The sequence below is a fragment of the Lactuca saligna genome, chromosome 5, assembly GCF_052625555.1.
Source record: "Lactuca saligna cultivar CGN05327 chromosome 5, ASM5262555v1, whole genome shotgun sequence".
Lineage (NCBI taxonomy): Eukaryota > Viridiplantae > Streptophyta > Magnoliopsida > Asterales > Asteraceae > Lactuca > Lactuca saligna.
This window is the reverse complement of record NC_136421.1, coordinates 9,839,345-9,911,433: the sequence shown is the minus strand read 5'-3', so window position 1 is coordinate 9,911,433 and position 72,089 is coordinate 9,839,345. Positions and strand designations below refer to the sequence as shown.

The window sequence follows — 72,089 nt, the reverse complement described above, 5'->3', positions numbered from 1 at the left end:
CATTGGTTATATGCTAACTTTCATATTAATTTTTTTTATAATATGTATTAGAGTTGGAAGACGCCATACGCACCCAAAATGGAAATGGAAAAAGGCCGATAGATATTAACAAGTAGTTATACTATTTTTGTTTTTTTTTTTTGTCGATAAATGATTATTGGTTTGTAAGTGTTTGTTTTGGTTGATTAATGTTTTTGAACTTTAGTCAATGTTTGTTTATGTTATAACAATCTACACTTCAGTTTCAAAGTTATATCTATCCTTTAGTTTCACGATTTCAATCTTTCTGATTTGACAGAAAAAATTACCCATCTAGTATATTTCTCAATTTCTTCCCACTAAATAGATGTCTATTTATTTGTTTTATTTTGTTGCATGTATATTATTATGCTATTATCTAGCATGGAAATCATTTATTCTTTCCAAATAATACATAGCCTTCATGTACAACCAACATGGCCTATTGGTGATGATTTAGAATTTAAGCACCTTAAATTGAAGTTGCTTTAGGCTTGAATCTTAAATGCTTCTGGCCGATGATCCACCGGTCAAAAAAAAACACTCGCACGGATGCTTAAATTAAAATTGTGCAACAGCTTATTAATTACTTCTCAAAAAAAAATCCGGGTTTTCCGGTTCTAAACCCATTTGACCCGGTTCTATTTTACCCACTTTCCTATTTCCGGGTTTTTCGGTTCTAGACCCACTTTACCCGGAACCAAACCCGGAACCGAACCGGACCCGGTTCCTATATACCGGTCCGGTTTCCGGTTCTTAAAAATATCGTTAAACGGTTCCGGGTTTTCCGGGTCCGGGTCCATCGGGTCCGGGTTTGGACCCACTTTCATCCCTAGTTGCCCTTATACATTTTCACTTTTAGCCCTTCAACTCTACTCTTAATATTTCAGGATGTTACAAAACCAAGCTGACAAGTGTGTATATAGCAAATTTGATACTTCTTGTAAAGGAGTCATGATTTGTTTATATGTAGGTGATATGTTAATTTTTGGTACTGATTTGGAAGAAGTTGATAAAAGTAAGAAATTCTTATCATCTAGTTTTGATATGAAAGACATGGGGGAGGCTGAGGTAATTCTTGGTATAAGAATTAGAAAAGAAAAAAATGGGATTTCAATTTCTCAATCTCATTATATTGAGAAGATATTGAAAAAGTTTAACTTTGAGAATTGTTCTGTTGTTAGCACTCCTATGGATCCTAGTCTTAAGCTTCTACCTAATAAAGGATCTCCAGTGTCTCAACTTGAATAATCAAGGGCTATTGGTTGTCTAATGTATGCCATGATTAGTACTAGGCCTGATATAGCTTATGATGAGGGAAGACTTAGTAGATATACTAGTAATCCTAGTTCACAACATTGGCAAGCTGTGAGTAGAGTATTCAAGTATTTGAAAGGGACCATAAATTATGGTTTAACTTATAGTGGATATCCTTCTATTTTGGAAGTTTATTCAGATGCCAGCTGGATTAACAACTTAGAGGATCACTCTTCTACTAGTGGTTGGGTGTTTCTTCTTGGAGGAGGTGCCATGTCTTGGGCATCCAAGAAACATACTTGTATTACTAACTCAACCATGGAATCTGAGTTTGTTGCATTATCTACTGCTGGTAAAGAAGCTGAGTGGCTAAGGAATTTGATTTATGAAATTCCATTATGGCCGAAACCGATATCTACCATTTCTATCAGATGTGATAGTGCTGCAACTTTGGCTAAGGCTTATAGTCAAGTATACAATGGAAAGTCTAGACATTTAGGTGTTAGACATAGCATGATTCATGAGCTCATCATGACTGGTGTGATATTTGTGGAGTTTGTAAGAACTCGGTTGAATTTGGTCGATCATCTAACCAAAGGCTTAGCAAGAAATCTTGTGCACAAGGCGGCTGTAGGGATGGGTTTAAAGTCCACTTAAAATCTTTTATATTAAGATACCCAATTCCCATCTAATGTAATATTAGATGCTGAATTCAATGTGGAAAGCTTGATATTTGAAAATTGGAACACATTATTATCATCATCCCAAGGTATGTGTTTTAGTATTGCAAGTAAAGGAGGTTGAATTTATATTCTTAATAGTTCTTTTGAAAAATTGCATTTGCAGGTGCAAGAATAAAAAGACTACCTATATAAGCATGAAGTTTAGCTGCTTCAAGAAGTTAGGACTTGGCTTTGATATGCTTATTGAAGGATGGGACACAAGCTAGTAAAATATAGTGTCAAGTTAGAACTTATGAGAATATAAGTTGTTGTGCTTATTATTTTCATGTATTCACTATGAATAGAAAGGGTTCAATCCTTAGAGACACCCTGATATTCGAATATTTGGATTGAATAATATACTAATGTGAAATTCAATCGTCACGAAATTTCATTTATTCATCAGTTTGTTGTTGTTATGTTTTGTTTTAAGTTAATCAAGATTACACTTAAATGGGGGAGGTTTGTTGGTGATTTTGTATCATCAATGTGTATTTAAGTGTAATGGATTGACTTGTTGACCAAAAATCAATCTTGATGAATATTAAACAAGTAAGGAAGGTGCGGAGTGTACACTTGTTTGAGTTTATTCAAGATTCAAAGTAAACTGTCATTTAGGGGCGAAACCCCTAAATGAACGGGGGTCCGGGGGCAGCGCCCCTGGGAGCGGTTTCCAAGGGGCAGCAGCCCTTGATGGGGTCCAAGGGGGAGAGCCCGTGGCTGGGATCGAGCTGACCTGGTTTTTTGACTTCGTTTTAACCCTTTTTAATGATCTGGTTTTAGTGATAGTTTGTGACTGTTATAAACTGTTTTGACAGTTGGAGTAGGTTTTGGACAAAGAAAACTGCCTTGATAGTTTTTAGACAAATGATATACTTAATCATTCTTTGATCATCATTTTTTTCCTGGTACAAGAACAATCACGAAATCATAACTTCATATTTTCCATTCTAGAAACTCTTCTGAGTTTTATTCGATTAAAGGTTGGGAGTACCACCCAAATACTTTAATCTAAAAGTGTTTAACACGATTCTCAGGATTTCCAAGTCTTTCCATACCCCAAGTTTCTAACAAGATATGTAGAGACATAAGGGATCATGTTATGTGATGAGATATAGTAACACTTCCTCTCAAAGATGGAGGCTCGATAAGGTTAGACAATAATGTATTTGTGGATGTCGACTCTGATACTATGCAAATATATGTGGAACCCAATATTTTCTTTTTAAATGAGTCCTCATGGAGTGGGAGAGTTCAACATATATAAAAACATTATTGATCGTAGATAAACTAAAATCTTGAAAATAGAAACACCGATGTGAGATAAACTAAAATCTTGAAAATAGAAGTTAGTTACATGAAAACTAAACATTTTCAATGTAATTTGAACAATTTATTTGTATTTGTTACCGTAGTTTCTTTTCCATATTTAAAAAATAAATATACTAAAGATTGTAACTTATTTACATTTTTTTTACATTTTAAATTTAAATGGGTCGCCGAAGTTCACCATATTTATTTAACATGGATTAAAAGTTATAAATTATGGGAAAAAATAGCAAATAACAATATTTCAATTTTAGTATGTTAAGTCCAAAAATGAATTTTAAAATATCTATTTTTAAAACATATTTTGTTTTTAAAAGTGGTAAACCTTTCTTAACATAGTTACTTAAGCTTTCGATAAATTAACATCAATGAATATTTTAAGTAACATATTTTATTAATATTACTATTATTAGTATTTTTATAAATATTATTATTATTAAACACTAATAATTTTTACGAATTCAAACCCTTCAGAAAAAAAAAAGAACCAAAGAGTTGTACTAATTTTTTATTCAACATTCCATCATTATCATTGAAGATATAGAGCCTCTCAATTAGTCGATCCTTCCTTTCCTCACTTAATGTTGACTATACCATCTCCATAATGAACTCCTACATAGGATCACACCTCTAATAATTATATCACTAATTTTGGTCAAACCTTAAACCTAAAACGAAAAATCGAAAACCCGAAACCCTTAAGAAAATTATTTTCGATAATAACATACAATGTGTTCTTTATAATATGACATGTTTCCGAAAGAGAGACTAATTGTAGAAATGAAACTATTCATCGAATAAACTAATTGCCGAAACAATCTATATGCCACGACTGTCTTGCACGGATACACTGTTAGAAGGGCAGTGCTACAATATTTTTTAAAGTACATGGCATGTTTATATTTGATCTAGGGATATCAAAAAGTCTTGTGGGACCCCGATCCCGTAGGGGCCCCGTCATGTATGAGGGAATTTATTGAAAAAAATCAAGGACAGGATAAGGGTGGGGGCAAGGTTAACCCCCGTTTTAATTTCGAAGGCGGGAGCTAGGGTTGGTAGTCCCGTCCTGAAACCCATGTCGGGTCCCCGTTAATAAATTGTATAAATTGACATATATTAAGTATATAAATATAATAAACAATAAAATGATTTTTACGTACAAAAATTCAACAAAAAACATGTTTTTAAGTTATTTGTAACATGTAAAATTATGTTATAAATATCTATTTGTTACCCAAAAAATAGTTTCTTTTAGCCCAAAAAAAGAACTTCTTTTAACCCAAATAAGGTAGCCCAAAATCAATCGGGAGGGGGGGTGTCAAAAGTGGAATTCGGAGGCGGGGGCGGCGGTGGAAATGATAGACATTTCGGGGACGGGGATGGGGCAACGGATAAAATTTTGGGGGCGGGAGCGAGGGATGTAATCCCCGTCCCATTTGCCCCTGTTAATATCCCTAATTTGATCTCCTCGTTGTCATTTGAAGTCTCCAGCTCTTATTTTTATACCATTTCAAGCAATAACTCGACATGTTGAAAGTACATGGCATCTTTACCTATGTCATTTCTATTGAAATGTACACATGGGTATCATTTCATGTAATGGTTGGTATCAAACATGATTTCAAGACTTTGGAATTGGAATCAAGGATTGAAATTTTTTTAAGCACAAATATTATATCTAAAAAATTATCAAACAGCATTTTACTAAACAACTAAAAGCTTGTAATATTTATTGAATATAATAAATAAAAAAATATATGGTATAAAAAGTATCAAATATATTTCAAAAGAAAACTATTCATCATCTGGAAATTAATTGTCGCTCATATACTATTTGGAGGATATATGATTATATCAATGAAGAAAATGATTTTTTTTGTCAAATATGTTATAATTATTTTAAAAACGATCTATTTTCGACACAAATAATACATTGTTAGACCCAAAACAACAACAAACTATTAATTTTAACTAAATGATTGCACCGTATTCTGTACCACAGTACACCTTCATCGAAAAACAAACGCATTGAAAAGAGTCAGCAATAACCACTAGAATCACCAATGAGCATCATCACCGCCACCTTCGCACCCGACAGTTGATGCGGGTAAACGATTAGTGTCTGTGTATGTGTGTGTGTGTGTGTGTGTGTGTGTGTGTGTGTGTGTGTGTATATATATATATATATATATATATATATATATATAGGTTTAGGTTTTATGGAAAAAACAAAAAAACCCTAAAAATCATAAAAATGAATAAAAATACTTAGACATCACAAAACTTTTTTTTGAATTTTTTTTTATAAAAAATCACAGCTTTTTATTGAAATTTGTTGGAAAAAAAAATCAATTTTTTTATAATTTTATTTTCAAAAAAAAATTCAGCGAATTTGTATAAAAAGCTACGATTTTTTATAAAAAAAATTCAAAAAAAAGTTTTATGATATCTAAGTATTTTTTTTATGCATTTTTATGATTTTTAAGGTTTTTTTGTTTTCCAAATAACCTTTCCCTATATATATATATATATATATATATATATATATATATATATATATATATATATATATATATATATATATATATATATATATATATATATATATATATGCAACACCCATAAAAATCATACCAAATTTAGATTATTCCAAAACACTTAAAACCAATCAACATTACATAATTGTTTTCAAAATAATAGATATCAGAGTGTCCCAGTATCAAATCATGAAATCATAAAAGTAGGAGGAATGGTATGATCATGTCTTCACCTTCCCATGATCACCAGAAGTACTTGAAACAACAACCTGAAACTGTAAGCCCGAAAGCTTAGTGAGCTACCCCCAAAATACCCATACCCATGATAATATACATATAATCATAAACAACATACTATGGGTCCAGTCAACCATCGGGATGGAATACCTCAGACCTATAACCAACAGGTTGGAATGCCCATATACTATGAGTCCAATCATCCTCAGGATGGAATACTCACAACCCACAACCAACATGTTGGATTACCCAGGTCTATTGGCTTCCGCACAAAGCAAATAAGCCTCAACCGCCAAACAAACATGCGCACATATATAACAGATAATCACATAACAGTCTATAGACAATAATTTATCAAAACAGCCATACCACATAACCCATAATACCATCCTGTCTATCAGGATACCAGTCTAACAGATCATACTAGCATGTCGCATAATACCGCCCTATAACCATGACATTGACCTAACCAGGTCACTAAGCATAACATAAACTCATCTTAACTACCAGGATGCAAACCAATAAACATATCATGCCATAACCAGACACAACCCATAAAGAGTCGGCCTTGGTGCCTTAGACCCTTTTGATATAGTGAGGATAACTCACCTCACAAGTAGTGCTGAAATACTGTAAATCTCTGACTGCTGTCTTACCAGGAATCCCAAACTATTACACAATAAACACCAAAATTAATACCCAAAATAACCTTCTTGACTAAATGTACACACCATTCATTACGTCCATATAAAAGCCCATTATCAGCCTAATTTACCAAATTGGGCCCAACCTCCTAATTGGGCCTAACCCTATGATTCACTATCACTACCTCGCCCAAAATATTTTATTTACAAAGTCCAAGAAAGGCCCAAATTCCATTTAGTCCATAAACAGCCCAAAACCCGAAGCCTATTTGTCAAAAGCCCAATAGAGGATGTACGCGGGGCGTAATCATCCAATCGTTGACCACCATCGGGGTGGTTTACCCGGTACGCTGGATGTACTGGACAATTTGTCAAAACCTCATTAAGCGCTTAATGGCTTAAGCACTTAAGCCCAAACTCCAGATCAAGATACCTATCATGCCTAGGATCCATAAAGTCGTGAACTTTATCACTTTGGACGTCCATAAAGTTCTTAATGATTGCTCTTAATCCATTAAGACCTTATTTTCCATGCATGGGACACATTCAGCTAATGGGACGTCATTTTTATCATTCAAGGTCCCTTCATGAGTCTAGAAGGACAGTCATTTTCGTCCAAAGCACAACATGCACCACCTTGTGGTTTTTGGGACAAGTAATGAGTCTTTTAAAGCAAAATGGAGAGATCTAATCATATAAGCATAAAGTTTGGAACTTTATAACTTCTGGAGCTTCTTGAGCACGAGCTAACTTCAGATCTACAAGCTTGGTCTCTTCCTTCAACTATTTGATGCAATGATTTCCTCTTAAAGCACTCAAGAACATACAAATGAGCTTAAACACACAAAAGGGAAGGCTAGGGTTTGGGAAAGACGAGTTTGATCTGTAGAGGTTGAGATAAGAGGGGTATTGGTGATCATTATGTTGATTATATATACCCCAAACCCTAAATATTAGGGTTTAACGCAGACATTAGTACGCCCAGCTTACACAGGTGTACGCCCAACGTATTAAGGCGGGCCTTAATACGCTTAGCGTACTGCCTTTTTGGCCCAAGTTTGCAAACTTGGTCCTTAAACTTATCTTGGCTCTTCACTTCCAACCACAATGACTATAAATGACAAGGAACATATAGAAGAGGTTCGGAAATACCTGCCAAATCTCAGGAAGTTACAATATATATATATATATATATATATATATATATATATATATATATATATATATATATATATATATATATAGAGTCAATTAATTGGCTACTAAATATTCATTTTTCTAGTTAATTATTAGAACAAAGGCCTTCTAGCCTAGTGATATTAGGTGTTGCTCTCTCACATTGAGGTCAAAGGTTGAAGTTTCATTAGCGACATATGTGTATTTAAGAGTAGTTTATGAGTAAGGGACGTATATGTATTTAGGAGTAGAGTAGCGTTCAAAAAATATGTTTGGAATTGATCTTTTTGAATTAAATTTTTATTCGTTTGAATGTTGTAATTAATACGTAACATAACAACTTCGTATGTAATTACTTTGTTTGACAAATTGATTTTGCTTACAAAAATGAAGATATGATATCAAGTTTTATAAGTTTGAAATGGTTTCTTGGACACTACAATTTAAAGTATAACAATTTACACAAACCAAAGGTACACTCTTATTGCAAATTTCATGTTTATTGGGAATTATGATTTAGGAATTGGTCATTTAAATTTAGTATCACGTAATATAAAGTTTCAGAACACAAAAATAAATAAATTAAGGATATCATAGGCATTTTGCACACATCAATATAATTTCCAAAAAACGACATCGTCAAGGATTTTTGAAGTTGATTTGGAAAATATGCTACACGCACCGACGCTATAACATAAACCTAAGAGAAGACCCTTAAGTTTTTGCCATCTATAAATACCAGATAGCGGTGTTTGAGATTCATTCTTAAACTAACGTCTCGCCGAACACAAGTGCAAAATACCCACATTGCGAATGGCCCAAGGTATAATTTTTTTTCTCCCCTGCATTATCGTTCTGTAGTTATTTCGATCTTTATAAATAATGTTTAATTATATTAAAATATATGTGCCCGATTTCAAACGCATTTAAAATTGCTTAATTTGTTTTGATCTAGTCACTATTGTTCGTTTTAAGTGTTTGATCCATTATTAGATCTACTTGTTACTAATGATTATTGTTATTGTTGCTTCCTTACTAGGAATTTAACTTTAGTGTTTGATATCAACATAGATATAAATCAACGGTGCATTTCTAAGGAATTTTTTCGCGATCTAACGGGAAAATGAAACATACGGAATTAGCATTGTGTTAGTTAATTTTAAGGGAAAATGATTTAGGAGCCCAACAAAGTTTCCAAACCATTCAAAAAAACCTCAATTATGTTTTGTATGTTCAAGAAAACCCAACAAACTTAACATTTTGTCTAAAAAACCCAATAAAGTTACATTTTTGTTCAATTCTATGGAAGTCAAAGAAGAGAAAAAGATGACGTGGCTTATTACTATATCATGAAAATGATTTGCAAGACCAATAAAGTTTCCAAACCGTTCAAAAAACCTAAATCATGTTTTGTCTCTTCAAAAAAACTCAAAAAACTTAACTTTTTGAACATACAAAACATGATTGGGGTTTTTTAAACGTTTTGGAAACTCCGTTGGATTTTTTAGATAAAATGTTAAGTTCATTGGGTTTTTTTGAACAAACAAAACATGATTGATGTTTTTTGAACGGTTTGAAAACTCTGTTGGGTTTGTAAGTCATTTTCCCTAATTTTAATTAACATCAAGGTCATATCTTTCAAAATTTTGAAAAGGTTTATCTATAGAATCAAAATGAGCTTTGAATTATGCTATATGTCAAAAGAATCCTTTACACATTAGTAAGAAAATCTTATATAGATGGTGACCCTTGCTGCAGTTCATGATGTGGATTTTTCTATAACGACTAGAAATAGTTTTCTTAATTTGGGATCGGGCAAACATCAAAACCGTAAGCTCACTTTCGTCTTCGAGATTTCTATCTATGTTTTTTTATTAATCCATGGTTAAAAAAAAGATTTTATCATCATTAATTCTCTCTTCAATTAAAATGAAAGGTATAAAAGTCACAGAACACATATTTTTTAAGTGGATAAAGAAAAAACATGAATAGAAATATCAACCTTTTGGTTTTTCAAATATCTCTCTTAAAATTAACTTAATCAATAATTGATACCCTTGGAATGTTACTTAATATCGTTAGAAGAGTTTACATGCTACTACATATGTAATCTACATAAATTAATCTATCGTATTGCCTTGAATTGGTAATTATGTTAGATTGCAGTTGGAATCGTTTTTTCCCATTAGTTGTGATTGTTAGATATTTTATCACGTATCTTTTTCTGAATTCAGTTGAAGTTGTATGTCTTTTTTCTTTTATAAAAAATGAAAATGAAAATGAATGAAAGTGATTTATGTTTGATTGAAAAGCCAAGTAGTCGGCTACTTCTTGTTTTGGGTTCATGCCCACCTTTTCAACTACTGAAAAATGTTATAAAAACGATGGTAATTATTAAAATACAGTAACTGCTACTTACAAGTTACAAGTATCATCATATTTGATAAGCCTTTTCAATTTGTAACAGAACTAAATTTGGTAGTTGTTCCCGACACTATATTTTCACATGAAGAATTAAGGGAGTTTGTTGGTTCAATTAGAAGTCGAGCACCACATTACATTGAAATAACATGTGGTTGCACAAGCAAGCAATTTGGAGACACCACTGGCATACTAAGAATATGTGATGATGGCACCATTCATGCCAATTGTTTTTGTTGCAAACAAGGCACGTTCAATTAAACTTTCTTTACACACACACACACACACACACATATATATATATATATATATATATATATATATATATATATATATATATATATATATATATCCACTGTATGTTTTTATATAATGTGAAATGAATTTAATTATGATACTTTTTTTTTTACAGTGTTTAATTCACCTATGGAGTTTGCAAAACATGGCTCCAGACTTTCCAACGTGTCAAATTGGAAAACAAAAATTTGGATTGCTAATTGTGATGGCCAAAAAATAAAAATAGCCAAAACTTGTCTCCTGAAATACTACAAAGGAGATGTGTACAAAAGACCACACAATGAAAATGTCCACCGTGACCAATTTTTGACTTGTAGCATCTGCAACAAGGTGCGACGATTTGAACTTCGGTCACGTGAAACATGCAGGTTCTATCATGATGCTGTTGCAAGAGAAAATCCAACTTGTAGTGACATGATACCTGGGAGGTAAGTCATCACAACCTACGTATCTTAAATATATATCTAATTACTTTCCTAGGTTCCATAATCACACGACACATGCATTTTTTTTTTAATATATGTATTTCACTAGTTTGTCTATTGTTTACAGGTTGTTAGTATTTACTAAAATTCTTATACCATATACATTTATTTCATATCATATAAGGAAGACCATGTTAGAATCTAGAGTTAGATATACATAATCTTATGGAATTCTGTAAGAGTGAATAGATGGAAACATCATTTGTAATGTTTATAACTTGATATCTTTATATGTTCATAACATTGTTTGATCCAGATGGACGTGTGAGGACCTGGAAGAGAGGGTAAGCTCTAGGATCCGAACTGGATGCCGCAAAAACATAAGATGCAAAGGGTGCCTTCGTTGTGTTTGTTTTGGATGCAACATGTGTAGGTTTGAAGATTGTGGATGTCGAACATGCATTGATTTTTATGAAAATGCAACTAATTAACTAGGTGCATGTTGTTTTAGTAGCTTTGTGTCTGTCTTTCTAAGATAATATTGAAAAAGCCAAAAGGGATGTTTATGTGGTTCACATGCTTGGGATTTTATGGTTCTATGGTTCACAATGCACTTGTTTGGGATTTTGAGATGTTTAATGTTTCTATGAAGTTATACTGGCATGTTAAGAAAATCTATAGTCATTTACTTTTTCTATATATAATCTATCATTTGTATAATATATGCATTTCATAACTTTAGTCATGTTTGCATGTACGAGATTGCTATACCATTCACAACACCATTTTTGTTCTCATATGTAACACGCTGTTGCTTTACTTTTTAAGTTATATTATACATATATTAACAGCATTTATAAAACAGTGTGTTCAAGTGAAGTATTAAAATTTGCCTTAGCTTTGCTTGGTAAGTGAACTTTCTATTTGACATGTAACCTGGGTTGGGTTCAATCCCTTGAAGATGTAAAAAATTATTATATTTTTGCTATTATTTTATAATCTGTATATTAATAAAATAGATAATAAAACGTATACATGCTCATCAAAATGCTTGACTTGATTGGCATGGGCTATAGATTTAGTTTACTTTTTTTTATATGCGTTTAATTTGAGTTTAGTTCTTAAATAATAATATTTTTTTATAATAAACCTTTGACTCTTATTTACGAGGTCCATGTTCATTTTTAACAAGAGTCTTAAAATAAAAAATAAAAATAAATATCCGATCCCTAATTTGTTTTTATCTTAGTCGGATAAAAGCCTAAAATGTCAAACCAGTATTTCATAGTATCCATATCGTATTTATCCGAATTCAGTTGAAAAGTGTTGGATCCGGTCTAACTGGATTCGAATAAGATAATATCATGATTTTAAAACTAGATATTCGGATTATAATTTTTTTTTATATATTCAATTTCAAAATTAAATTTAACTTCAACCAAGTACATTATTTTTCTTAGACAAAACTTCAAAAATGGTCCCTGTAGTTTTCGAAAATATCAAGTTTAGTCCCTAAGTTCAAAAAACCTCACAGATGATCTTTGTGGTTTCAAAACTTTTAACAAATGGTCCTTTTCGCTAACACCGTTAGTTTTTGACCGTTAAGTGAAGGGCATTTTTGTTTTTTCACTACCACAGGGACCATTTATGAAGTTTTGACTTATTTTTTAAAATATATATATATATATATATATATATATATATATATATAATATAAAGGGGGCCCACCCATCTCTCTCTCTCTCTCTCTCTCTCTCTCTCTCTCTCTCTCTCTCTCTCTCTCTCTCTCTCTCTCTCTCTCTCTCTCTCTCTCTCTCTCTCTCTCTCTCTCTCTCTCTCTCAAGTACAATAACCTCGTTTCTCTTCATAATTTCTCATAATTCTTAAGACGCGAAGTGATTTATCAGTAAAAAAAAATTGCATAGGCATTATATTGTTGTAGGAAATTATTTCAATAAATCAAAGTGGTTTTACAGTTCAAGAAAGTATGAATTCCAGTCGGTTTTCCGTCTCCATCTCCACAGCCACAGCCACCTGACCAGCACCAAATCCGCCTTGCTCCTCCGCTAGCGGTTGCTTTCTCTTTCCTCATAGCCCTAACCCTCTGGTTTTGCAAGTTTACAACACGAAAACGCACCGCCCCTTCCGACTCTAAACCTCCACACAAGTTTTCCTATACGGCTCTCAACCACGCTACCTCTTCCCTCTCCCCCTCAAACCGCCTCGGTCAAGGCGGTTTCGGTTCCGTTTACCGTGGAACCCTAATTAATAGCCAGGTCCAGGATGTTGCCGTTAAGGTCATGGACGCCGGTTCTCTCCAAGGCGAGCGCGAATTTCAGAACGAGCTCTTCTTTGCCGGAAAAATCGATTATGATCGTATCCTCGTCGTTGTTGGTTTTTCTTCCGATAGGAGACGACGGCGAATGGTGCTTGTTTACGAGCTCATGACTAATGGAAGCTTACAAGATTGCTTGTTTCATCGCAAGTCTCCGGAGCTAAAGGAGTGGAAAAAGCGGTTGTCGGTTGCAATTGATATCGCTAAAGGTATCGAGTATCTCCATCATTATTGTGATCCACCGATTATTCATGGTGATATAAAGCCTAGTAATATACTCTTAGATCATAATTTCAATGCAAAGATTGGGGATTTTGGTTTAGCTAGGTTAAAACCAGAAGACGAATGTCGAGTTGACTTGAATATTAAGATCGAGGAAGGGAAAAAGGTAGGTAATTCAATAATCGAGGATAACGGATCAGTCTTCGAGGAGACTGAGAGTCTGGCAACCACCACAGTCTGTGAAGAGCTTAGTATAGTTCCGGATCAGTCACCTGAAAGTTTTGTTACAGCTCCGATTGCTGAGACATCACCAGAGACGTTCATCCAATCGCCAAAAACAGGTCCGGCAAGTGATGTGAGTTTCTCAGAGGGAAATCTCGATGTCATAAGCCTGGAGAGCGGTGGTGCTACTTCGAAGAAAAGCAGGACAAGAAAGACGAGTATGTCAGGGAAGGATTGGTGGTGGAAACAAGACAACAGCATGTCTGAATCAGGACGTGTAAAGGATTACGTGATGGAATGGATTGGGAGTGAAATCAAAAAAGAGAGACCAAAAACCGAATGGATCACAACGGGAGCTGTGATCCAGTGCAACTCAAGTGCAACTCAAACAGGAAAATCAGAGAAGAAGAAGCCAAAGAAGAACAAAAAGCGACTCGATTGGTGGATGTCATTGGATGAAGACAAGAACGTGAAGAAACATAAAAGAAGACCAGCCAGGGAATGGTGGAAGGAGGAATACAGTGAAGAACTCGCAAAAAAGAAAAAGCCAAGGAATAGCGGATGATGAAGAAACGAGTTTTCTTTTGAAAGAGAGAGAGGACCCTTTAATATTAAATAATTATATATATATATATATATATATATATATATATATATATATATATATATATATATATATATATATATATATATATTAAATAAGTCAAAACTTCATAAATGATCCCTGTAGTAGTGAAAAGACAGAAATGCCCTTCACTTAACGGCCAAAAACTAACGGTGTTAGCGAAAAGGACCATTTGTTAAAAGTTTTGAAACCACAGGGACCATCTGTGAGGTTTTTTGAGCTTAGGGACTAAACTTGATGTTTTCGAAAACCACAAGGACCATTTTTGAAGTTTTGTCTTTTTCTTATAACAAAAACAAAAAAATAAAGCACTTTAAGCATAAATTTTTTACTATAAAAATTAAAAAGATGCAAATAATATGTGAAACAAATAACAAAAGTTAGATTGAACACAAGTATTTATAATAGTTGAGTGCTACCAAGAACTTGCTCCACTTCAATGGAAGAACCCTTTTTTTTTTTTGCAGATTTTGCTAACTACTGCTTTCAAACACAACGGTAAAAGTTAATATATTTTAGAATGGAATCACACCACTGAAAAAGACATGAAGCAATAAGGGGAAATGATAATTTGAAGATTAGGCATTGGATTTTTTTCCTTTAAATTTCATAGAATTAAACTATCAAAGATGTATGAAATTAAAGAGAATCTAGAAAATTTTCATCAAATGTTTTAAGCTGGAATATGAAGCTGTAGCATATATAACCAAACTAAGGACGCCATGCCAAATCTGAATCATTCATCACAAGAAACCTTCGATTATGATATCTGAATAAAGATGCATTGTATATGCCACATATAAACATTCAAGTATTAATTAAAAATTGTCATTGCATATGCCACATATAAACATTCAAAGAAAAAAAAGTAAGAGTTTATAGATGCAACTTAAAACATCAACAAAAATGCAAAAGAATACAGAATCCAATCTACCGATACCTGTAAAGTGTAAACGCATATGTATTTTACAATCCCCTCTTTATAAGCGCGATCGAATGAAGATCTTCTTCACATCAGTTTTTGCAGGAGATGATTTTTCACTACCTTCTGCGGATTCATCTTTACGAGGATCCAAATCCTTGGCACATAAGATTGAATCTTCGTCATCCAGCCTTATAATATGCAAATCCTCTTCCATTTTCTCCATCCGAGCCTGCATCTCCTCCATCATTAATGTATGTGGTGCTTTATTGTTCAAATTCGCTGGTTCTACAGGAGCTTCATCCTTCAATCCTTCCTTCACTATCTTATACACTTGCATCCGACCTTCACATAACCAGAAACAGAATCATCAATTATGCAATCGAACAACTGAGTCGTTCGTAAGAACCCTATAAAGTACCCAAAATCGTTACAATGAAACTCATAAATCCCTAAAATCTAAAATTCGACCATTTAGATAGAATTGTTGAATAATCCCAAATGTAACTTCGTAAGAAAACATTAAAATTGGAAGTTGGAACACAGGCAGGGGTTTCTTACCCCTAATCCCCAAAAGCAATAATTTTAAACAAAAATTGAGTCAGGAGCTCAATCCTAGTTCAGTAGCATGATTCATGAAGGAGATCATATAACTAACCTTTGAGAGAATCGTTAACAGCAGAATCGACGGCGAACTTGCCGAAGCCGGTTAGAACTCGAGTTATGGTCTCCCTACGATCGGGGTCAGGCAGGGATTCCACAACCGGCTTGGTTAGGAAGCGATTACGGGAAGTTGTAGATGAATCGGATGAGGTGTTTGAAGTGCTCCGATTCATAAGTCTGACGGCGACCGATCTGATATCGTCCCAGATGCCCATGGAGTCGAGGTTGGTTGTTCCCGGTGGGGGTGGGGGATCTTCCTACTTCCTATCCGTAGTCAGTGGTTAAGATTATAAATAAGCGCAAATTGTTGCACTCAGCGGAAAACATACTTATATCACGGCCCTCGATTCCTTTGTGTAAGAGTAATGATTTATTTATGTAATATTTTAATACTTTAATTTTAATTTGCAATATATTATACTTATATAAATCATCAATATGCTCCAATTTTTAATTTCTTTTTAGTATTACTATTTTATTATTATTTTTATTTTTTAAACATAGTAATTTATAAAGCCAAACACCGTAGAATGGCCAAACAATTTATAGTGGGGAGAATTTTATATATGCCCTTCTTAAACATCAAAATATCATATTTACCCAACTTAATTTCTAAATATCATATTTACCCTTCATAAAATTTCTAAATATCATATTTACTATTCATAAAATTTCAAAATATCATATATGTCCTTTTTAAACATCATAATATCATATATGCCCTTCTTAAATATTAAAATATCGTATATGCACTTTTTAAACATCAAAATATCAATGGTAATATCTAAAATATCCTTCATCTACAACATAATCAACAAAAAAAACTAAACATTCAAAATATACATTCCATAGAGAGGGTTGAAGACGAATATTTTTGTTTGTCAAGAGGACGATATTCCAACAATTTAGAAGTTCACATTTCATTATCATAAAACTAATGATCGTTAAATTTTTTTAATTATTATAGTAATTTTAAGTTATAAAAAATTATTATAAAATATCAAAAACATTATAAAAAAAGATTTTGGCAAATATGATATTTTGAAGGTTTATGAAGGGTAAATATGGTATTAAGAAATTAAGCTGGGCAAATATGATATTTTGAGGTTTAAGAGGGGCATATATGAAATTCTCCCTATGATGGTGTTCGGATTGCTTATTTAATTTTTTTTTAATTTTTTTTAAAATTGCTTATTAGTTGTTAGCTAACTTAGCTTATGTGTTATAAAATGTTCAACTTATTTTATTGTGTAACAAGTTATACTAAGTTGATAAATACTTTTTTAGTGTTGGATAAATTTTGAATATATATATATATATATATATATATATATATATATTTATTGTTGTTTTAAAAAAATTTAAAATTACGTTTTAGGGTTAAAAAATGGTAATTGGTTTTCATATATAAGTAATACCTTTAAATAAAAGGATAATGACTGGAGAGGGTCACATATTTTTGCCTTTGGTCACTAAATTTTTTTTCATGCTCTATTAACTCTTTAACTTGTTAAATCTGTGTAAATTTTTTCCTTGCGATTGCTTTTTACCGGTTTCAAAGGATTTATCGACTCTACGTGTTAGTTTGATCCTACATGGCATGTAGAGCTAATGTTATTAAAAAAGGGACATATGTGGATCCTTTATTGTGCCCTAATACCTTGATGGCTTCCTCTTACAACTTCTCATCGTCCCTCAATCAATCAATTAAGAAATTAATAGTGAACGATCCAAAATTTTGTGATTGTGGGTTCCCTGCACGTATTCTAACGTCAACAACACCAAAGAATCCAGGGAGGCATTTCATGGTATGCAATGAGGTAAACAATTTCACTTGAAGCTTCCCTCTTTTCTGATTCATTTTTTCTGATTTGAAATCTCCTTTTGAATTATTTTTGTTAAAGGGTAAATGCAAATATTGGAAATTGTAACACTCAAAAATTTTCAACTGAATTTTTCATTTTCCAAAATCACATAATTCCAATTATCACTTTTCAAAAATCCACAACTGATTAAACTATTACAAAACACAATCAATAATTGTCTGATAAAACCCCAAGATTCTCTAAAACATAAACTCCATCTCGTGTGTACAATCAAGCGCCTTCCCGTGATCCTAAGAAGTACCTCAAACACATATCACATAACACGATAAGCCCAAAGCTTAGTGAGTTCCCCAAAATACCACACACGTCTCATTAGCCTCTCAAGGTTATATCTCGATAAAGACCCTCCGGTCAATGTGCCTCAGTGGAGGCCCTCTGGTCCCACAACTCGGGTTGGACCCTTCGGTCCTAACTCAGTAAAGCTCGGAATAATACAGAGCATAAATCACAAAGACATAATGCAGGATATCACAATTCTCAATATAAGCATACAAAACCCTTCGGTCACACAATGTTACCACTCATGGTAAGTATAATGAGAAGACTCATCTCGTAAGTACGCAAGTAAACCTTGTACCCCTCGAACAATCTAATCCTCACCTACACGTCATAATCATCTCTAACTAACACTTATCACTTCAACCCAAATAATTTAAGCTAACCTCTTTCTCTAACCTTTAGAAAGGGTAAAAGACCATTTTACCACTCCATGATCTCCATAATCCATGCTTTGACCAAACCCTAAAAGTCAACAGAAGTCAACACTCAAGTCAACAGTCCATGTTGACTCAACTCGTCGAGTTCCTTCATTTTCTCAGAAATATTGTGAAAGTCCAACTCAACTCGTTGAGTTGTCTCATTAACTCGCTGAGTTACAACGTGTCCAGACTCATAGGGGAAAACTCTAACCGACTCATTGAGTCAGCTCGCCGACTCGTCAGGTCCCTTCAGACCATTTCCTCATTTCAGACGCTTTTATGTAACATCCGTCCCTCGAGGTATTATTTAATTATGTAAATTAATATTTGTTTTGTCTAATACTTGGACAGTGGGTTCATTTGAGTGGGCCTTAGAAATGGGCCAACAGTTGGGTTTCCCATAAGTTGTACGCCGGGCGTAACCTAGCGTACACGGAGCGTAGTAGCCATTAGATTCTAGGGACTCGGGTGCGTACGCCCAACGTGCGTGGGCAGATGCCAAACCCTAATTTTAGGCTTTAAGACCTATAAATACCCCATTATAGCCTCCTTACATGTCCCTCACCTTCAGGGAAACCCTAGTTCGTTTCATACTCCCTTCTTGTGTGTGTTTGACATTTTTGGGCTTATTTTAGTGAGGAAAGGCTTGGAAGAAGAAAGGAGAGGTTGGAGAAGAAGCACTTGAGTGTATTAAGCTCAAGGATTTGGAACAAGCTCATCATTTGACACCCAAAGGAGGTATAAAGCTCCTATCTTTCCTTCTAGAATCATAGATCTGGGGTTTTGAAGATTTGAACCTTTTTAGGTCCAAAGTTTGGATCTTGACCATGCAATTTCGTTTTTGAGCTTAGGGTTGCCACCCTTGAAGCTCGATGTGTTCCTTTAGCTGTAAAGTTGCAAGCTTTGAGGCTTTTATGAAGCCATGCAAGAGATCTAGCCATTTCCATGAAGGTTCATTGTCATTTTAAGTGGTGGGCTCATTTGGTGGATTGCAAGCCACCAAGTGATCAACTTTATGGGTTAGGACGAAGCATGGGACTCAGATTTGTAGTTTAGATGTAGTGTCTTAAAGGATTAAGCAGTTTTGGAGAAAAGAGCTTAACAAGAGAGTACGTTGGGCGTACACGCCATTACGCGCAACATACAAGTCATTTCAGCAGTACGCGCAGCGTACAGACAGGTATGCTCAACATACGCTCAGTTAGTGGGTTTTTGGTTATTGGGTTTTTTTTTGGGCCAAGTCTTGGACATAGCAATAGTGGGCCATGATGGGCCTTCAGAAGTCAGTTAAGGGCCCAGGGACTAGTTGGGCTTGAAAGGAAAGCCCAATTGAAGAGTTAGGCACAATTTAGAAAATTGTTCCATTTGGGGACTTAATGGGTCTTAGTAAGGACTAGAAGGATTGGGCTTAGGTCATGGCCCAAATTAGGTCAAAGGGGTAGAATAGTCATTTTACCCACAGAATAACCTTTAGTTTTTAACTAAGTGTTTATTTGGCCATGATAGTCGGGGAGTAGTTGAAGTAGCAGATAGTGTCACCTTTGCACGAGTTTTCAGCAGCCAAATTATGGGGTGAGTTTTTCCTCCAGCAGGAACGGATCTAAGGCACCAATGTCGACCCGTTTATGTAGTTGTAGTATGCTGAGAAATATTTATGTATGCTTTATGTCTTTGTGATTCATGCATGTTTATGTTATGTGTTATATGTTCTAGACTTTAGTCCGATGCCAGGTGGGGCCTAATGCAAGGGTGTGGCCCAAGTTATGTCGGGCCTTGGTCCAATACCAGGCGGGGCCCAGTATGTGTTTTATATGTTATTGTATGGTATATAGTAATTTGGGGGAGCTCACTAAGCTTCGTGCTTACATTTTTCAGTTTTGGTTTCAGGTGCTTCCACTAGCAAAGGGAAGGGCTCTGAATGATCGCATGACACACACCACAACTTTCAGCTTGGGATTGATTGAGACTCTGATATTTTTAGCATACGTTTTGGTATAGTATTGGATATGAGATTTTGAGATACATGACACTTGGTTTTCTTATGTTTATTGGTGATTATGGTTTTTATATTAATTTTCAAAACGAAATTTTTGGCTTGTATTTAGGATGTTTCAAGTTGGTATCAGAGCCTTGGTTTGAGGGATTCGGGCACACTTTCGGGTGTGTCGGGACTCAAAAGAAGGAAGTGGTATAAAATTTTCAAAAGAAAATCATTTTTTTCAAAAGAATTTTGGAAATAGAAAGAGATTTTGAAAAAAGAGAAAATGGTGTGGTGCATGCAATCAACCGAGCTCAAGTAAGTACTCCCAAATTACCCATACAAGTTTATGTTACGATATGTTTCCAACTTTATGAGAATAGCATGCTAGGTTAGGACTAAGGATCTAGGAAGGATGTCTTATGTGCCTTTTATATGTGTATCAGCTTTATGAATTGCATGATAGTACAGATTAGACAATATGATAGCCAGAGTAGTATATGCTTGATTATGTGTACTCAATGTACGAATGTTGCTTGCTTTGTGCTTTTAGGAGTTCTAGTTGTCTTTCACTAACTAGTAAACAAATATGCTAAGTTACATATTGCAAGGACTAAATAATTTCAGAAGGTAGGTCTAGCTCTATTTTGCAGCTCTCGTTTGAGTCTAACCGTCGTAGGGTAGGATCTCTCATTCGAAGAATTATCTAGTATGAGTAATATGTAATACTATTCGCGAGCTAGTTAAGGGAAGAAAGTAGAGACTTCTTATGCAGCTGATGGAGGAGAGTGTGATGGTGATTACCCTAGGGCAAGCCTAGGATGAGAGTAGTAGAGAATAGTAGCAGTAGAATGGACTTGGTGGAGTCAAGGTAGTTCTTGAGGAAAGTACGGATAGATATGGAAGGTAGTATGGGCCCGTACTACTGAAAGCAGAGGATTCGTACTCGGATCAAGGAAGGCTGAGATAAGACCAGGGAACTTGTAGTGTATGTGATCCCTCGAGTTATATTAGTATTTTGACGTTTGTTATGATATGTTTTCAGAATGGTAGGTTTACCTCCTAGACCAGCAGATGGCAGTTCAGGTGTCAAGGAGGGATCGGGCTCAGGTTCCGGAGCCGGGCCGTTAGATGAGTAGACCAGGGAGTTCATCTCCTTAGAGATTAGATGTAGAATACTTGATCAGACTCCTGTGATCTTCAGTACGGTCAAGGAGGGTATTCTATAGCTTATGAAGGAGAGGTTTAGTGCTTTCCGTACTGAGATGGCGGCCATGATAGGGTCGTGCACACTCACCTTTCGGGAGTTCAGGGCATGTGGGGCTCCCAACTATCATGGGGCGCGGGACCCCATTACGAGTACCAGATGGTTGGCAGATGCCACCAAACTGTTTCGCACCAGCAGATGTCCCGAGGGGGACAAGGTTAGGCTTACATCCTGTCTTCTGAAGGACATGGCACATGAATAGTGGGAAGATGTTGGGATAGCCATTGGTGATGCTACCATGTTAGATGCGATGACTTGAAGTGACTTCAAGACTAGGTTCAGGGCCGAGTTTCCACCGGTTATTGAGGTGCAGCAGTTTGCTAGAGAGTTTCAGGACCTCCAGCAGACTACAGTAACAGTGGCAGAGATCACCGCCAAATTTAAGGAGAGAGCCCTTCTTGTTCCGCAATATGTAACGAACAAGGAGATGAAGAAGGCTCGGTATCATGAGATGTTGAGGAGTGATATTAGACAGTTTGTGAGTCACTCCAACTATAATGTAACATCCAGCTTTCCATGTATATTATTTTAATTATTTATTTTCGAGGATCATTGATCTACTCGAAGATTTGGCGTTATGACTCGCCGAGTAGAAGCGAGCATGACACATGATTTTAATGATCTACTCAGCGAGTCTGAGAGTAGACTCGCAGAGTAGGCGCTGGAATGAGAAACCCTAAATCCTCCGGTTTGGGACCTATTTAAAGGCACTTATAGCCTCCTTGGGTGGCCACATTTCACAAAGAGAAACCCTAACATGCCCCTTTCGTTGTATAGAGAGAGAGAGAGAGAGAGAGAGAGAATCCATTTTGAGCATTCTTGTGCATTTTGGAGGAAGGATTGGAAGAGCTTGGTGGATCTAATAAAGAGAAGGTTGTGGATCTTGCATTCTTCTGTCATTAGCTTCGATTTAGAGGTAAAAAGCTCTCACCTTGGCCACATATTCGTTAGATCTCCTTTTTGGGAGTTTTTAGGGTTTTCTCCCAAATCATCTTGTGTCCTTGAGTTATTTGAGCATGGTTTGAGGTTAGAACCTCAAATCTGGACTAAAGAAGGCCTTGAGAGTCCAAAGATTCGAGCTTTATTGAGCTAGAGGCAAGCTCATGTGCATTTAACCTTTCTTGGAGATTGTAAATTGTAATTGCATTATGGAGCAAATATACCATGCATGAACGTAAAGATTGAAGCTTTACGTTACATTCGATCCTAGGGAGCCTAGATCTGCCCTAAAATGTATGAATGGGAGTATGGACTGGATGAACTCGCCGAGTCCATGAGCAGACTCGACAAGTCGATTAAGGTTACTTGATAAAGTCTGAACACACTGTAACTCGACGAGTTGACGGGTCTACTCGGCGAGTAGAGCTGGTTTTCGTAAGGTCTCTGAGGGATCGAGGGGACTCAATGAGTCCTCATTATCCACTCGACAAGTTGGGTCAACACGGACTATTGGCCCAAGTTTGACTTTTATTGACTTTTAAAGTGGGACCAAATATAAGTAATGGAGACCATGGAATGGTAGAATGGTCTTTTACCCTTATCAAGAGTTATAGAGGGGTTAGTAGGAGTTTACTGGATTAATGGTCTAATTAGAGATAATCACCACATGTATTAGGTGGAGGCTAGTTCGGTGATTCTTGTACGAGGTGTATTAGCTTGCTTACTTCGAGGAGAGTCTTCTCACTATACATTACTTAGAGTGGTATTTATGTGTGTCCAGAGGGTCGTATGTGCTTACTTGAGTTATGCATTTTGTTATGTGATATTTATCGTATCTTTATATATATTAATACAGAAACTTGATGATGTCACCTTCAACAATCAGAACCATTCATTGGATTTCTTTGATTGATTTCAACCCTTAGAACGTTCTTAATATTTCTGGTGATGTCATCCTAACAAAACAATTCACTATTTATTTACGTGTAACATCCGGATTCCTAGGTATCTCATTTTAAGTATTTATATTAAATATTAGAGAGGGACTCGGCGAGTAGGCGCTCAGACTCGCCGAGTGGGATCGCGCATGTGTTGGTCTAATTTAATGGAGGACTCGGCGAGTCCACGCTGTTTAATGAAACCCTAATTTCTCGGGTTTAGGGCCTATTTAAGGACCCTTATAGCCACCATTTGCGGTTACCAGACCATTGAGAGAAACCCTTATAGTGCATGAGCGTTTGTGAGAGAGAAGAAGTCGTTATTGGACCTTTGTGGGTTCGTTTTGCAAGAAGAAGTTGATTCCAGCTTAGAGGAGGCCAAGGAGGTTGCTTATTTTTGGATTGTAAGCAAAGGACATCATTCTTGAGGTAGCATATCGATCCTTTTTCTGTTTTGTTAAATAATCCATGGATATAGGGTTTTCTATACCCTTTATTGAGTTAATTTGTTGGGAATATGGTCCCTTATCGTGTTTAGACATCAGATATGGATCCATAGTGGTCCAGAGAACCTATTCCATCTTGCTTTATGAGGAGCTATTGAAGAAATGGACTTAGGATGTTGTATTTGGGGTTAAATCATCAAGTAGTGTCATTTGGACGTTGCATGAGCATCAAGTTCGAACCTTTACGTGATTATTGAGCTTGGGAAGAATAGATCTATGGATTAGAGGAACAGATCTGACCTCAAAAGGTCATTTGAGTGTGAGCATGGAACGAACTCGTTGAGTCCATGAAAGGACTTAACGAGTCGAGTCGAGGTTGCCCCTCGATTCGTGATAGGTGTAACTTGTCGAAGTGGAAGAAAGACTCGACAAGCCAAGAGATTCTGAAAGGATTCAGAGGACCTACGTGGACTCGCCGAGTCACCTTTGTGCACTCGACGAGTCGAGTCAAAGTTGACCGTTGATTTTCGTTGACTTTAGGGTTCTGGTCAAGACTGATACAGGAGAGTTCAGGGAAGGGTATAATGGCCTTCTACCCAGTCTGTATAGACGAGATCATGGGGGAGTATTGACCGGGAATGTTATTTGAATAATAGGAGGAGGCTAGGTCAGGACGTTGAGCACGAGAGTTTATCCGACTTCATTGAGGTGAGTCTTCTCACTATACTGTACCTGGAAGGGTACCTGTGTGATCGGAAGGTCTTATATGTTATGAGATATACGTGCTACCTGCTGATATGTGATATGTATGTGTTATGTATGCTATGTATGATATGGACCGGAAGGTCGATGCGGGTAGGACCGGAAGGTCTACCGGGATTTGGGACGGAAGTCCCCTGAGACACTTGGACCGGAAGGTTCCACAGAGTTATGGCCTGGAAAGGTGTATGTGTTGTATGTGGCATTTTAGGGAACTCACTAAGCATTATTACTTACTGTTTGCGTGTTATGTGTTTCAGGTACCAGTGATAATCGCGGGAAGGCACCGGCATGATCAGTACACACTTATGGTAGAGATGTTTTGAGATTCTGGGGATTTTGATTTGCACTTATGTTATGTAAAAACATTTGATACATGTTTTTGAGAATTCTGATTGGAGTATTTTTATTAAATTAAAATGAAAATTTGTTTTGAAATTTCACGGTGTTACAAGTTGGTATCAGAGCCTTGGTTTGAGGGATTCGGATTCACCTTCGGGTGTATTTGAACTCAAACTGAGGTTTTGAGAAACATTTAAAAAAAAGAGAAACAATTTTTCCAAAAAGTAAAAGAATTTGAGGAAAGCAGAAAGAAGCAGTGTGTACGATCAAAGCAAACCTTATAATTTGGGACGAAGCCCCAATGATGCATCATCATTGTTTCGAAGCAATTGATAGGACACTTAGAGATATTATCCTTCCTGAGAACAATAATAAACCATTTGGAGACAAGACCATTGTAATTAGAGGTGACTTTCGACAAATTCTTCCAGTAAGACAAAGAGGAAATCGTTCAAATATTGTGTAGGCATCATTGTATTCATCAAGATTATGGCGTCAATGTACAGTTTTATGTTTGATTGTAAACATGAGGCTTCAGTTCGGTTGTCTAAAAAATGATTTCGAAGAGACAAAATCATTTGCTGATTGGATTCTTAAAACTGGTGAAGGTACTATCGGTGGTCCTAATGATGGTGAAGTTGAAGTTTAATTTCCAGAAGATGTGATCGTTCCCTCTACGGGTGACCATATTCATTCAATTGTATCGTGCATTTATTCATCTTTTCCGAACCATCTTGATGATCCATCGTATTTTAAAGATAAAGCTATTTTGGTCCCTACTAATGAAGAAGTTGATGCTATCAACAACTAAATGTTAGAATTGATGAAAGGTGAAGGGAAAACATATATGAGTTCATATTCCTTATGTGAGACCGAGACAGAAGATTCTTTTGAGGAATCAGTATACCCTCTGGATGTGTTGAACGCTTTTAAGACCTTTGGAATTCCCAACCATAAACTTATACTAAAAAAAGATGTTCCGGCCATGTCGCTTTGTAATATCGACCAAACCAGAGGACTATGCAATGGTACTAGATTACAAATCGTAAGGCTTGGAAGACACGTCATTGAAGCACAAATCATATCTGGTAGATTTTTCAACGAGACTACTTATATATCTCGCATGAAGTTGACCCCATCCGATTAAAAAATTCTATTCCGTTTTCAACGTAGGCAATTCCTAATAGCAGTTTGTTTCCCTATGACCATTAACAAAAGTCAAGGATAATCATTATCAAATGTTGGATTATACTTGCGTAGACTTGTCTTTACCCATGGTCACTAAGCTTTATGCTTACCGTGTTATGCGTTATGTGTTTCAGGTATATCCGAGGATCGCGGGATGGCACCGGCGTGATTGTACACACCTGTTCGAGATTATGTTGAGGATTTTGGGATTTGACTTTTGTTGTGGATTTATATTAACATTGAGACACTTACAATTTCCATGAAACATAATATATGAGTTTTATGTATTTTAAAAATGAAAATTTTGGTTGAAAATTTACGTTGTTACAAGTTGGTATCAAAGCCTTGGTTTGAGGGATTCGGATGCACCTTTGGGTATGTCTGGACTCAAACTGAGGATTTGAGAAAAAATTTCAAAAGAGACGATTTTTCTAAGAACGAGCAAGAATTTCTAAGAGAAAAACGAGAAGAGCAGTGTGTATGATCCACCAGAGCCCGAACGGTGATTTCACAAAATACCCTTGTTTATGTGTTATGAGATATTCCTGAGATACTATGAGATATATTATGCACGTTAGAGATTAGGCTAGGTGTTTCATATTTTAGGCCTACAGGGGCAAGAAATATATATATATATATATATATATATATATATATATATATATATATATATATATATATATATATATATATATATATATATATATCACACCTCTTGTTTGCTTGAGGAAACTGTGATTTTCTGCATACTGTTTAATCTATATTTGCTTATTAAAATGATCATGACGTGCAGTCTTGTATACTAACTCTTCATACACATAATCAAGTAAAGGTGGCAAAAATTGACACGACATGAAACCCGACACGAAATAAACGGGTTTGGGTAAGATATTTCAACCAGTTTAAATAAACGGGTTGACGCGACACGACACGAAAATTAAATTGGTAAGGTTAGGGTTGAAAATTTCAACTCGAATATGACCCGTTTATTTATATGCAAGTTTTTTGAATTATTTAAATAATCTAGAAAGATACAAAACCAAAACCATAAGTAAAAGAAAACCTTCGAATTGAATTGTTTTGTAATGTTGAAATGACCTGGCCAACTAGATCAAAATTTCATTTCAGTTTTTTCATTCTCTCCCAAACTACCCAGTCTCTTTCACTACTGTCACATCCTCATGACTTTGTCATCCGCCTCCCCAACTCCAACTCTTTTAATTTTGTCATCTATTCTACATCCAAACTATTAGTTTTTCCTTTCCGCCTACCAACTCCTACTCTTTCAACATGCTCAATCTTTTAACCTCATATGACACGACATATTTCAAAGTATAGCCCTAACCTGAAACCCGATACGAACTCGACACAAAAATAAACGGGTTGACACGACACATTAACTAAATGGGTCGAGTTAGGATCAAGCACTTTCAACCCGTTTAGCGTTTCAACATGACACGAACCCGATACGACACAACACGATTGCCACCTCTATCAGTGGCAGAGCTAGATGGGGCGTTAGGGATACTGCAGTACCCCCAAAAAATTGTTATATATATATAAAAGAAATTTGTCGAATCACGAAAGAAAAAATTCTAAGCGGACGACATCATGGTAAAACCCTATAGGTATTAAATATATCATTTGATTAAAAACTTGGGTAAATTACATCAATCGTCCCTCGTGCATATATCAGAAAGCGTGTTTAGTCCTTATTTTTAAAAATTAACTTGGACCGTCCCTTATATGGTAGAAAGGTGCACGCTTCATCCCTCATTAGTTTAAATTTGTATATTTCATCCCTTGTGATACATGAAATGACTAAATGCCCTTTGTAATTTCTTTTTCATTTATTTTTATATTTACGTTCTTTTTAATTATTAATAAATATTTTAATTAAGATTATGGGTCCACCTAGCTACCACCATCACTTGAAATCTACACCACCAATAGAAACTTGCACAACTACCATCGAAAATCTACCAACACCCCTTGTACCACCCAACTCCCCAGTTCAAAGCTCAAGACCACCACCCTGCTTCCATCAAGCCACCTTTCACCTCCTCCTTATACCACATGTTCAAAGCTTAAGACCACCACCGCCACCCTCCTGTACAAACACCAACAAACCAAAAAAAAAAAACCCATTTGAACACCATCTGATGTAACAATCTTAGAAAAACCACAAACCTAAATCTACTAAGAATCAGGGAAAATTAGTTTGATTAAATCCAAAACCCAAAATCATTTTGCTCAAACATAATCAGAAGAAACACATTACTGTGGTGGTCTTAAGAGAAATCAAACCCCCACCGGAAATCGACACACAATCCCTCACATAATTCGGAAAATCAACTAATATCGACACACAACCCCTCAGATCCCCTATCGGAAATCAACACTAAGGTGATGAAAATTTAGAGTTGTATGTTTCCGATCGATAGTGTAATCGTTGAAGGCAACTTCATCGTTATCAACGTCTCTCGTTAGAATCCAATTACAGATACAAAGACTGGAGAGACAACATAGTTATTTTCCACAACGATGTCGATGGATCTAGAGTTGTAGAGTCGTAATAAGGTTTTATCTTCGGAGAAGTAGTGAGAGACGGAAGCAGAGTAGAGAGAGGCAGTCTGCCATTTTTGTTTCAGGTGAGTTTGGGGGGACAAAAAGAAAATAAGGAAAAGGAAGGGGGAGGTCGGATCAAGTGGAGATATTTATTTATTTATTATTTTCTTTAAATTTAAAATTTATAAACAAATAAAAGAAAATTGAAAAAGAAATTATTAAGGGCAAAATAATCTTTTTATGTACGAAGGGACGAAGCACGCAAATTTTAAGCAAACGAAGGACGATCCGAGTTAATTTTTGAAAATAAGGACTAAACACACTTTGTGGCATATGCATGAGGGACGATTGATGTAATTTACCCTAAAAACTTTAGAGTTACAATAACATTTAATCAATAACTAAGAATTTTTTATAAGAGAAATATAGACTATAGTAACATTAGATAAAAACAAAAAGGTACTTGTTAAAAACATTATACAAGATCTTCACTTCACAAACCAACCTCCCACAATATCCTACATACTTTTTATTTTTGGTAACAAGATGACCACCATAAGTATGTACACACACAGCATGTTATGAAACAAGTACGAAAGTTTTTAGGTAACTAGCCAAAAGGTTTTAGATGGAAAGCCCTGCAAAAAGCAACTCTAGCTCCTCATCTTGTGATGTAGTCCTCTGGATTTATAAGAGAAAAAAAAAAAACAATATTTATTTCCTGATAGTGGTTATAATAAGTATCTGATAATGGTTATAATGATTAATGAGTATAGAGAAGATAATGACAATCTCAAACATAATATTTATTTCCTGTTAGTATCATTTATCAATAATCTTTGATGATTTTCCATCTTCAATTTTCTGTTCATCAATGAATTGGAGAATTGCAGCAGAGTTGCTTTCACTAAGTAGGGTTACAGATTGTAGAATGAGCAATGAGTAAGTAGAAAAGCAACTTTCTTTTATCCATACCTGAACAGATAAAAGCTGTAGAATTTTATTGAGAACCCGCATGCGATGAGTTGCATAAGTGCTATGCGCAGGAAGCTGGTTCACTTTCTTAATTTCTTCATGAACTGCAGCTTTCTTCTCCTTGGGTCCCATTAGTTTTCCTCCACTTTTGGGCTGAGTCGTATAAACACTCTGCATACTAGGATCTTCAAAGGAACCAAGCGTAAATTGCTCCATTCCTGATTTTGTTGCTAAGATACGCTGCACATATATGAAAACAGCGTTATTTAAACCTGCAAGAAATTGAACCCTAGATGCGGATTTATAGGGACAATTGCTAATGCTTCCTTCTCGGAACGCATCTACTTAGTAGGCTAACAGATGATCTTGAAAATAAAATTAGGGTTTAAAGTGTCGATCACAAAGAGTTGCAATTAGGGTTTAAACTGTAAATCAAAGACGTAGCAAAATTTATGTTTGAAAGACAGAATCAACATGTTGCGAGCGGGCGATGGGGTGAACTTACGGTTGCTTTTTTCCAGTCTGATAAACCCGATCAAAACTTTTCCTAGGTAACCTCTGGAATTCCCTTTGCAAAAACTTTTGATGTTCTCGAACTAAAAAGTAAAAACCCAAACTAGAATTATATTCCAAAGGGATAATGACTTAACTTTCTCAAACAAATTGGAATTTTATAGATTTTTTTTTAATAATAGTTTTTAAATTATCATAAAATTTTTTGAATCGCCTAATAGTGAACAATGTGATTTTCATAAGTTTTCATATTTGTAGTGTAGTGGTTCAGATTTTTGTTATACATAATTACATACATATAAATATTGAAAAACATATCTATGTACGAAAAAAATTATTTAATTAAATATCGTGTTGTGTATTTCAAATGTTATTTCTTTATATACGAGTTTTTTTTTTTCAATTCATATGGTTTAAAACGTAAATATAAAATTTTATATTTTAAAGAAGTATAGAAATATAAATAAATATTTTTGCATACTTAAAAAGATTCATATATATTTTTAAAGGTATAAATATGTATATTTATGTTTTTTGGAAATATTAGTTTATTTTTTTTAAAAATATTAATATGTTTTTAAGAAGTATAAATTTACATATTCTTACGTATTTAGAAAATTATTTCTAAAAAAATATATTAAACTTCTTATAAAAACGTAAACAATTTGTATTTATACTTCTTAAAATATATTAGTATTTATGAAGAATGCATTTATATTTATAAAAAAAATATATGTATTTACGCTTTAAAAATATATTTATACATCTAAATATTTATTTATACTTCTATGCTTATAAAATCATACAAAATATGTATTTACATTTTAAATTTGTATCAATAGGAACAAAAATTCTATAAAAAAATAGCATTTAAAAACATGGATACGATTTTTAGTTAAATATTTTTTTGTAAACTAATACATTTTGGAGATTAACTACATTCTTTTTTACCTTTTAGCTTTTATATAAATAATCATACATTTTGGTGGGGGATTTCGTGTTATATATTTTTATGGCTTAATTAGTCACAAGTGTAATACGCATTCCCCATATCGTCCCCCTTGTGCTTATTTTGGAAATCCATACTTGTAGGTCTACGCTACGCGTAGAGCTACACTGAGCGTAGGATTAGTTATGCCACGTGTAGCTGCTGTTTTCATGAAAACTTAATTTCGAGATTTGGTCCCTATATAATGACTTTACCTCTTATGGTGCGTTTGGTTGGCATAAAAGTAATGGAATTTGAGGGAAAGGGATTCCAATTCCCTCGAATTCATGTGTCTGTTAGGCTATTCCTAAAGGAAATAAATTTTCTATCAAACTTGGATGGAAAACATTCATTCTCATAAAAAAAAAGTGACAAATTATAAAAATACCCTCAAGGAAAGTTTACAATTACCATTATACAAACGTATACAACCCTATCTCACGTATACAACCCGTTCGTCAAAATCAGTTCACAAACCTCGTTTCGTCAAAATCAACCTCTTCTCTGATTCTTCTGTCAGGTAAGTGAATTGTTGTTGCCTCGATCTAAATCTCGCTATTTCTCACGCTCTTAACTTACTGTCAAAATCTAGGGATGTCAACGGGGGCAAACGGGGTGGGAAGTGCATCTCCCGCCCCCGTTCCCGAAATTTCCCTGTTCCCCCACCCCCGCCCCCACCCCCGGAATGTTCAATGTTCCTACCCCCGCCCCCGTTCCCCCGTCCCCGATTGATTTTGGGCTACTTTTTTTATGGGCTAAAAGAAGTTGTTATTTAGGCTAAAATAAGCTATTTTTTATGTGACATCCCCAAAATCACGGCCAGAAAAGACCGATTTTGTTTATACTTTATAAAAATTAGAGTACTTCATTTTATAAAAAGGTTGCGGAATTTGTTCCCAGAAAAACATGGTAAATACGTTATTAAAACATTTTCGAAGAAACGTATTTATTTCATTTTAAAACGTTTGGGATGTCATCGTTAATACAAGAACATAAGCATAAACAGAACTTACAATTATTCACACTAGTGGTCTACATCTCTTTAAATCTCTCAGTGTAATGTCACTTCATATCAACACCTGTGATATAAATAAACTGAGTGGGTCAGGTTGGGAAACCTGGTGAGCACATAGGGATTTCAATCCCACAATGTTATACCATATATATATAGTTTAAAATTCACAAAATATACAATTTCACCATACATATATATAAACAACTCTTATCCCACCCCGTCGATCCTCGCAACGAGGCTATCCATACTCTCGGACCTAAGATTAGTCGTTTTACCTACTCCATACTCTCGGATCAGAAATGAACGAATTTACCAAATCCATACTCTCGGACTAGGGACGAATGACTAATCCATACTCTCGGATTAAAGATGAATGATTATGCCTAATCCATACTCTCGGACTAGGGACAATAGTTAATCCATACTCTCGGATTAACGACGAATGATTATGCTTAATCCATATTCTCGGACTAGGGACAATGACTATGTCTAATCCATACTCCCGGATAAGTGACATATACTAACTTCTATTTTCTGAGTTTAACTCACTTGTACTCGTAAGAATATACTACCCAATATTCCTCATATTTAATTTAGGTCTACTCTTTATCCTAAATTATCAAATATAATCAGGTATGTTCTTTAACACGAATTTCAAGCAACATCAATTAACTCGCACATAAACATATAATTAATACTTCAATCAATACTTGTATTAAAATCATGTTCATGAAAGGTACTATGCACTCACCTGAAAGGTGGTGACTCGGTACTCGGACAACGCTTCGTTTACTTTAAAATAATTTCCTTTGACGAAACCTAGTATTATCACCAATAGATTTTAGTCTATTATTCGCCGAGACTAATTAATAGTCTAGCTATTATTACTATTATATAAGCGTTAAAAAAAATACTTATATAACCCATAATAATAGCCCAAGTATTTATTATATGTTCTTAATAACGTTAATATAATTAAATAAAAACTATATTAAAAATAGTGTATCCATAGCTCACTTACAGCGGGTTTTATAGAAAACCAGGCTTTGCTTGGAGCAGCGTTTCCGAGCCGAAAATCTCTTCTTCTCGAAGCCGTCGATCACTCCGGGGCTTCCGCCTCGTGCTAGGGAGGTTCCCTAGGCTTTTCGGGGGATTTCGGGGCTAGAGAGAGGTTCTAGAGAGAGAGTAAAGAGAAGAAAGAATGGGAAAGGTGTTAAGAAAATGAGGGTGGGAGAGGTGGTATTTATAGGGTGAAAATGGCTGAACTTGGTGCCACATGTCACCATCTAGTGGCAAGACTTGGGGAGAAAGCAATGGCCAAGATTGTGCCACATCACCCATTTTCGCACAACACACTTCCGCCTTCTAAAATCCGTAACTTTCACATACGACCTCCGTTTTTGACGTTCTTTATATCCACGCGTAGGTAAAAATAATATCTACAACTTGTATTTTGACTCCGTCGGCTAATTCTCGACCGATCTTAAATTTAACAGTACGAGGCGTTTAGACTGTTAAATGACCGCGAAGAATTCGTAACTCCTTCATACGGACTCCGTTTTCGTCTGTCTTTTTACCGTTGAGTTCCTATTAATGAGATCTTCAACTCTCATTTATTTCACGTAAGCCAAAAACCGCTCGAACTAAAATTCGAGTTTCGGGCTGTACACTGCTAAGCCGAATCTTAGAAAAATCATAACTTCCTCATACGAAGTCAGATTTGGGCGTTCCTTTTATTGATGCTCTTAGTTTAACATATTCTACGACTTTTGTTTAGATTGCTAAGGCTAAAAAGTCTTCTATCGTAAATTCACTATTTACGTCTTCCGGTGCCGTGCCGGTTTTGCCGTAAAACTTCGGCGGGCCATAACTTCTTCGTTATAACTCGGATTTCGGCGTTCTTTATATGTACGAAAACCTTGTGACATATTCAAAAACTTGGTTAAGACTATTCATTCTAAATAATCTTTTGTCTAAAAGTCATTTTTGACCCCTATTGCCTCTAAATTGACTAGCCCGGATCTGCGGACGTTACATTTTAGGTAACAAATAATTATTTATAGCAGAATTTTATATGTTAAAAATAAAAAAGTTATGGCATTTTAAAAAATTATACTAACAACTTAAAAACATGTTTTTTGATGAATTTTGAAAGCTCAAAATCATGTTATTGTTTATTATATTTATATAATTAATATATGTAAATATATGTGTAATTTATTAACGGGGTCCCCATGGGGATTTCGGGATGGGATTGCCTACCCCCGCCCTCGCCCCCGAAATTAAAACGGGGGTTAACCTTGCCCCCCGCTCCCGATTTTTTTTTAAAAAAAATCCCCCAAACGGGATGGGGCCCCTATGGGAACGTGGTCCCACGGGACTTTTTGACATCCCTATCAAAATGGATGGTTTCTTAAAATTGGTTTACCTTCCTGTTTATTGATTTTCTTTCCTGTTATCTCAACCTCATATTCTGAAAATCAATTTCTCTTCCTGTTTGTCAATTTCTATTAGTTGAATGCTTGTTAAATTCGTTGTTGTTATCAACATTCTGTCAAAATCAATGGTTTCTTAAAACTGTTGTTACTGTTTATTGAATGCTTGTTAAAATCGATTTCTTAAAATCTTTGTTGCTGGAATAGATTTCTATTTTTGTTAACTGAATGATTGTTAAAATCGTTTTCTCTTTCTGTAATCTCCTTTTTATTTCACAGCAACATTGTGAAATTTGATTGTGCTGTTTTTGTTATACAAATATGAGTTTTACTGCAAACGTAAAAGGCGTGTGAAATCTCAACTTCCTTTTTGTTATTACTGAATTTAGAAAGATTGGTAACAAAATTATGCTCTTGTTTATTGACATGAAAAAATGAAGAAAAAAAATAACATGTAGAAGAATCTTGAACATGAAATGGAAGTTGCTAAAGATTTTGTTTCATATTTGGGTTTCATTTGTTGAAGAAATATAAAAAAAATAAGTTTAATGGTATAGTAAATTAAAAAAAAAAAATACTATTTTATAATTTATATAATATATATTTATAACTTAGAAAACAAAACAAATTAAAGCAAAATAGACAAAAGGGTAATTCTGTAATTTTATATGAATTTCAATTTTATTTCCTACAAACCAAATATAATATAAAATTAATTCTAATTTCATTACCTGCTAACTAAAAAACACAAAAATATATGAAATTAAATTCAAATTGGTGACATATTATTTTTGAATTTCAATTCAAATTACTAAATTCTACTAACCAAACAATACTTTATATGAATCTGTTGAACACGTGGTATTTTTGTGAATATGTTTAACTTCATATATACTAGGTATGAGATCCGTGTATTACACGGGTTTATTAAAAATAAAAATTTAATATCAATATTTAAACTTTAAATTTAAAATCAATATCAATTTTAGAGCTCTTATTCATTATGATATTTATTACATTATAAATATATCAATTCTTTTTAAATGAAGTATTTATTTCTTTCAATATTGTAATCGAAATAAGTTGTGATATGCGAACAAATCAAAAAATTACATATGAAAATAAATAAATTTTAAAAATCTATTAAAATATCATGTATCCAAATCAATAAATTGCGTGCGATTTAGTCATTTAGGAGTAAATTACACGAATGGTCCCTATAGTTTGGGGTAATTTGCACGTTTGGTTCCTAACTTATTTTTTTAACTCGGAAGGTCCCTACTGTTTGTTTTTGTTACGCACTTGGTCCCTAATGTTTGTTTTTGTTACACGTTTGGTCCCTATCTTAGCTAAAAAGACTTGTATTTAAATAGGTAAAAATGGTGGGGTAGGTAAGATAGGGTGAAGAGTGTGAGATTGGGGGTGTGTTTATTTAAATAAATCAAAAAATTCAAGGGTAAAATAGTCTTTTTAGGTAAGCCAGGGACCAAGCGCGTAACAAAAACAAAAAGTAGGGACCTTCCGAGTTAAAAAAATAAGTTAGGGACTAAACATGTAAATTATCGTAAACCATAGGGACTATTCGTATAATTTACTCGTCATTTAGAGAGATAGAAAAGTTAGAACACGCGTGGACCCCATTTAAGACGCATAATGCACCCACGGAAATCCCACCCCACCCCTACCCCTCACCCGACCCGCAAATCCCTTCACACGTTCGTTGCCCGCAAGACCAAAACGGAACGGGAAAGAGAAATTAAGCCACAACAGAACCTCCAAATTCCTGAATTTCATATATTTAATCGCCGAAGATGATCGTTGTCTTCTGGTAGATAATTCAGATTTTCAGTTTATTTATCGGCAAATATGAACCAGAAGGCCAACGTATCCAAGGAGCTCAATGCCAAGCACAAAAAAGTATTTCTTCATTTCATGTCACCTTTACTTTTACCTCTGGATTTGATGCTTGATTTCTTGGATCATGATTTTTTTTTTCTTTTGGTGCTCTCATTATTCTTATATTTGATATGGGACTTATTTATTGACGACATTGATGTGTGATAGCATCGAAGATCTGCAAGTTTTTTTTTAAACATGAATTTAGATTATCTATCTTCATAACAACATTATGATAGCTACATTCTGCGGATGAATGCTACGGTTTGATACTTGATGCATATTTGGAAGGGTACCAATTACCAAATCATTGGTGTTTTATGATCTCATATTTTCCTGCATGGTCGATTATCTAAATCCTGCAGAACCTGAACCAAACATCTGTTTGTATTGATTTGGCTTTTCCACATCTCTGTCTTCGCCTAGAAATCTGTTAGATTTAAGACAATACATTGCTTTTCTTCTCTCTCTCTTTTTAATCCCTTTCCCTTGTTTTATACTTCCTATTTCATCTTCCTCGCATCTTGTTGCTCCAGTAATCTTTTAATGCGTCCTATGAATTGATATTTATGCAATGCTTGTCTACAGATTCTTGAAGGGCTTCTTAAGTTGCCAGAGAATAGGGAATGTGCTGACTGCAAAGCTAAGTATGTGTTCACTTCATGATACCTCTGGGCCTAACATTGGGTTATTGTCAAGTTATCTTCTCTATATGCCACTTCTAATCCTGGCCTTTGACTTGGCAGAGGTCCTCGATGGGCTAGTGTGAATCTAGGCATCTTTATATGCATGCAATGTTCTGGAATCCACAGAAGCCTTGGGGTCCACATATCAAAGGTACTAATCAGATATTTGTCATTTATATTACTTGATAGAAACAGAAGTCTGTTTTTTTTTTTTGCATTATTTACTGACAAATGGCATTGCAGGTGAGATCTGCTACACTGGACACATGGCTACCCGATCAGGTTGCATTTATCCAGTGTAAGACAGTTCATTTTCTAGAGTTTCTAAATATGTTTTCACAAAGATTTAAAATTGAATAATAAGTAGACATTCATTGTGTATCCAGCAATGGGAAATGTGAAAGCAAATAGTTACTGGGAAGCAGAACTACCTCGAAACTATGACAGGGTTGGCATTGAGAACTTCATTAGGGCAAAGTATGAAGAAAAGAGATGGGCTGCTAAAGATAGAATACCCAGTTCGCCCTCGAGGTTTCAAGAAAACAAAGCCCCTATACAATTTCAGAAACCTACTGAAAGATCAAGTCCATCAAACGAAAAGAAAATCTTTCAGACACGTGTCACAAAAACCAACATGCCTACTACAAAAATCAGTCTCCCTGTGCCTCCAAAAGCATCTGAACCCGTATGTCAAATTTCTTAGGACTTGTTGGAAGGAATTTTTTTTTTTTGTATGATAATATGGTAATCTGTTTTTATAAACAGATAGTTGAAAACTTTTAACAGGTGATACGGAAAGCTGAGTCAGCAGGCTCATGTGGTGAGGTGGCAAAGGAGAATGCTGAAGTTGTCTCTCCTCCTAAAGTTGAGGTTGCAACTGATCTTTTTGACATGCTTTCTATGCATGATTGCTCTGCTGATAATGGGTCAGTAGCAACTCCTACAGATGATATGTGGGCAGGATTCCAATGTATGTCCTTTGTTACCTTTACCTTTAATTAAATCGGTTATCCTTATAAATGGGTTAAAACTAGAATATTAACTTAATCTGGACAAATATATATATATATATATATATAGTGATGTTTCTTTTAAACTTAATATAAAAAGATGAGCTTAAGGCCTGTTTATTTTTCCCTCATTAAGTCCTGTATTGGTAAAGTGGTAAGTGGGTAAATGATGTCTGTATGGAGCAAGCGTTGTATTTATAAAGACCATTTCTTCTTTTAAACTGAATGAACCATCTGAATAATAGTAAATGACAGTTTTACCCTTCTGTATAAAAAGTCATGTTAAACATCTTAAAAACAAGCATTATCAATACGTTAAGTTGAACATAATATTAAATTACAAACATCATTAACAAATTTTTTTCATCATCATTTCTAGACAGAAGGGTAAATTGGTCATTTTTTCATATTCAGATTGTTCATTCAGTCCAACAACACTAACTCCAGACAACGCTAAATGAGGGGGAAAAAAGAAACAATATTTCAACTTTTTTATTTGTGAGGTAAATCAAATTTTGATTTTTTTTAAAAGGAAGTATAGTAACGTCTGACGATCTAAATAAATGGAAATGAAAACATCTGATATAGGAACGGAGGGGTAATTATGTAATTCCATGATTCTAACCATCTTGCAGCTGTTGGAGAAACATCGGCTACAGGGACAAGAAGCTCTTCAGAACCTGCAGATAATAACAAAGTCAAATCCACTTCTGAAATTGAGGATTTATTCAAAGATTCGTCTAAATCTCCAATGTCACAAAATAATAATAATAATAATAATATTAATAATGCATCACCATTAAAGCCTCAGAAGGATGTTAAAGATGATATTTTGAGCCTATTTGAAAAGGGCAATAATACAAGCACACCATATACTCTTCATCAACAGCAACTTGCCATGCTGGCACAACAGCGACAGCTGCTCATGGCGGCTGCAGCTAAATCTGGCGGCTTACCTAAATTTCCTGAAAACGGGCAACAGCAAGTGGCGGCTGCGGTTGGTGGTACAAATTTGCCACCCAATCAGAGCTGGCCAAATGTTGGCTACCAAATTCCTGGAACTGGAATGATGATGCCAACTGTTGGAAAAGATGAAGAAAAATATTTGCAGGAGGTAAAATTCATGAATCATTTTTGCAATTATTGATTTATGATCCATGAAGCTATCAATTTTTTTTTTTTGCAGCCTAGTTTCCTCTTTAGAATAAATTACATTTTTGGTCCATGAGTATAGCTAATTTTTTCAATTTTGGTCCCTTATTTGAGGTCTTTGTAATGTTTTTTGGTCCCTGTATCAAGTAAAAAGACTATATTTTTTTAGACCAAAAATCAGCTATATTCAATGACCAAAAACAGTCAATTTACTTGGAACAGGACCAAAAACCTTAGAAGAACTTCAAATAAGGACCAAAACTGTAATGGGACCAAAATTGCAAAACCAGTTATATACTCAGGGATCAAAACTGTAGTTGTTTCTTCCTACTATGCTCTTTCTGGATTTAAATGTATGACTAAATTACAGATTTGGTCCCTGTGTTTAGTTGTCATTTTTGGTTTTGGTCCTTAGTGGAGGGATTCATAAGGCTTTTGGTATCTGTTTCCCCTCATCTGATTTATTTAATAATTTTTAATAAATACTTAATGTTAGTATTATTAGTATATTAAAGTGGCTCCACCTATAATAATAATATTATAAAAAGTAGAAATTATAAATTTGTAACAGAATCAGATAAGGGGTGAAATAGTCATTTGTAAAAGAATCAGAGAAGGGGTGAAATAGTCATTTGTAAAAGAATCAGAGAAGGGGTGGGTACAGGGTTCAGAAGCCTTATGAAATCCTCCAAGGACCAAAATTGCAAAAAAAAAAAAAACAGGGACCAAATTAGTAATTTAGTTATGATGTTTGTTTGGTTGCATGCTGATGATTGAGTTTGGTTGATCTTGTGTTGAACTAGATGAAAAACATGGGAGCAGCAAATTCAGGTGGACAGCTTCCAACTTCCAGGTATGGTCTACTTATGTTATGTATTGGACAAGTTGCAGGAAATCGCAAATATACTTCACTCTTTTTCACCAAAACAGGCATTCTACTTCAATTTTTTACCCTTAAATAATAGCAACATATTACACAAAATAACAACCTGCTTACATTTTTTTAACCAATGCTGTCAATATTAAAATTGAAACTTGTGAGCCTTAAAACAAGTATATGTTCCTATCTATAGTCATGCTCCAAACAAATTGCTATTAGGGGTAAAAAGTTGTAAGTACATTTCCCAGATTAGTGGTGAGAGTAAAGTGCGTTGCTATTTCTCTACATACCATGTTTTTGTTGAGATATCGGCATTAATCAACTAATTTCTTTTTTTTTTTTTTTGCAGCTTTTACAACATGGGGCAAAATGCAAGTACAAATGGGATGGGGCAAAATCAAAATTCTTTTAACAACATGGGAGTGGGAGTGGGATCATCAAAGAAGCCACAATCATCAACTACTCCAACATCATCATCTCTATCTCCTACACAGTCTGCCAAAGACTATGATTTTTCGTCCTTGACTCAAGGCTTTTTCTCAAAACCATGACCATCACCTTTTTTTCTATGCAACTTCTATCATCATCATCATCATCATCATCATATATATATATATATATATATATATATATATATATATATATATATATATATATATAGTTTACCATGAAAAGTATTCGAAAATGTAAACTAATTGTAGAAAACTTTTTTTTTCTACTTATTTTCATTCTCATATATCAGGGGAAATAGAAATTAGTCGGGCATAGTAGTAAAGAAACTCTCTTTTTGTTTTTCTTTTCCTTACTCTTTTTTTTTTCCGAATAAATTCAATTCTGGACATAATAATTACACGTTACAAGCTTTTCAAGTTAAAAAGCTCTAACTAGATGATTGATTGCTTTGGTGAATATCAAAACGATCTATTTTGATGAGAGGAATAGTTGTTTGTGCATTGATGCTGTGGGTTGGTTAGGAATGTATGTGTCTGGTTTTTAGGAGCTTTGTAGGTAGGTAGGAGGTATGCTCTTGAGTCTTGAGTCTTGATGATGACACAAAAAATTGCAATGTTTGTTCCATTTACATCAGTAGTTTCAGCCAGTCCTAATCCAGTGCACTCGAACATAGTAGGCTGTGTTTTGTTTTGTTTTGTGCTTTCCAAATTAATACTATATTCCCAACTAGGGCTGTAAACGAACTGAACGTTTGACGAACCGTTCGTGAATTGTTCGGTGGAAAGTTCGTTTATGTTCGTTTATTTAATAAATGAACGAACATAAATAAAAATTATCGTTCGTTTAGTTAAACGAACGAACATGAACAATGGTCTCGTTCGTTCATTTATGTTCGTGAACGTTTGTTTATGATGTTTGTTTACGTTCGTTTATGTTCGTTCGTTTAAGTTTATTTATATTCATCTATATTCAATTAATTTTTATTATATTGCTATATTATATGTTCGTTTATGTTCATGTATGTTCAATTGTGTGTGTTTTTTTTTTTTTTTTTTTTTTAAATCTTTGTTCGTTTATGTTCGTTTAGCATGTTCACGAACATAAATGAACGAACATGAACAAAGTAATTTGTTAAACGAACGAACATGAACAAGAAAATTTCGTTCGTTTATCCGTTCGTGTTCGTTTGTTGTTCGGCTAACTTAAATGAATGAACATGAACAAAGATCTTGTTCGTGTTCGTTTGGTTCGTTTACAGCCCTATTCCCAACCAATCCAATCATTCATAAATAGAAAAAAGCTGATCTCATCGAAACATAATGTTAAAAAAATTTGTATTACCTGCGTTATCCATCCAACCCAACCCAACGTACTATCAAATTAAACAAATTCTTATAGTTAACTTTTATTCTGAGTATTACAACTCAAAATATATATTAACTATGCATTTCAACATCCGACTATAATGACTTAAAGCGATGTGATGGACTGGACAACAATGAAACTATATACAATGTTCTATAATTCATGTTGCATCCTTAAGCATACATAATTCACTATAATCAATCTAGTAATAACTACATCATCATGGTCATGGAAGTAGGTGGGAAAGTCTTGTCCAAAAGCGTATAAACACCACCACCCAACAGTAGCGCACCACTGCAAACAAAAAAGCTCAGCAATCAGCATGGAAGTACGTATATATATTTTAATTTTATTAATGGAAAAACAGAGCCCAATACGTCGATAATACTATGTTACCTCATAGGGTTAATCCATGCAGAGAACTTGCGGAAAGAGAGTAGACTCTGTACACATTAACACAATCAATAATGCCCACATGAATACTACTACTAGTACTCAAATATATTTTTAGAAAAAAAAAAAAAAAAGATCCAAGTCAAGTCTACTAAAATTAAAATATATACACTGTCACAATAGTATACCTGCAAGGCTCCAGCAAAGGAAGCAGCAAGAAGCAGAGGAGCAACATAGCCAGTTGTGTATGTCAACAGTAAGCTGCCACCTATTATGGGATCCTGTTTTCAACAACAACACTCAAGTCATCCTGTGAGACTGATTGTCTAAAATGGGTGATTGATATTTGATATTTGATAATGATACCTTCTTCTTACCTTGGATGCTGCAACATATCCAAGTAGGGTGGCAAGCACGGGAGTACTGCAAGGTGACGCAGCTAATGCGAATGTAAGACCAGCCAAATACGCTTGGACACCTGTCAAGTCAAAACGCTCACTTTATATCTTTAAGCCCAAAAAGAAATAAGATTTTTTTTTTTTTTTGAATTTAATTAGTTACTCGAAGGAAAATTAGCAGCTGCTGCACGTGGATCAAAGTTGTCCAAAAATGAAGGCATTTGTAGCTCTATTACCTATAATTAATAATACATTCATTATTAGCTGTATAATCAAAACAGTTAAGAGAGGGAAAACGACTTACTTCTAGAAGATTTAGACCCATAATAACCGCCAAACCGGAAGCCGCCAATGGTAAACCCTGGCCCACCTGTCCGTATGCCTTGCCAGCAAATGAGGCGGCTACACCAAGTAATGCTAGTGTTGTCGCCAAACCAAATGCAAATGCAAGAGAGTCGCCTACAATCTAATTCAAAAAAATATATATATATATATATATATATATTTAATTTATATCAGACTCGATTATAAATAAAAAAAACCAATTACCAAACCAAACAACTCAATCATTTGTTATATTGGGTAACATGCAAAATAACAAAATGTACTTTCACCATTTTATCAATGTAGTCACTTTTTAACTACTGTCTGCAGTGAATTAAACATTTACACGTTTTTTATAGCTCAAAAGACGATCGAAAAAGTGTAATGGTTTAATCACTATAGAAAATAGTTAAATGGCAAAATCGACATATGGAAATTCTTGAATTTTATGTAAATGCAAAGCACAAGGTTAAAGGAGACAGGACAAAAAAAAAAAAAAAAAAAAAGATAAATAACCTGTGCTCTACTTTTTCCAGATCCAAATGCACCTAAATAGTTGCAACATGCCCACAGATCAGCCATCATCAATCAGAGGCAATTTTTATTTAAAAAAAATGTTTAAATTTAATGCTAGAAAAGTGATGTAGTTACCAATATAACCAAGGGTCAAAGGTAGAACACTTAGCGTGCAAGGGGAAAGGCTAGTCACTAGACCCGCACCAAATATAACTACCAAACTGTGAAAAAGAATAACTAGTAAGTATTAACTATCATATCAATAAATTTTATAAAATATATAAATCTGATAAAATGGTATTAGACATTGGATGAACCTAGTCAAACTTAGGGCTCCTAGCTGAACCTGAACAGCTTCATTTGCCTGCTGTCCAGCTGAATACATGAGGCCTCCAAACCAATCTCCAAGCCCTCCATCAGCTAAAGTGTATACAGAAGAAGCACTTCTTTCCTGATTTCAAAGACTTGATCTTAGAACAAGAACAACACGTTTGAACACGAGAAGAAAAGTTAATGAGAAAGAGTTCCTAGTACCATGATTGCGTCCATATCCAATGCGTGTGCAGTATGACTGGAAACCAAATTTGCTGCTGAAGCATCAAAAAACCAACATATATAATTAGTTTTGGTTTGATTACTGAAATCCCATTATTTTGACCCTATAATACGAATCATGATCAGATTCAATGCAACTTTAAATCACAGCAATCAGTTTGAAGGACATTGAAAACCCCCTTAAAATCAACATATCAAACAACGTAATCCAGATAGGTTAAAAATATTGGTGGATTTACAGATGTTCAGAAAATTAAACAGAGGAACAAGGTGATTCTAAAGCTTAATTTCTGTCGAGATAAGTACCTGAGATGGCGGTCGTTAGCGAGGTGATTCTCAAGCTTAATTTCTGGTCAATTTTCGAAGACGTCTGCATTTCTTTTGAGGAATCGTCTTTACTGAGCGATTTCTTCATCATTTTGACTGGCAGTACATATGTTCCTTTGATTTCAGAAAAGATCACAGATGATGTCATGAACAACAAGAGAAAAGTTGATATGATCGTATTAATTAGCAAATAGATGAGAAATAATAATAATAAGGGCAAGCAAAAGCAAGCCTAACTAACCAGATATGCTTCTCTGTGGGCGATGATAGCTTGAGATGAGGCCATATGGAGCTCCATGGGTGCCATAGTTTCCATTAATAATCAAATTCATAGCTGCTGCTTCTTCCTAGTTAGAGAGTGATATTCGTTGTAGAGAAAGGGGGAAGAGTCGAGTGCAGTCGTTACGTGAACCACATCTTATTTTAGCAACGGTCATTTTATAGGTGTTTGGATGCAAATTTCTATATATACTCTCTGTAACATAAAAATAGAGTGCAAATTTCTTCTAACCTGCTGCTACGTTGGTTGGTATTTCATATTTTAAGATATAAGATATGAAACCATAAAAGAGATTAACACCCGTAACAATTTAATATAAAAACACCAGTAACAATAAAATACAAAAATGTAAATACCAATTAATAATATAGTGAGAAATATTGACATTTTTAAAAGATAGTATTCATTGTAGCTATTAAAAATATTATAGTTATTGTGTTATGATAAAACATAATAATGATAAAAGAAAATATTATATATTTTAAATTTAAATTTTTAGTGTGGTTAGAATAAGAACACCATTTTAGTACTAAAAAGTCATCATTTTAGTGTTTTGTGGTTGAAATTGGCCTAAATTATGTTTGGAGTGTACACACAAACAATGATTTTCAAATCAAATATTTCCTGCCCTTCTATATATTTAGATTCCAGTTTTTTCATGTTTACCATAGACTTTTCCAATGCATTTTTAGATTCCAGTTTTTTCATGTTTACCATAGACTTTTCCAATGCATTTAACCTTGTTGACAGATCCACATTACTTCATGAGGTCAGATTTAGGTGCCCTTCTATATCCTTGTGGGTAGAATTCCTATATGATCAAGCAGCAAGGTTGTATTAGGAGACACGCATATTTGGTCTACTACTGGAGTTCAGCAAGGAAGCCTTTTGGGACCACTTCTCTTTGTCCTTGTGTTGCACCTGCTCTTGCATAATATTAGAGACAATTGCAAGCTTCTTCTCCATGCACAGTACCTTGATGATGACACACTTATTGAGTTATTGGAGATTCTAAAGAGGTGGCCAAAGTGTTAGACATTATTAAGGTTATTGGCTCAAAATTGGGCCTTCAGTTGAGTATCAAGAAAACCGAGCTCTTTTGGCCCTCATGTGATGGTAGAAAGCTGCGTGAGGGGCTATTCCCGCTAGGCATCGGAAGACCGCCATTATGGGTCAAACTTCTTAGGGAAGCTATTAGTAGAAATGTTATTTTCATTAGCAGCTTAGCCATAAAGAGAGCTAAAAACATTGTGAATTTGATGTACCTTCTTCCACAATTGTCTGGCTCGCAGAGTGAGCTCGTTCTACTTCAGTCTTGTATGGGTACTGCTAAAATATTCTTTAGGCTAAAGACATGTCAACCCAGACATAGGATAGAAATATTAGTTGGGAAAATGTTCACACAATCCAAAAGGTATCCAGATCTCAACATAAACCCTAATTCAACCTATGACTAAGCAACTTAATACATCTATAGTGGCCACAGGTTTGTACATCACCTTTGTTCTCATATATGGGACCACAATATGATTACATATATTTTAAATATAACAATCTCAAATTTTCTTTTATATTAAACAACAATTCACAAGGTTGTAATGTAAGCATCCCACACTTCAGACAATCTTGGAGCTCTTCAACCCGTTTAACTTGTTACCGTTTTAGCCGATATATTTCTACAATACCCATTTGACTCATTATCAACAAATACAACTTATATTGCCCCTTTTCATATAAATGGACTTGTAAACTTATACGGAACCAAATCTTCCATTTTCAAAGATCAAAAGTATCTCGATTAAGAAATTCTTATAAACCCAACAAGGGAAACTATTAGTATTATCTCACCAAAATAAGAGAGCGTCAATTTGTCTATGTTACACTCTACTTTCAAAGGGTAACCATTTAAAGTTTAAGATCAAAAATGCTTTCACAAGAACTGAAGATTATGATTTTAAGAAGACAGCAAGTACTCGAGTGAAGATCTTCTTCGCTAGCATAGACACATAAAATGCAGACTTGCAGGGATTTGCTGCAGGATGAATGTGCTTTTTCACTGCAAAAAATTTCAATATTCCCCACGTAAATTAACAGATTGACCAAAAATAATAAGCCATCCAAGTAAGAAATAGACAAATTTAACAAGACCTTACATTTCATCAATAGAACAAATTTTCATGAGTTTTTATTTTATAATATGTTAAAAATATGTAATTTTTTTAGCTATGAAATACGTTATTTAGTTTTAACTGGTAATTTTTTATTTACAAAAATAAAATAAACTCACCAAAACCCAAATAAGATTATAATAAAAAAAATATTTTTTCTAGATCAATTTTGAAAGTCAAATTGTAATTCAATTAAACTTTTAAATATTTTTATAAAAGATTCATGTCATCAAAACTATATAAATAAAAATGGTTTATACACTGGTGACCCTTTTTCATTTTTAATGGAACGAATCAATGAGCAACAATTCCATTCCTTCTCTGATTCCATCATGCCAAACACTACCAAAGAATTACGATTGTTTAGCTAAGTGATAACAGAGTTTTATTGCTATTTTAAGGACATTCCATACGTGTTTGGATTGTTGTATACACTGGTGAAGTATCCTATTAATGTTTCTCATAATTCTATAATTTGGTTTAATCATTACAAAAAATATATTATGTTTTGTGTTCATATCATTTAATATGACATACCTGATGAGCTGGTTTCGCAACTGAAGTCTTTCTAAATCCAATGGCCATCTTTCCCCCCGGTTCCACACGATAAAACGACACTAAAAAGAAAATAAATTATTGTATGTTAAGGCCAATTATAGCACTGCAGTTCAAAATTTCTTCTTATAATAATGATTATACTTTGGAAAAAAAACTATCGAGTTATAGCAGTAAAAATTTCTTTGTACTTGGATGACATTGCTATAATTGGGTAGATCTTTTCAGAGTAAGATGTTGTAATAGAAGCAAATGAAAGTAGCATATGCTATAATAAACAAATCAATGAAAGTTGATTGCTATTAATTTGCATGAAAGCATAATAGGAGAAATTACCTGTATCGCCTGCTTGTAATCTGCGTGAAAACATAAAATCTCTGAGGCCTTCTAAAACATAGGTTTTGCTACCACAATTAGGCCAATAGCGAAACGCAAACTCCCATTCTTTGCTTTCCATATCCAAAATATTCATCATTATCCCTTTTGGTGCAGAAACTTCCGGAAAAAATGCCTGCTCAATTATAATATAAAGTATAAACCTTTGTGGAAAAAAAAATGCTAAGAGAGTTTATACTTTATATTATATCACACCTCAGCGTATCTTTTTGGAATCACTATACGGCCCAACTTCATGTCAGCATCACTAGCAGTCAACACTTTTTCAAACAAAGGATTCAGAAAAGGTTTCACGCTGATGATCGGTTAAGGATTTTATAATGAAATGGCAGCGAATGGAATATTGAAAATTAAATAAAGATGAGAGAGGATACGTTTTTGAGATGCATTTTATGTCTGAAACAATGCCATCTGGCCAATAGTGAGGTTCAATCTGTATTCTCTTGGCAAGATCCGGTACGTCTGTTGGATCCGTTTGAAATTCACGCGCATATCGCTGATTTCGTGCCTATAATATTATTTTATTTTATTTTCAGTTTAATTTTAGTTTTAGCTTTTAGTTCAACAAGGAACCACATCTTTACACAGAACCATGTACAAAAAAGCCACCTCATTTTTGCTTCTTTTTTTTTGGTTAGTACACATGCGAATCACTCCCTTTGATCCAATATATATATACATAAGTAACGTTTTGATGGAATTGAGAGTGAGATCCATTCTGTCTTACCAGCTTTAGATTTTTCTTGGAACATTCTCTGCAAATCACCCCACCAAAGTCCAGAAGAAAATATTGATTGAATGACACAACACATCCACAATGGACTAACTGCAAATTAAGAACATGTAAGGTAAGGGTAACATGGAAATGGAAGAAGTGTAGTCTCGGAATTATACATTGTACGAACCTTTCCACAAGATTCACAGTCTCTCCAACCATCATCGTTTGAATGAAATGTTTCACAGAACCTCCCTTCTTCATACACACAGCTAAATTGATCAAGAAAAGAAGGTGTCAAGAACATCAGCACAAATTATCAGTCAACAGTCTCCGGATTTATTTATTTTTTTTTTTTTGCAGCAATCAACTACACCATGCAATTGAGCCAATTGAATTTAGAAACATGCTACAAATTGCTTGATACGCAAGTCAAGATTCCAATTAACAGATGTTAAGCAAAAAAGTCAGTGAATTTCGTCATACATGAGCTAACCGCTAATCACAGACCACATTGATGAGGAAAGCATCAGGCAGAGCACATCGAATTGAAGAACAAGAAACGAACAAAATTGAGCATTCAAATGACGAAGAATAAGAAGAAGGAGGAGGAGGCGAGGGTAGGGGGCTTACGCGCACTGATAGCAGAGGTGAGCGCGTTCTCCGTTACGGAGTCTCCATCCGTCTCTGAAGCAGTTGGAGGTTGAATCCTGGCACTGAAAGCAAGAGGCTTTTGATGATGAAGATGCCATTGAAGCTTGCAAGTTGTAATTACGATCAATAAACCCTAGAAAGAGAGGGAAAGGCTGTTAGAAAGAATATGGGGTTTGGGGTTTGAATGCCGGAAAACCACTCTTTTGTAGAGAGGGAACTTGGGGAATGTAATTTATTGCAGGCTCTTCGGTTGAGTGAGCAAAATAAATAGTATCAAGATTCAAAGACCCGAAAACTTGTTGGAAATGGAGCAATTTTTGTCAAAATTCATTGGAATTTAGTGTTGAATTTTCTGATTTAACTTCTGACTCTGAGCATAATTTTCTGACTTCTTAAAAGCAATTGGTTGACTGTCCTATAGATTTCTTCCTTTTTCTCTTGTTTTTTTTTATTCTGGATTGGTTCATTTGCTCATTCATCTTTTCTCTAGTCATCCTCATAGTGTATTGATTTAAAAATTGTAATTATCCAAGCAAAAGATACCAACTTTGTTGTATGTATCAAAATGTTGTCGATTAAGAGGAAGCATTAGATTAAGATGAAAATCATGGAAATGAGGATGTTGTGATGGACGTGAGGTAGGCAGGCAATTGAAAATTTCAATGCAATGATGTCGATCACTGAGAAATTGAGAAAAAACAAATTATTGTAGTTTAGACATGTTAATATGAGACGGCCGACAATTGTGGTTAGGAGGGTGGATACAGTCACTTTCGATGATGCAAGAAGGAGAGGACGGTCAAGAAGGAAGTGAGAAGATTGTGTAAGGTTGAACTGAAGGACTTTGCTCTTATGGGTTGCATGGGCTTAAAATCAATGTAGGTGAGTAGTCCATTAGTAGTTTAGGTATTACAGTCTTTTCCATTATTTGGACTTGTTGTACGATATTTACCGTCTTTCTCTTGTCTCGTGATTTCATCTTTACTTCCAGCCTTACGTGCTAGTATTTGTTTCATGCTTTATTGTTTGTATTCATTTTCTATGTTTGTGTTATATGTGGTATTTGCATTGCTTACTCTACCCCAATGTTTTCTTTCAACTTTGTGGTTTGTTACTTGTAACACCCATACTTTTATACAATAAAATAAAGTATGATTTTAAATACATTTTCTATCAATGAGCGCCATTTATCAAATTATGGTCCCAAAATTTCCAATTCATTTACAAATACATTTATAAAACTTTGATTCAGGTACTGCAAATGATACAAACAAAACCATAGTAGCAATAAATCTACTTATATTATAGCCATTTATCTAAGTCCAGTTTTTATCTATCGACTCGCTTCTATATGTCTTAGCATAGCCATTTATGCTTCGTAACCGTACATGTAACGCCCGTAGATCAAGGCTAGTCAATTTAGAGATGATAGGCGTCAAAAATGAATTTTTGATGAAAAATTATTTATAATGAATAATCTTAACTAAGTTGTAGTATATGTTACAAGGATTTCGTACATATAAAGAACGCCGAAATCCAAGTTATAACGAAGAAGTTATGACATGTCGAAGTTTCGCGACAAAACCGGCACGACACAACGCGACGTAAAAAGTGAATTTACGTTAGAGCGATATTTAGCCTTAGCAATCTAAATGAAAGTCATAGAATACGTTAAACCATGAGAGTGCATAAAAAGAACGCCCAAATCTGACTTCGTATGAGGAAGTTATGATTTTTCGAAGTTTCGACTTAGCAGTACGCAGCCCGAATGCTCGATTTGAGACCGAGCGGTTTTTAGCCGAAACAATCTAAATGAGAATTGAAGATCTCATTAATTGTAGTAAAACGATAAAAAGATAGGCGAAAACGGACGTCGGATGAAGAAGTTATGATTTTATAACGGAGTTTTCCTGTCCCGGCCTACTAAAAATAAATAATAAAAATAAAGTCAAAATTAGCCGACGGAGTCTAAACAAAATTTGTAGATTGTAGTCTCACCTACGCGTGGATATAAAGAACGTCGAAAACGGAGTTCGTATGAGGAAGATATGAATTTTTGAAGTATATTAAATATTTTCGATGTTTTATTTAAATATAAATTTTCGATATTATCCAAGGGGGGAGTCACCGGGATTATCCAGGTTACGCCCCGCGTAACCTACGATTACGCCCCACATAAATCGGCCTTCCAGCCCCTATAAAAGGTTGTCGAGGGTAGCCGAGTAGTTTGCTCATTTCTTCCCGTTTTCTCGCGTTTTTGCATCGTTTTTCGTGCAAGAAATATCTCGAAGCCCCGGTATCATTCCCGAGCCCCGAAGCAAGTCCCGAGGCCCCAAAGATCCCGAGAAGTGCAATTCCCGAGCCGAAGCTCTGCCCGCGAGGAGTCCGGTTTTTGTGAAGATCTTCCAAATCTACCGAAGAATACTACTTCTACAAGCCGTAGTGTTGTCCGATCATCTTCTGATCAAGTGAGTGTGTAGTTACTTTCTTCTAACGCATAATTATGAAGTATTTTATACGAAATACGTGTTATATGTATAATATAAAGTTATTTATATGTGTGAGTGTATAGTCACTTTCATCTTACACATAGATATGAAGTATTTGCTATGAAATACATGCTATGTGTTTATACATTGTTTGTTTACTTGAGATGGATGCTGAATGAATGTTTTATACGAGTTTTTAAATAAGTTGTATATGTAATTTATATCTACAAATATGTTGGGTAGAACATGGGTAGATGAAATAGTTGATGTGTGTTGAAAGAATGTGATAAGAGAAAGGTGAGGATATAATGGTGATGATAATTAGGTGATGATAGATAGGTGATGAATTACGAGTGCAGTCGATGTTGTGGCTACGTATTCATGCGATGATAGTCTATCCCTTATTATGAATTACGAGTCCAGGCGATGTTGTGGCTGCGTATTCATGCGATGATAGTCTAACCCTTATTATGATTTACGAGTCCATGCGATGTTGTGGCTGTGTAATCATGCAATGATACCGCAACCCTTACTAGACATATATTGAAGGAGTGATCCCCGAATTAGCATTGTATATATGATACAGGCGATGATCCTTAGGAAAAGTTCTTAGGAACACGCATATAAGGATATAAGATGTAAGGAGATGAGCGGTAAATATGATATAGGAGATGACCCTTAATATAATATCTTTAGGAAAGATTAAAAGAAGATAATGGGATGGGTAGTTGGGTTGATTCTTTGATGATTGAATATAATAATTATATTATTGTGGGTTGAAAACCCTATATGCTCACCAGGCTCCCAAGCCTGACCCACTCAGTTTAATTGTATCACAGGTATCGATACGAAGCTGCTTTGCACTGAGAGATTAAAGGAGATGTAAATCTTTAGTGTAATTGAATGTAAGTTCTGTTTATGCTTATATGTCTGTATCGGAACATGACATCCCGAGGTTTTATTATTAAATGATTTATACATTCTCTTTGAGAAATGTTTTGATAAGTTATTATCATATCTTGTTTTGGGAACAAATTCCGCAACCGTTTTCTTTAAAATATTACTCTGATTTTATAAAACAAAGCATAAACAAATCGGTTTTTTCTGGCCGTGAAAATGGGGATGTCACAGTACATGGCCGATTAGTGACAACTAACTTATGTTTTTTTAGACTTGTGGTGCCTCTCAACTTATCACATTGTCTAAAACCTTAGCTCATTCAACAGCTATATCCTCTTAAATTGACCTCAAGATTCCCGTCTCTAACCCTTAATCAACTTTCATCAATTCTGATTTCGATACGCTAGAGAAACCATCAGAGAAGCACTTCATTCAATTTATACTAAGTTGGATCACGTGCATATGCATTGTGTTACTTTCATGGACATGTCGCGTCCAGGTGTCTCATCATCAGGCATGCCCAAACGGTGGGCAACTCGAGCGTCGCCCAGGGCTTATGTCCCATCCAGAGATAATCACATGCTTACACATGTCGTGTACCCGACCATGAATCATATGTGTGTGTCGCGCTTACCTTTTCAACTTGTCGTGTCTTTTGCTACATACCCCATTCTCTACCATGTGTCCCATCCTTGCTCCACATGTCCTATTTCATCTAGACATCAAGACGCATCACATCAATACACATACGCATCGCGATCCTCTTCCATCTCACATCCAACTTCAAAGTAGGATGCCTTTCTGCAAAATAGCAACTTACTTTAACATATACCCTAGGACTAGCTTTTTATCTTGCACACTGCACAGTATAGTCAATATTCAAACTTCCGGGTCGTTACATTACTTTTTTTTTTGTGGTCAAATATCCATTGTTGGTTAACATTTGGATAATAAAGAGAAAAGATATCATTTTCCTTATCAATGGAAGCAGTATCTCCGCCCTCAGATAGAGGCTCGATTGCCTACATCTTAAATCTTCCTTGCCTCATTCTTATTGGATTGGTATTGTTGTTTATGTTGTCATTAAGTGATTGAAATAGTTTTTTGGGCGGCCTCCAAACCTTATAATAATTTAGAAAATTGGTGGATAAAATCAAATAAGCTAGTGTATGGTTAAGAAACGGGTATATACTTGTTTTTAAAGATCAAAAGTATATGAAGTTATGGAACAAAACTTGACATTTATATGTGTGTATGGGTACATCAATATAAAGTAACTGATATGAATGGAAGTGTGATATTAATACATAAAGTTGATCATGCATATCTGAAAAAAAAGAGTATGTTATAATTATGAAAATACGTTATAAGTTACATCTTTCTTTTTTCTTTTTTTTCTACATATAACCATTCTTTCTTTTTTCTACAATTGTAGTCCAATCTATGAAAGTCTTTTCCACTTTTGCAATTATTTGGGATCCAAGCAAGTGGCCAGCAGAGAAAAAATAATATTAGTTATGACACTAAATACATTGATAAGAAAACAAAAAGGTGTCTTGCGTATTCTTATGGTCGTGAAATTACCAATTTGTACCAAGTGTTGCTATTGAATTTCAATCCACCACATGGTTAAAAAAATAAATAAATAAAAGGCTCCATACAAATATTCGTCAAAAGCTTGTCTAAGCATACATTTTTTATAATGGTAAAATACACATTACAATACCGATACAAGATCATCTTGTTTTACACTAGATACGCATCATCCAAATCAACCAAATAAAATCAACCAAATAGAGTACCAAAATATAGCATACAATAGTATACATTGAGTGTATTCGGTAAAAATAGCTGGTAGCGGGTAACCAATAGTATTTTGTTAAACGTTACGTGAAGTAACATTTTCACTTGGAACATTTCGTTCAAAACGAAACATTAAAAGCTAGAAGCTCTCAAACGCTCCAACCGAACACGCCAAATGTCATTAAGCCACTAAACATGAAAATAACTTCTAACATGATAAAAAGTGAGCAATAGCATACACAAGATAGATTTTAGAGTTGAATACAAGGGATAACATTTTTTTGTTGATTTCTTTATTATAGCATGATATTTTTATCTCTTCCTATTACAACAACATTGTAGATTAGAACTATACCCAAGTATAGCAATAGCCTACATATACAAAGCTATTACTAACGCTGCAAAACAATATCCTAAAAAAATATCGAAGGGGCATAACAAAACAAACATATCATCTTATGAAATAAATGATCAAAGACAAATTGCTAGATTAGATGAATTTCTACGCATGTTTTAATATGATATCCTTGCGTTATCAATGCATTCCTTTTGAATATCTCATGCATTTAACCACAATTCGGGACATTTGTATATTAGTTGAATTGACGTCTACTCACGTCTCCTCGGTTACTTTGATGATTCAACTAAAATATAAAAAGTGCAAATGTCCCAAATTAGAATTGAACTCATCCATTCACCAAAACATAGACAAAAATGATGAACTCAGAACTATAAATAATCAAAGCCATAGAATTTTCAACACCTATGTTACTATGTATATATATCCAATACAAATGCTCTCAAGTGGTCAGTCGTATAGAGTTTTTGCTGACTTGGTTCTCAATGTCTTGCTTTCGTTCTTCTCAATTTTGGTGGCAGATTTTTCGTTTTGAGAAACAGCTTTCGCTATGGCTTTCTTCTTCCTAATATTTTTTGTACGCTTCATTTGTACGCCCTTCTTTCTGGATAGATAGAGAGAACTTTAAGAGGAATCCAAAATGCATTGAACTTATAATGTTAAATAGTTTCTCACGACAGCATTCTACTTTGTATACAATTTTACCATATAATTCCTACTATGCATTGAACTCTACATAAACAAATTCAAGACTATCCATATTTGGAATAATAACCACCGAAACAACTACTGAAATCATAAAGTATCCAAAATCAATTCTGACCTGCCGATTTGAGTCCGGCTAGGAGCTACAGTCTCCGACGTGTCCATCGCTGTAACTACAGAGAAAAATTAATGGATGCCTCATTAATTAAGGCGTTTAACTGTAAACAAGCGAGAAAAGACGCGAGCACAAACACATCAAAAACATGAACACATATATAGTATGGATGGATGGATCCATACCTTGAGGTGAAACGATGGAGACCTCGTCGGTGTTCATAGCTGTGGAAGCATTTTTCTTACTCTTGTTCCTGTTCTTCGCCATGGATTGGTTACGTTAGACTCTCACAAATCAAAGCAGAGGAAAATAATTTAAACCCTAGTTTTAAGTTTTAATGGGGATGCAATGCAAGTGACTCATGGACCGGGCCTAACAAAATGGACCCATACTTCTTACTTCTTACCAAGCACGCCAGCATGCTCTGGGCCGATTATATTTGTTGTTTTATTAATTCTTCACCATTGTATCTATTTAAACGATAATACGTGTATAGTTAATAGGTGTATAGATCGGGATTTTATCTAGGATCGTTTTTGGGTTTGTAAGATCGGGATCGTAAGATGGGGATCGAGATCCTAATATCCTACAAAATAAAATATAATTTTAATTTATAATATTTAATCATGAAAATTATTTCAAACATTTACTTTTTCATTCAAATGTTCTAAAAACTTCAAAATATTAATCATAGATCACAATAAAAAAATGATAAATGGTAGATTGGTAAGGGTAAAGGACATAAAGTAGTAAAAAAAAAATCATTTGCAAAAAAAAAAAAAAAAAAATCAAGGAAAGGTAGGATCAGATCGGATCGCGATCCTATGATCCTACCTACGATCCTACCCAAAATACGATCCTTTTACGATTCGGATCGTTTTTCATACCTAGGATTACGATTTTGACAACCATGATTTGTATATTGTGTATTTTTTTTGAAGGTCTAATCATTTTCGTATTAAGTTAACGATAGCTTCTTTATCTAGAAATCGAGTAGATAATCATACCAAATTGATCAACGTGTCGATATCGTCTGTGAGTGGTCATACACTCATATATTCGATTCATCGACCAAGTGATATCACACTCTCAACTAACTAGTATATGAGAAAACCAAATCTTGATTATATGTGTTTATGTCCAATAATAACATTTATAATTGCATTATTCATAACAAAATTTGATTCCATAAAAAATATAGCAATTTGTTCATTCTAAAGCCAACATATACTCAAATAAAAAGATATACATACACAATAATATGCAAGATTCATCAATAATTTATAATGGCATTTCATGAAGTGACATATCAAGGTTGAGTTGATCTAGTATAGACCATCAATCTGGTATATGTGAATTTTGTTCTTGACAATACACAAATTCATCAATATGGAATATCGAACAACATTCACATTAGTATTAATGTTGTTCTCATAACAATATAACATAACCGACCATGAAAGTTTAAAATAATCTAGTTATTCATGGATTAAACATAGTAACACGAACATATAATATTTGATGAAAGTTATCATATCAAGTATTATCAATTCATATCTTTAAATAATATTGATTATGTTCCAAATGCCCAAATACTAAAATTACAACTTAAATAAGCTTCAAACAAAGTCCAATACCTATAACATGATCATCAATGCGTATGCAAGATTTTTATATTTAGGAACTTTAAAAACAATGCTTTATTTATGCGAACAACATCTCCAACGTAATGAAAAATTTTCTCAAATGTGTCGACTCCCTTTGGTTACTATTTGTTTTTGTGTGAAAGTATCAAAACACATTATGATTTGTACATCATGATAGGTCTTTCAATGTTGGGTACTATCCCTAGTTCAATAATGAGTTTCCTAATATATATGAACAACTTAAATGATTATAGATATTTTATGTTACTATCGATATTTTAATTAATATATACATAGAATTTGTTTTCTTACTATTCGTGTATATAATCAGAAAATATGAATTACAATGATATTTAGTCAATATTACCAACCATCATTATGTAATAATAATATCATCGCAGCAAAAATGTCAAAGAAATATTTGCATTTGCATTTGTTACAAACAAGTGAAACAAAAAAAAACATCCAAAACCTTGGTTTTATGTGGTTTTCTATTTCTAATTGGAACCTTCCCTTCGTCGTTTGTTTCTAATAATTGTTTTTTTACTCTATTATTGTGTATTTTTTGAAAAGGTATGTCGTAAAGGAAGATATTTTATTATTTTATAATTTACATGATATATGTTTTATTCTGTTTAATAAAGTATTGTTTTTTGTTTTATAGAAAATTTAACCATTTGATATAACTAAATTTTCATTTTTACATATTTATATAAACTTTACATAATGTAGAAACACTTCTAGATAAAGTACGAACCAAATGGCCCTGTCTATGGGGGAGTAGGGGCCCGTGGTGGTGTGGAGTGGACTCGACCCTACAAGGCTACAATAATCAACGCATTAGGTAAAGCTTTATACATTATAGTTAGTTATACAAATAATAAAAATGGCCTTGTATTTTTATTGTTATCTGTTTGATAGAATATCAAAATAATAATAATAAATAGGCTTGTATTTTTGTAGTCATTGTTATGGAACACAAGTGTCAATTGATTGAACACATTAACAGAATAACGAGTTCAAATTAACCAACACAAAATAAAATTAAACACTCTCCTTATATGTGTTTTTAGAGATATTAATCCAGGACCCAAATAAAAGAACTTGTGTCCAACATTTAGGCCTAAACGAAATTGTCAACAAATGGATCAAGTTTATTGGGTGATATGTAAATGATTTTTGATATTTTGTAATCATATAAAATGCACCACTAATGGTTATAAAGGTTCTGTTACTGAAATAATAACTTATAAGGTTGTAATAATTTTAAATAAAAATCAAACAACTTTATATTCATTGACTCCTTAAACTTTTGTTAGGCTATTAAATAAAGTTGACCTTTTTAAAATGTGTATTGTTAATTGTTAAAGCTAATAGCCTAATAATGGCCGGCGTGAATGACTGAATGCAAGTGATGAATAGGATCGATTCGTAGACAAATGTCAAATGGAGACTTAGTTTTTTTATTTTCTTACTATTTTTTGTTACATACAAATAACATTTAATGCAATTTTGTATAGGGCGTAAAAACTTAGAAACTCCAACACTTAAAACTAGGGGTGTAAACGAGCCGAGTCGAGCCCGAGCCTGACCAAGCTCGAGCTCGGATCGTTTAATTTGAGGAAGCTCGAGCTCGATTCGAGCCTTAAAATGAAGCTCGAGCTCGGCTCATGAAAAATTTAGTGGGCTCGCGAGCCTAATCGAGCCTAAACGAGCCTCTATGCATATATCTTTACTACTTATAAAAGAAATCTAACTATTTCTATAAATAGATTGAATATAATAATATTATTTTTTTAAGACGTACAAACGATTAAGCTAATATTACAAACAACCATTAATAAAATAATATTAAATTTTAAATTTGTTTTGATTCCTTATATTTCTCAGCAAAATCCTAATTTCATGGTCATTCAAAATTTAAAACCTTTTCATCCTAATACGCTTCAACAAATATCCTTTAAATGTTGCATTTGCAGCTGATTAAAATATCTCATAGCAGACGTGTGTTTGTTCTCTCCACCTTATAAACCCTGCTATAAATCCCACTGCCATGAAGTATTTCCCTTATAAACCCTAATCGTTTTTCTCCCTCTCTTAGACGAAGACAATGTGTTTTTTTTAAGAAAAAAAGTTTGAAAATATTCCAATTTCTCAAAAAAATTTACCCCAAATGCGAAACTGGGTAAAATTTTCCATTTTGCGAAGACTACAGGGATGCGAAATGAAAATTCTGCACTTTTGTCTTTTTATGACCCCATTTTGCGAAGTTGGACCACTTATATTATTTCTTGAAAAGATCAGGTGCCAAATGCGAAACTCTAAGCTTTCTTCCCCAATTCGCATTTATACATTAAAAACTTCGCATTTTCATTCAAATTCTTCGCATCTTGCATCCATCCGTCTTTGAGTTCATTCGCATTTCATCGCATTAACTGAGAAATTAATCAGTTGTCTCATATTCGCATTTCAGTTGTTTGAGAAACCCAGATACGAACCCAAATGCGAAACCCACTGATTTCAAATGCGAACCAACCAAAAATCATCAACCACGTACTTGTGTCACCAAATGCGAACTGAATATCACCATTAAATTCTCCTCGCATTCCATAGATGCGAACACAATCCAGATCTCCGACTCCAAGCTTGCGAAATCAAAATCAATTAACCTCAAACAAATCGTGAACTTCTTATGCGAACTGTTTTGACCCACAAAACCAAATGCGAACTCAATTGATGTCATATGCGAACTGATTTCATAGATGCGAACACAATTGATTTCATATGCGAATCCACATCCATCGATATGAAACCAATACCAGTTACAAGCAATTAGTAGCAACAACCATCGATCCTCTAATTTTCAATTACTCAGCCTTCGCTTTTCATACAACCCGTCGACCCTGAAAAATCGATAAACACCAAATGTCTCATTTTTAGATCGATTTTCTGATTAAATGTCATATTTAAAGAATGATCGATTTTCTGATTAAATGACCCCATTTTGCGAAGTTGGACCACTTATATTATTTCTTGAAAAGATCAGGTGCCAAATGCGAAACTCTAAGCTTTCTTCCCCAATTCGCATTTATACATTAAAAACTTCGCATTTTCATTCAAATTCTTCGCATCTTGCATCCATCCGTCTTTGAGTTCATTCGCATTTCATCGCATTAACTGAGAAATTAATCAATTGTCTCATATTCGCATTTCAGTTGTTTGAGAAACCCAGATACGAAGCCAAATGCGAAACCCACTAATTTCAAATGCGAACCAACCAAAAATCATCAACCACGTACTTGTGTCACCAAATGCGAACTGAATATCACCATTAAATTCTCCTCGCATTCTATAGATGCGAACACAATCCAGATCTCCGACTCCAAGCTTGCGAAATCAAAATCAATTAACCTCAAACAAATCGTGAACTTCTTATGCGAACTGTTTTGACCCACAAAACCAAATGCGAACTCAATTGATGTCATATGCGAACTGATTTCATAGATGCGAACACAATTGATTTCATATGCGAATCCACATCCATCGATATGAAACCAATACCAGTTACAAGCAATTAGTAGCAACCATCGATCCTCTAATGAGGAAACAGTTTCCTATTCGATTGTGCTTTGCAATGACAATCAATAAAGCTCAGGGACAAACAATTCCATATGTAGGTATCTATCTTCCAGAACCAGTATTCTCGCATGGACAACTTTATGTTGCATTGTCCAGAGGGGTTTCACGTTGCAATACAAAAGTATTAGTAAAGCCTAACGAAAATTCAAAAGGTGATGAGGTTTATACAGCAAATGTGGTGTATAAAGAAGTATTGCACGATTAATATTTTGTGTCGTCTTGACTGGTTGCTTTTTATTGGTTATTTGATGCATGATGTAACAAATAACACCATAGTTTGATTATATTGTCTTCAACATGTACTTTTTTTTAACATAACAATTTTGTAATGGAAACATATCACCGAAAGAACTCACGTGCCCCGCCGCTTTGCGCGGGTAGACGGCTAGTATATATATATATATATATATATATATATATATATATATATATATATATATATATATATATATATATATATATATATATATATATATATAGGCTCGTTTAGGCTCGCGGGCCCCATTAATTGAAGCTCGGCTCGAGCTCGGCTCGGGCTCGTTTAATTCGATCTCGAGTTGAGCTTTTAACGAGTCGATCTCGAGTAGCTCATGAGTAGCTCGGCTCACTTACACCCCTACTTAAAACCAACATGTCCAACCAATGCTAATGCTAAGGCTAAGGCTAAGGCTAAGGCTTGGACTAATAACTAGTAGCTATAAAAGCTCAATCATCGTGGGATCAATGCAACATGGTAAAAAGGAGCGTGGATAATGTATGTATATGCTTTTTGCAAGTAGGCCAGTTTTTTTTATGTAAGTTTTAACATTTTAGCTACAAAATTTGAGTTGTTTTTAAGGTCTTTGTTGAATAGTCTATACCGGTGCAATGTCATTTATATTTAAAACATGTTACATCAACTTTACAATAACTTACAACGATCTCATTCATTCTTTCAACATTGGTATTAGTTATATATAATTCAACAATTACTTTATTCTGTTAACCAACATCTAGATTATACTGAGGGTTAATGTAATTCTAACCCAAACAACTATAACATATATGTCTCTAACCGTGTTTTAGTCTTTTAGACGGTCTATATTATTAATCGTTAAAACAATGTGAAAAAACAAAAAACAATACTGCAAACATACATCATCATCCCCTCAATCGAAAAGACTTGTCCTCGAGCATTCCTCTACAATACCTATCAACCATGACTCCCAAACTTTAGAATGGTCTATTGGAGTGTAGCAAGCGGGAAAACAAGTGTGGTTAAAAATGTTACGAGTGTATGGGAATCAATTTTTATCGAAAAATTTATGGAAGAAATAACGGTGTATTATCGAGAACAAAAACAAAGTAAAATGTGACATTTTTTTAAGTTAAAACAGAGCAAGAAATAATGAAGAAAGATAAAGTGATACAAAATAACAGAGTAAAAAATAAGAAAGATACGACCTATAAAAGTTAAATCTCAATTGAATAACTACTGCAATGAAAGGTAATTTCCGATTGTTTTCCTTGAAATACCTCAAATGAGCTCCTCAACTGTTTGTTTTTTTTTTTTTTTTTTTTTTTTCTTTTTTTTTACTAGGGGGAGGGGATAAATGATGAATTATTTGTGCCACTTCCACATCCACATGGTGGACTTGTAAAAGAAAATGATGGCATTGTGGCACCCGATCTTTTTTCCATTTTCCATGTGTATTTCAGGGTTAACGATCATGCACAATCATATTTTTAAAGTGTTCACCCACATGCCAACATCACTTTACTGCATTTATATGTTTATGTCTTTCAACAGAACTCCAACTCCAACATTATGACCTAATTTGATCCAAAAAAATAATTTAGATTTTTAACAATTTTTGTAGATTTTAAAACAAAAAGTAAAGAACATATAACTAACTTGAATTTAATTATGCGTATCACGACTACGTGCTTCAACGTCATGGGGATATAAAATAAGTCAACTTTTAATTTTATAATATTTCAAATTTTCATTTTCAAACTAGAATTTAGTTTTGAAAATCGAGTGAATGTGGAATCAAAAAATTCAAAATTTGATGTGTCTTTTTCACATGTCCAATAATTTCCGATTTCAAAATTTAAATCTATGCTTAAATTATTCATTATTATAATATTAATACTTCATCGAACGATTATATTTAATATTTCATTTAGAAATTCTTTTTATACATGATATTGAACAGATATGCTATTTAAACAAACATATGAAAATTATTTCTCAAATAACATAAAACAAATACAAATTTACTAGTTTTATTTAAAATAATATAAAACATGCTAAAAAAATTATATTTAATGTTTCATTTAGAAATTACTTTTTATACGTATTAGTAAGCAAATAAGCTATTAAATCAAACATATGAAAATTACTTCAAACATAGCATAAAACAAATCTACTAGTTTATATAAAATTAATATAAAATTTGTCAGAAAAAATAATATGGGGGGGAGGGGGGGTTGGGGTTGTGAAGTTGCAAACCAACTACAACAATCAAATTTATGAAGCTACTTATCAAACATATTTCAAAAGTAAAATATATAATATGATATTAACTTATAGCCCGTAATATTTACGGTTATAAAAATCAATTAAATTTTTATAGTAAAAAATCATAATTATTAATCAGTTATTTTTTAATAAATTATTAATTAAACATGATTTTATAGGATTTTCAATATACACATACAATTAACTATTGGCAATAATAACTGAAACTTATTCAATACAAAATTTAAATTTATTCTAAAAACCAGTGATCAAATAAGTAATCGTTTAACTTATTATCAACATCAATACTTTTAAAAAAAAAATTAAAATGATGAGAAAATAACATAGTATGTAAATTATTAGAAAATGACAATAGGTATTAATACTATTCTTTTATTACTATTGAAAAATTGTTATGAATGATAATTATTAGTTTAAGAATCAAAATCAAACATATTTTCTTCATCTTATTCGTATATTTAGTGAATTGGTGTCAAAATGTGACCAATGGATTTACTCATTTTCTTGTACATATTTGATGTCATTTTCTTGTACATATTTGATTGTAAACGTAAATGATTGGGGCTCCAGACTCTAGATAGATCCTTGGAATTATCCCATTACCTGTTCTCATTTTTATATTTATTTTTTAAAATAAAATAATTTAAATCAATTCAAATTAAATAAAAAATGTATTAATGATAACGTAAATAGAAAGACAATAATCATTCCTTCGCTTCTTTGTTTGCAGTCATGTGATTGCATTATGGTTAAATTTGCTTGAAGTCTCCAACATTTCAAAAAAAATCAAATATAAACAAAAATAAAATGTCAACTTGTACGTATATATTTATTAATTTATACAAAATTGTGAATCTGTCTATTGTTTGTCAAAAATTGTAATTTTTGTCCAAAATATTTTGGAGTTGGGCATTAGTTTGAAATGTTTTGGTTATTGTGAAGTTGGTCCAATTAAGGATATAAACGGGAACAAAAATAGTTGTCTTAGTCTCTGACTCCCTTTTTTACATAACCTCCTCTCTTGCCATTAAATTTATTTTAAACTTTTCAAATGACTAGTTTTGTCTTATTGATATCTTTTCTTTTTTATAATTTTATAATTTTTTATATTTAAAATTAAACAAAAAATATAAAACCACATCTCTCTCTCTCTTTCTCTCTCTCTCTCTCTCTCCCCCCCCCCCCCCCCACCAATGATGTATGTGATGAGTTTTGATACAGAAATAAAAAAGTTTTTCATAAAACCGAGCAACCGAAGCCTTAAATTTTACTAGAAATTTCCAAGTTTATTTAAAAAAAACAATGCGAATCCTTTTAAAGAGGTTATAATCATATTAAAATCAACCATAAGGTGTTTTAGAATCATAACATTTGGAACCTTTAAACTCACTTGATTTTTAGGGTGTTGATGAAGATGCTAAGATCAAAGAGGATGATATTTTCTACAAGTATCCACCACCAAAAATAAAATACAAAAAATTGTTAGTTTCTTCTTGTATGATTTGTTATTTAAGTCTTTAAGTGTTTAACAAAACAATCACTAAAGAAAGACACACACATACACATACAAAAAAAATCCAAATCAAGCAACTAACTTCAAAAGGTAGAGAGTAAGATCACGGAAAGAAGCTACAACTTCTATGGAGAAAAAAATTATCAAAAAGATATCAAATTTCAAGCACAAGACCTTATTATATATCATACGCATGCAAAAAGGCTACATATTTATTTATTCTAAAGTAATATATAACGACCCAAAAATGTCACACCACTGAACCGGAACGCCGGAAACGTTCGAGGGTAGATGACATCATTGCACAGTATCATAACATTTGAATATCAATGAAACATAGCAACACAAACGTTCATACATTGAGATTCCAAGCTTACATTGTTTACAGAACTTTGTTTGTTCAAATGTTAAATACAAATAACTAAAAAGTAGGAAACATGAAACAGCGACGCCGACCCTCAAAATGGTTTGGATACCTGTTTACTGATTTCCTGATAATACAAGTGATTTTGAAAAGTGTCAACAATTAAGTTGGTGAGTTCATAAGAATTTTTTATGAGAAGGATTAGTAATGGTTTCGTGTAAAATGATTTTGTATACTTCTATAAAATCCAATATTTTCTTTAAAAACAAGTTGTAAGTCTTATACCCAAGACTAAAATGTATATATTTCCTTTGTATCAATTCTTTGTAAAACATAATGTATGTTTCCAGAAAATCCAATATTTTCTTAAATATAAATTGTAGTCTTAAACCCTAAGACCAAAATGTAAGTAATGGTGTACTGAAAAATAGTATGTAGTTTCATCTTTTTATAAAACTAATGAAGTGTAAGTTACCTTGTAAACCGAATAGTTTTGTTAATCCCTATGTGAGTTATTATAATCATGCTAATATGATTGATATGCTTGAACGACGTTCTTCAGGCTTCGGAACTGGTAGACATTTATCACCCTAGACTTGCTGGTCTAACTGTAACTAACAGTTAAGGTGTGGGGTTGTCAATCTCGTATAGATCTATACAAACCTATCTCGCTCTCCATCAATGAAACTCTGGTTATAATGCAGGACTTAAGGTGTACACCAGGTAGGTACGGTGATGTGAATGTCTCACAAGAGAATCAACAAATTCACGTAAACTATGACTCATTTTTCTTGTAAAATGACATAATTATACCTTTGAATAATTATATGGTCCTTCTGAAATGAAAGTGTGGTTTTGTGACTCCCAAACTGTAACACCCGATTTTGGAAGTGTTCGATTGTGTCTTTGGAGACCAAGGGTATAAGCGCAATCTGGAAATTCTATTTTTATGGGTCTCAGATCTTATTCTGAAGGTTGTAGGGCTCGAGTGTGGAGCTGGGAGCGTAGGGCTTCTCATCACCTTTTCGTAGATATGAAGTTCGTAGGAAACAGACTTAGAATGAAGAAGTTATAGTACTTTGAGGGTATTGGCATCATTTGTAACACTCAGAATCAGAAAGACCAAAAAAGGAAAGGAAAACCCTAAGTAAAAGGGGTCAACTCGTCGAGTCCATAGGTGAACTCGACGAGTTGGAGTGGGTTCCGTGCTGGGATTTAAGTGACTGATTCGGCGAGTCAGAGGGACTGACTCGGCGAGTCAGGTATGGGTTGGGAAACCCTGATTTATGGGCTTGGTGCCTTATTTAAGCATCATTTCAGTCCTTCACCCCAGCCTCCATCACTCCCTTTACCTTCCCTAGAAACCTTAAGCCTCCATTGTAGTACTCTCAAGCTTTCTTTGCCATTTGGGTGCTTAGAAGCAAAAAGGAAGAAAGGAACCTTAGGTGATTCAAGAAGTGGCAGTGGGCTCTGAGTTAGTGAGCTATTTCAGATCATTATAAGGTATGGAGCTCATACCTTGGATGTTATTCACTTAGATTCCCTTTCCTATTTAGATTTTATCATTTTGGGCCATTTCAAAGGCCAATTCGTGTATTGTGCCTTTGCGAGCAAAGAGAACTTCGGATCTAGGGTTGTCTTGGCCCAGAAACCCATAAAGTATCAGTCTTTGGTGTGTTGGTGAAGCATGCTTGTCTCAAACCCTAGCCCTAGAGTGTTTTAAGCCTATAGCTTCTTGGTTTCACGTAAAGTTTGCAACTTTACGTGAAGGATGGGCCTTAATAGAGTGGATCTACAGTTTGGAGCCCCTGCATAGCTCAAAAAGCCACTGTATGGATTAAGAACTAAAGCTACTCGGCGATTCACATGGGTGGACTCGGCGAGTTGTATGAAGATAGTCAGGAACTCAAAGAGTTGGAAGAACTGTTGGGTTTTAGCCATAAGAACTTTCCTATGTGCGCATGCAAAACCCTATTGCTTGGATCTAGGCTTTCTAATAAACATGCTTTTGAATCCAAGACTTCTAATGGCTAATTAGATTAAACAACAACATTAAAACAGATCTAGAATCATACCTTTGAGTTCCTTGTTGATCTTCTTGTCTTGGAGCTTCTAGAGTCACAATCGTCACTCCTCTAATGGCTTACAAACACCAATAGCAAGCAAGATGATTTAGGAGAGAGGAGAGGGGAGGAATTCGGCCAGAGTATCCTTGCTCAAGGTTGTGTGTAGGTTGTACACGAATTCCACATCCCAAGGGCCTATTTATACTTGTAGACTCCTTAAGGGTTTCACCCTAAACCCTAATTGGATAATCTTCTCTTAAGGCTATCCAAATCCATTCCATAGATAACCCTATGGACGATTTTGAGCTATCCTAAAGCTCCTAGAATCCGTCCAAGGTCAACCCTAATGGATTTACAGTCTAAAGCTTAACTATCAAACAATTGACAGTTTATACCCTCTTATTTAATTAATCTCTTTAAGTCACCAAATTAATACCAATTAATTTATGACTTATATTAATCAAATAGCTAAATATTATTTCTTATAATATTTACTCTCTCTTAACAAATCATCCTTCAAGTTGCTATGGTGAAGGCAACCCAAAAGGACCATGCACAACCGAATATAGTTACAGCCTTAGACACTATTCCAACAGTCTCCCACTTGGATAAGTCTAGTAACTATACAAGTATAATACGGTTTGCAATCGTAGCTCTCAAAGACGCTGTCAACTCTGATCTAATCAATCTTGTCCTTTAGATAAGGGATCGTACAGTCCTCTGTTAGATATCATGCTGACAATCCTATGGAATGGTTAGTCTAGCATTTAGATTTCTCGATCTTCGATTTATTTGACATAGAACTTAATCGAACACATCAATTCAGTTCTGACCGGGCCCGGCACATAAGTCAAATCAAATCATCGAGTGGCCAAGATATCTCTTCTATCCTCTTAGGATAAAATTTACAGATAAACTTCGACTTATATGCATTTACTTATTCATTAACCAACTATACACAACAATGCGTTTTATAACATCAAGTTACTGATGCGTTTTCGCATTATCAATGCACAACCAATTAACAAATAATAAACCATATATCTAGGTTTTAAGACCATATGATATTATCGTCTTGCGATCACCTTTTATATCGTATTCCATAAGGTGATTCCAGCAAGCGCGGGTTTATTCCAATGCTCAAAACCAGTTCATAAGCACTCATGAACGTTGCAGCAACCCTTGCTATGTCTAACACCATTTAGACATTCTACACACCAATTCATGACAATCTTCATTCATATCTACTCCCAACATATGAACGATTGTGGACCATTTGAATAATTCGATTATTCCTAATAAACTCAATTATTCTGGAAGTCAAAACATGCAAAGTGAAACAATAGTTAAACAATTAACATGTGATAGTAACTTTACTTATAAATAAAACTCCTTTATTTAATCATCAAATGTTAATTACATTTATCTATTATACGTTTCTAATACTATCTAATCTATGCTAATATCATCCTTCAGCCCAATACTCCTAGCATGCTGCAAGTGCTTAACCCTACTCAGTCCCTTCGTAAGCGGATCTGCTGGGTTGTCTTCTGATGATATCCTCTTCACTACGAGTTGTCCTTCTTCTACATGATGTCTAATAAAGTGATATTTTCTGTCGATATGTCGAGATCTACCATGATCCCTCGGTTCCTTGGTCAAGGCAACCGCACCTTCGTTATCACAGAAAATCTCCATGGGCTCCTTTATGGCCGGTACAACTCCAAGATCACCAATGAAGTTCTTTAGCCATATTGCCTCCTTCGACGCTTCGCTCGCTGCGATGTACTCTGATTCGCACGTTGAATCAGCTACGGTTTCCTGCTTGGAACTTTTCCATGTCACTGCTCCTCCATTTATGGTAAAGACCCAGCCCGACTGCGAACGGTAGTTGTCCCTGTCGGTTTGAAAGCTGGCGTCACTATACCCTTGCACCTTCAAGTCATCACTCCCTCCAAGGACTAAGAACCATTCTTTCGTCCTCCGAAGGTACTTAAGGATGTTCTTCACCGCAATCCAATGTGCTTTGCCAGGGTTCCCTTGATATCTGCTAACCATGCTCAAAGCGAAGGCTACATCAGGGCGAGTACAAGTCATAGCGTACATGATTGAGCCAACTGCGGAAGCGTATGGTACTCGGCTCATTTCTGCTATCTCAGCTTCGGTACTCGGACTTTGAGTCTTACTCAACTTGGCATTTCCTTGTATCGGTAGTTCTCCCTTCTTTGAGTTTTCCATACTAAAACGTTTTAGTACCTTCTCTAAGTAAGTATTCTGACTAAGTCCAATTAGTCTCTTACTTCTTTCTCTTACTATCCTTATTCCCAAAATGTAAGAAGCCTCTCCGAGGTCCTTCATAGCGAAGCACTTCCCAAGCCAGGACTTAACCTCCTGCAGAGTCGGGATGTCGTTTCCTATGAGTAATATGTCATCGACATATAGAACGAGGAAGCTTACTAAACTCCCACTGGCTTTGACATATACACAAGATTCGTCTTCGCTTCGTACAAATCCAAACTCTTTGACTTTCTCATCGAAGCAAAGATTCCATCTGCGAGACGCTTGCTTAAGTCTATAAATGGACTTCTCAAGCTTACACACTCTATTCGGATGCTTCGGATCCACAAACCCCTCTGGCTGAGCCATGTAAACATCCTCAGCCAACTTTCCGTTAAGGAAAGCGGTCTTGACATCCATTTGCCAAATCTCATAATCATGAAATGCGGCAATCGCTAGCATCACTCTAATAGATTTAATCTTCGCAACTGGTGAGAAGGTCTCATCATAGTCAACTCCGGGAGTTTGAGTAAAGCCCTTCGCAACCAATCGCGCTTTGTATGTGTGTACGTTCCCATCCACGTCGGTCTTCTTCTTGAAGATCCACTTGCACCCTACGGTCTTACGTTCGGGTACGTAATCAACCAAATTCCAAACTTGGTTATCGTACATGGATTGGATCTCGCTATCCATCGCCTCTTTCCATTTCGCAGACTCCGGGCCTGCCATGGCTTCCTTATAGCTATTAGGTTCATCAAGATTTACTAGTGTACCATCACTAATATACGTGTCCCCTTCGGTAGTAATATGAAAACCATAAAACTGGGGTTGAACTCTAACTCTATCGGAACGTCTAAGAGGTAAGGATTCGTCAATCGGTTCAACCGGAGTTTCCTCCTCGGGTTGAACGCCAGTGGTAGAGGTTCCTTCATTTATCGATTCTTGAATCTCTTCAAGTTCGATTTGCCTCCCACTGTCTCCTTGGCTTATGAGTTCTCGCTCTCGGAAAACTCCTCTCCTCGCAACAAAGATAACATTATCTTTCGGTCTATAGAAGAGATATCCAAAGGAAGTTTGCGGGTAGCCGATGAAAATACATCGCTCACTTCGAGGTTCAAGCTTGTCGTGAGTATCTCGTCTTACGAAATCCTCGCAACCCCAAACCTTTATATGTGCCAACGAAGGAGCTTTCCCCGTCCACATCTCGTGAGGTGTTTTGGCAACCTTCTTAGTAGGGACTCGGTTAAGGATATGGGCGGTAGTCTCTAAGGCATACCCCCAAAAGAAGATAGGTAGTGAAGCACGACTCATCATAGAGCGAACCATATCCAATAAGGTTCGATTACGCCTTTCTGCCACACCATTCAGTTGCGGTGTCCTAGGAGGCGTCAATTGCGAAACTATTCCACACTCCTTGAGATACTCGTGGAATTCAAGACTTAGGTACTCTCCTCCTCGATCGGATCGAAGCATCTTGATTTTCCTGCCCAATTGATTCTCCACTTCATTCTTGAACTCCTTGAACTTTTCAAAGGTTTCTGACTTTTGCTTGATTAAATAGATATACCCATATCTACTATAATCATCGGTAAAGGTCACATAGAAGCGGTTCCCATCCTTCGTGGTTGATCTAAAAGGTCCACATACATCGGTATGTATTAGGTCTAATAGTCCCTCACCCCTTTCACAAGTGCTCGTGAAGGGTGACTTAGTCATCTTTCCAAGCAAACAAGACTCGCATGTGTCATCTTCCCTAAGGTCGAATGACTCCAACACTCCATCCTTTTGGAGTTGGGCTATGCGTTTCTTGTTGACATGTCCAAGACGACAATGCCACAAGGATGCTTTATCCATACTAGTGGAAGAATCAATATTCAAAACATCATTTCCTAAGTTATCAACAATCATAACAGTTTCATATATTCCATTACATGGTATAGCTTCAAAGTAAAAGACACCATTTAGATAAGCCAAAATAGA

The 72,089-nt window shown here is 34.6% G+C and overlaps 6 protein-coding genes across 6 annotated transcripts; 1 reads left to right on the top strand and 5 right to left on the bottom strand.

The window, feature by feature from the left end:
• Positions 1 to 15,258: 15,258 nt before the first annotated feature.
• LOC144998835 (uncharacterized) lies at positions 15,259 to 16,370 on the bottom strand. Its single transcript, XM_078958568.1, has 2 exons — positions 16,048 to 16,370; positions 15,259 to 15,734 (listed from the first exon to the last, which is right to left on the bottom strand). Exons 1-2 carry the CDS (start codon positions 16,265 to 16,267, stop codon positions 15,448 to 15,450), a joined length of 507 nt encoding a protein of 168 aa, XP_078814694.1. The 5' UTR covers positions 16,268 to 16,370; the 3' UTR covers positions 15,259 to 15,447.
• A 13,080-nt stretch (positions 16,371 to 29,450) lies between these two features.
• On the bottom strand, positions 29,451 to 30,701 carry LOC145046288 (uncharacterized). The gene is made up of 3 exons (XM_078994580.1): positions 30,542 to 30,701; positions 30,037 to 30,276; positions 29,451 to 29,742 (listed from the first exon to the last, which is right to left on the bottom strand). Exons 2-3 carry the CDS (start codon positions 30,250 to 30,252, stop codon positions 29,686 to 29,688), a joined length of 273 nt encoding a protein of 90 aa, XP_078850706.1. The 5' UTR covers positions 30,253 to 30,276; positions 30,542 to 30,701; the 3' UTR covers positions 29,451 to 29,685.
• A 5,972-nt stretch (positions 30,702 to 36,673) lies between these two features.
• On the top strand, positions 36,674 to 41,210 carry LOC144997656 (ADP-ribosylation factor GTPase-activating protein AGD5-like). Its single transcript, XM_078957538.1, has 9 exons — positions 36,674 to 36,904; positions 37,472 to 37,530; positions 37,630 to 37,720; positions 37,813 to 37,867; positions 37,956 to 38,254; positions 38,356 to 38,539; positions 39,215 to 39,693; positions 40,535 to 40,584; positions 40,961 to 41,210. The coding sequence occupies exons 1-9, from the start codon at positions 36,854 to 36,856 to the stop codon at positions 41,160 to 41,162; spliced, it is 1,470 nt and encodes a 489-aa protein (XP_078813664.1). The 5' UTR covers positions 36,674 to 36,853; the 3' UTR covers positions 41,163 to 41,210.
• A 1,171-nt stretch (positions 41,211 to 42,381) lies between these two features.
• Positions 42,382 to 45,387, bottom strand: CCDA (cytochrome c biogenesis protein family). Its single transcript, XM_078957900.1, has 12 exons — positions 45,184 to 45,387; positions 44,922 to 45,056; positions 44,595 to 44,650; positions 44,378 to 44,511; positions 44,196 to 44,281; positions 44,061 to 44,092; positions 43,525 to 43,686; positions 43,384 to 43,456; positions 43,200 to 43,300; positions 43,011 to 43,103; positions 42,826 to 42,872; positions 42,382 to 42,723 (listed from the first exon to the last, which is right to left on the bottom strand). The coding sequence occupies exons 1-12, from the start codon at positions 45,272 to 45,274 to the stop codon at positions 42,642 to 42,644; spliced, it is 1,092 nt and encodes a 363-aa protein (XP_078814026.1). The 5' UTR covers positions 45,275 to 45,387; the 3' UTR covers positions 42,382 to 42,641.
• Positions 45,388 to 46,973: 1,586 nt separating this feature from the next.
• Positions 46,974 to 50,060, bottom strand: LOC145046152 (B3 domain-containing transcription repressor VAL2-like). Its single transcript, XM_078994452.1, has 8 exons — positions 49,690 to 50,060; positions 49,247 to 49,328; positions 49,069 to 49,167; positions 48,716 to 48,849; positions 48,537 to 48,636; positions 48,282 to 48,456; positions 47,928 to 48,007; positions 46,974 to 47,278 (listed from the first exon to the last, which is right to left on the bottom strand). Exons 1-8 carry the CDS (start codon positions 49,806 to 49,808, stop codon positions 47,276 to 47,278), a joined length of 792 nt encoding a protein of 263 aa, XP_078850578.1. The 5' UTR covers positions 49,809 to 50,060; the 3' UTR covers positions 46,974 to 47,275.
• Positions 50,061 to 55,617: 5,557 nt separating this feature from the next.
• LOC144997268 (uncharacterized) lies at positions 55,618 to 56,402 on the bottom strand. Its single transcript, XM_078957133.1, has 3 exons — positions 56,266 to 56,402; positions 56,084 to 56,138; positions 55,618 to 55,864 (listed from the first exon to the last, which is right to left on the bottom strand). The coding sequence occupies exons 1-3, from the start codon at positions 56,345 to 56,347 to the stop codon at positions 55,711 to 55,713; spliced, it is 291 nt and encodes a 96-aa protein (XP_078813259.1). The 5' UTR covers positions 56,348 to 56,402; the 3' UTR covers positions 55,618 to 55,710.
• Positions 56,403 to 72,089: the final 15,687 nt, after the last annotated feature.

Bases quoted from the DNA above. Each gene is read 5' to 3' on its own strand.
- LOC144997268 (XM_078957133.1), bottom strand. From the start codon at position 56,347: ATGGCGAAGAACAGGAACAAGAGTAAGAAAAATGCTTCCACAGCTATG. The intron at 56,139-56,265 runs GTATGGATCCAT...TTTTCTCTGTAG, and splicing joins CTCCATCGTTTCACCTCAAG to TTACAGCGATGGACACGTCG. The intron at 55,865-56,083 runs GTCAGAATTGAT...CTATCTATCCAG, and splicing joins AGCCGGACTCAAATCGGCAG to AAAGAAGGGCGTACAAATGA.
- LOC144997656 (XM_078957538.1), top strand. From the start codon at position 36,854: ATGAACCAGAAGGCCAACGTATCCAAGGAGCTCAATGCCAAGCACAAA. The intron at 38,540-39,214 runs GTATGTCCTTTG...ACCATCTTGCAG, and splicing joins TATGTGGGCAGGATTCCAAT to CTGTTGGAGAAACATCGGCT. The intron at 39,694-40,534 runs GTAAAATTCATG...GTGTTGAACTAG, and splicing joins AAGAAAAATATTTGCAGGAG to ATGAAAAACATGGGAGCAGC.
- CCDA (XM_078957900.1), bottom strand. From the start codon at position 45,274: ATGAATTTGATTATTAATGGAAACTATGGCACCCATGGAGCTCCATAT. The intron at 43,457-43,524 runs GTAAGTCGTTTT...TATTAATTATAG, and splicing joins TGGGTCTAAATCTTCTAGAA to GTAATAGAGCTACAAATGCC. The intron at 42,724-42,825 runs GTAACATAGTAT...TTTTGTTTGCAG, and splicing joins GCATGGATTAACCCTATGAG to TGGTGCGCTACTGTTGGGTG.
- LOC144998835 (XM_078958568.1), bottom strand. From the start codon at position 16,267: ATGGGCATCTGGGACGATATCAGATCGGTCGCCGTCAGACTTATGAAT. The intron at 15,735-16,047 runs GTTAGTTATATG...GGTTATGTGAAG, and splicing joins TGTTAACGATTCTCTCAAAG to GTCGGATGCAAGTGTATAAG.
- LOC145046152 (XM_078994452.1), bottom strand. From the start codon at position 49,808: ATGGCATCTTCATCATCAAAAGCCTCTTGCTTTCAGTGCCAGGATTCA. The intron at 49,329-49,689 runs GTAAGCCCCCTA...TGATCAATTTAG, and splicing joins CACCTCTGCTATCAGTGCGC to CTGTGTGTATGAAGAAGGGA. The intron at 48,850-49,068 runs GTAAGACAGAAT...ATAATATTATAG, and splicing joins CCAAGAAAAATCTAAAGCTG to GCACGAAATCAGCGATATGC.
- LOC145046288 (XM_078994580.1), bottom strand. From the start codon at position 30,252: ATGGAGCAATTTACGCTTGGTTCCTTTGAAGATCCTAGTATGCAGAGT. The intron at 29,743-30,036 runs GTATGGATAAAA...TTATAAATCCAG, and splicing joins TACAGCTTTTATCTGTTCAG to AGGACTACATCACAAGATGA.